The sequence below is a fragment of the Podarcis raffonei genome, chromosome 18, assembly GCF_027172205.1.
Source record: "Podarcis raffonei isolate rPodRaf1 chromosome 18, rPodRaf1.pri, whole genome shotgun sequence".
NCBI classification, from domain to species: domain Eukaryota; kingdom Metazoa; phylum Chordata; class Lepidosauria; order Squamata; family Lacertidae; genus Podarcis; species Podarcis raffonei.
In genome coordinates, this window is record NC_070619.1 from 1,211,325 (window position 1) to 1,273,221 (window position 61,897).

Here is a 61,897-nt window from a genome sequence, read left to right on the forward strand (position 1 = left end):
CGGACGTCATAGACACATAGACACATCAGTATCCGTCACCTTGAACCAATGACAACCTCTCTGCCTCGCCTCCTTCACAAGATTGTTGTAAAGAAAAAATGTGTGAGGGGAGGGAATCGACACCTTCAACAGATAAATGGCAAAAATAAAATTTTAGCTGCTAGCTGCCCTGAGTCCCTCTCAGGGAAAAAGGCGAGATATCAGTATAATTAAAACCGTGAAAATGATCAGGAACATACCAGAGACAAAATTCTATTGAACTCAGCGGGACTTACTTCTGAGTAAAAATGCTTAGGGTTGATTGCAGTGTAAGGCTTTACCTGGAGTAACCTCCACTGAATATAGTGGGACTTACTTCTGAGTAAACAGAAGTACAATTTACAATAAAGGAATAAATATTCCATGTGTTTCCTAAAAAAAATGCTACCTGATGAAGCATTGCAGTGCAATAATTTAAAGTGGATTGCTGACCTTTTCCTTCAAAATTATAGGAAGGAATTTGCTTGCCAGCTTCACCATTTTCTTCATTTGGTGCAGTTATTTTATTTTCAGTGCAAACTCTGTTTTTGCACCTATACACCCTGCTTTTAATTATTCTTCAAGATGTGGAAGGAAAAGGAAAAGGAGGACATTCTGGGATCAAATCAGAAACCGGGATGGCTTCTGTAATTCCAGGACTGTCCCTGGAAAATGGGGGCACTTGGGGGTCTGCGGAGGTGCTCAGGCCCAGGCTGCAACCTCCTTGTCGAGAAAAGCAGCCAGCTTCCCCTTGCCAGGCTGCCAGGAGCCTCTGGCCGTCTGCCCTTGCGATGGAAGACACTTTGCTGGCGACCTCCGATATCACATCCCACCTGCTCAATAGCTGGGCTGGATTTGCAGCTGCTTCATCGACCCAGAGTCAATGCTATTGAGCTGTGGCGCATCGAGACAGCAGGAGGCATTTATGAGGAATCGGGTCCTGCGCTCCCAAGGCAAGGCACCAGACCTCTAATTAACAAGCTGAGTTTTCTCCTAAACACAGAAATAATAATAAAAAACTCCAAACTAATTAACCTTCACAGGGTTTTCTTTTTTAAAAAACCCCTCTGTAAACAGGGGCTCTTGTCAACTTAAGAGGAACAGAGGCGGCAGGGATGCAACTGCGGAGATGTTAACCTCTCACGTTTAAGGGAGATGAAAAGATGCTTCTTGATTTTCCCATTAGCCGAGCGATTAACATTCTCGGCATACAAATTGTAATTAGAGCCCTCTTCAAAAATTATTGCGTTGGAAGTTGGTGGGTATTTGCAGAGAGACCTGGCATTTCTATACGATGAGTCCTGTCAACAAGGGTGCGGACGGTCCTTTCCCTCCCCATCCTCCTTCTGTTCTCTCTCTGTCCCCAAACCCCACTTCATGTCTTTCCAGCAGTGCTCATAAATAGAACAATTAGCTGCTTTTATGGTTATTCCCTTCAGAAAGGGGGCTGGGGCGCTGGGTGAGAAGAGGCTGTGCAATTCTTTGTTCACGGCTTCTAAAAAAAGAAGGGGGAAAAGGAATATATTACGTTCCTGGGGGCGGCCGTATGACAGGCAACAGGGTTCTTTTATGAACGTGAAGTACAAAGGCGAGCGACATCGGGGTCGTGGCTGAGGCAAACAGCATCCGAGACAGCTCAAGGGGAATCTGGAGGGGGTTGGGGAATATTCTGGATTAAGAATAACAACAATAGGTTTGTGAATTTTTTTAGAAGATGAAACCTCTGCCTTAGAAAAGGAGAAGGCCCCAGAAGGACGGGGAAATCAAGATTTATTCAGTTTGGAAACACTGAAAGAAGCCAGCACCTCTTGTTTCAATTCAATTGTTTATTTTTGGTGGGAAATGTGCCTGGTGAAAGGTTTTGTTTTGTGGATGCTAAACGAGCGAAGCTTTATTTGATTAGTAAAAAAATAAAATAAAAGTACATCATTGAGAAAGAAAGGGAGTAATGCAGTTCAAGACACTGGGTGCAGTGGGGAAAAGCCAAGCTCATACTGCAGTTTATTATGGGATGCTTCCAGATAGGGATGGGAGGAAGAAATTTGAATCCATTTGCATTTACAACATACAGGAAGCCCAAAGCTGGAATATCCCAAAATGCAATATCACTGTGTGTGTTTCCTTGATCAATTCCTTGATCACCTGGGAAGGTGGGGGGGGCAGCATCCCATAATGTCAAAGATTTCACCCTTGTTAAGAGCATATTACCCAAAACACACACAAGGGTTTTAGAAGCTGTTTCCTCCTCCCCTTTTTTTCTATGAGGTTCTGGTTTTCAACCCGAATTGAAAGCTATTGCACCCCGATTGCTCACTGCTTCCAGGAAAGGATTTTGGGGTGCCATGGACTGCCAAAAACCCCATTGAAATGAAACTTGCACGGGCGACATTCCAGATGATGTGCCCCAGGTGATGGATAGTGACCCTGAGCTAGGAAATTCCATTCCCAGGTATCAAGCCCTGATTTAAAAACCCAACCCTATGCTTATCTTCCTACATACATGAGATTGTAATGCTGTCATTACATTGCAGTGGGTTTTTAAAAACCTACCTATGCTGATATTTATTTAAAAAGAATATATAAATACAAAACAGTGTGGCAGTGAGTTCCGTAGATTAATCCCGTGTACCACAATGAAGGCACTTCCTTTTGCCCATTTGCAGGATCTCCTGGGAAGAGACTAGTGGATTCTTTCCTTGCTTTCTCTTTGCAGCATTTATTAAATTATTATTTTATAGATCTCTGCCAGCCCTCCCCCCTGGTCGCTATTTATACAAATGGGAAAACTACCCAGACTCTCAGGCTTTATGTGCAGAAGATGCTTTCACCGCCCCATGGAATAGGAAACATCCACTTGGCAAACGAGGGGTGTTCTTGCCTTAACGATACCCCCCCCCGCCCCCGCCTCACTTTCCCCCCTTTGCTTGGCTGGGGACACCTTGCTTCAGGCATTGATGTCTCTCCATAAATCACCATTTGCCACTCTCTCCTGTTAGGAGCATCATTGCGCTATATGTCACAAGAGATGACATGGAATCAAGACTGCTGTCTGGTGGGGGTGGTAGAGAGTGTGTGTTTTCCTTCTCAGCAGAAGCTCTTGTTGCCCCACTCAAAATTACAAACACACACACACACACAAACACATACAAAAACTTCAACTCAGAGCTGGATTTCATAGACTCAATATGCTGGAAGAGATTCCTGGAGGTCTGCTTGCTTTAAAAAACACAAAAACAAAGTTTGTGTTCCTTTTTGTTCTCTTCATTTGGGCAAGACTTTGGTTTTTTGGAAGAAAGCCTTCTTGCCTTCCATAGCTTATTTGACGCTGCTTATCAACCACGCTGGTGTCCTCTTGGTGGTATCCACCCAAGTTGACTTCCTAATATTGTGCTTTTAAACAACTCTCAGGCATTTTGGAGTGATTTCACCCTCTTGACTCTGCCTTTCAACGCCCTTTCCTCCCTCTCTCGCTTCCTCTGTTTTCTTCTGGGCATCAGGAGCCAGAGGTGCCCTGGTTTGTGATTATGGCTCCATTGGAGCCTGGGCCAAGTTGGGCACCTGAAGCCCGTGCCATGGCCCACAATGCTGCTACACACACAACTCACTCCATTTCGCCTCATTGTTGCCCATGCAGAGGACCACCCCAACATTCTGTACATTTTTCTAATTCTGTATGAAATCTTCCCCATGCAATTCAACGAAGAGAGTTGTGGAATTGACTGAACCAGCTTCACAAGTAATTTCTGGCACAATCAATTTCACTTGCCTGCCCAGAGAGGGCGGACGGGGCTCATCCACCTGGGAAGCGAGCCCATCTCAGAGAAGGAAAACTCTGGTTCTAAACCTCCGCTGCCTGTAGAACATCTTTGGGAGAAGAAAAGGCTCAGGAGTCAACCCTACAGCCATCTGGAGTGGAGTCCGAAGGCGGTTGGGTGGTGTTTTCCTTTGGACCCCATCAGTGAGGCTGGGAGGGGGGTCTTGTCATCTGGGTGACCCATGACCTCCATGCGCACTGCCCAGGCTTGCATCCCTGGGGGGCACTTGGGTGCTGCTAGCACAGGGGTTTGACCTCAACCACAGAGGCGCACTGCATTGTCTCTTGAGAGACAGACAGGTGACTTTTCTGACCATCTTCCCACCGACCACGTCCAGGCCAGAGAGAAATTTTAATCTTTTAAAAACCAACCAACCATATACATTAAGTTCTTAAATCAGGTACTGGGAATCTTTGGCCCTCTCTTTGTTACTGGACTCCAACTCCCATCAGCCTCAGCAAGTATGGCCAATGGCCAGGGACAGGGGTCAGCAAACTTCTTCAGCAGGGGGCCGGTCCACTGTCCCTCAGACCTTGTGGGGGGCCAGACTATATTGGGGGGGGGAATGAACAAATTCCTATGCCCCACAAATAACCCAGAGATGCATTTTAAATAAAAGGACACATTCTACTCCTGTAAAAACACGCTGATTCCTGGAGCGTCTGCGGGCCGGATTTAGAAGGCGATTGGGCCGGATCCGGCCCCTGGGCCTTAGGTTGCCAACCCCTGGCCAGGGATGATGGCAGCTGTTGTTTGTAGCTGAGGCCCGAAGGTTCCCCCCTCCTGCCCTACCCAGCGGTAGGCCTGGCCATAATGGAGAGAGGTCTGTAAGCATCTCTATACATCAGGGATGGGGTCTCAAACTTGCCTCTGCTCCAACAAGCATGGCCAACGGGAAGGGATGATGGGAGTTGTAGTCCAGTGTGTGGTGTGGTGCCGAGAGACTACCAAGCCGTGGTCTGCTGGGGACCAGGAGGGTGGAGACTGTCAGTCTTTGTGGGCCAGAGGCAGGTTCGGGGTCCGAAACAGGGAAGGACCACAGCAGGTCAGGGCTGTAGCTCAGCGGTGGAGCCAAAGGTCCCTGGTTCAGTCCTGGCATCCCCAGGTATTAGCGCAGATAACAGGTGAAAGTGTGTTATATTGGGGGCAACTACTTTGATATATATACAAATGTATACACAAATGTATGTTTTCTGAGAAATAGGCACTAAGATTCTGATGAACTTTCACGAGGACTTTTATTTTAAAAATTGCCAGCTGGTGTGGAAGTGAGGAGAGCCGATCTTAAAAGATTGGGGGGAGGACACATGGGCTGCCCCCCAATAAAAAAATACATGGCTAACTGAGGTTCTGCCCCCCCCAACAAAAGGCCTGTCCCCACTAACAAAGGCCTGATCCCTAACAAAAATCCTGGCTACATCTATGGGGAGGGGGAATAAAAAACTGAGAAATAAAGATTGTCAGATCTGCTCAACCCTATGGGTAAGGGGTTAAAAACACCCCCCCCCCCGAACTCTGTAATGAGAGCCTTTTTCTTACTGCTGGTCCGCCTGTTTTGTGGAGAAGGGAGGGAGAACACATAAGAATATAAGCAGAGCCTTCTGGATCAGGCCAAAGGGGCCTCATCCAGTCTAGCATCCGCCTCTCTCAGTGCCACTGAAATGCCCCACTGGGAAACCCTCTAAGAGGACCCCAGGGCAAGAGCCCCCCCTCCAGCTGTGGGGGCAAGAGCACAGCCAAGAAGGAAGCGGGGGGCTGTGCTGTGTCTCCCTCCCAAGGCGAAAGGCCCTGGGCTACCTTGGAATTATTATCTTCTGATGATCTCTCTCTCACATACACAGCCAGTGAAGGTATCTGGATCCTTGGTGCAGACTTTTTAATTCCATTCATCCCCCCCCCCGAATTCTTGTCTGAAACAAACAATCCGACACACCTCTCTCCGTCTCCATTTGCCTGCAGGTGTCCCTCTTTTTTATTTCTCCATATCTCTGCTTTTTTTGGACAATGAACAATCTCTCTCTCTCTCCAATCCATTTCTCACTCTATCTATCTATATCTATCTATCTATCTATCTTTCATCTATCTATTTTCTGTTCTATCTGTCTTTCTACTTATCTATCTGTTCATCTCTCTCTCACACCTGTCTATCCATCTACCTATCTCTAAATTCTAGCAAGGTTGTAAAAACTACAAGGCTGAGATCCCTGGAGCAAAATGTCCCCTGTCTAACCAGAGGCAGGCTGTGTGTGTGTGTGTGTGTGTGTGTGGTGTGTGGGTCCCCTCCGAAAGATGAGGCTGGAAAATCTCTCTGCTCTGACTTCCCCCCTCCCCTCTGTCAGTGCGGACACACACACACACACACACACACACACACACACACACACACCCTCTTTCCCATCTGATGGTCAATATCAGCCCCCCCAGCTGCCCCAAGGGAGTGGGGGGAGTGAAATCGAAACTACAAAATGCCCATTAAGTACTGTATGGTTAAAGGCAAAGTGGGGAGGGGAAGAGGGGAGCCGTTCTCTGGGGGTTTAGTGTTAAGGGGAGAGTGGGGGGGGGGAGGTTGTTGAATGGGCCTCGCAGTCCGATCAATACCAGCCCCCCTCCCCCTCCTCTTTCCCAATCAATTTCACCCACCATCCTTAAGAGGAACAGGCGGGTGACATTCAAGAGCCAGAAATGGTTGGGTCAGATTACTGGGAAATATGATGTTTCTCCTTCTTTGCTATTTAAAGGGATAGTGGGGGCGGGTTGTAAGGATGGATTGAGGCATCCTAGCTCTGTGTGTGTCACACCCACAATTGTGATGCCTTAATCTAGTCTCTCTCCCCATCTCTTCTCGGATGAAGGCTCCCTTTCTTTCTTTCTTTTGGAAATTTCATATCCAGTACAAACCCATTCATTCACTCCAAAACAGAGGTGGATGATCTTCTCTGTCAACAACAACTTCTTCGAATATTTTAGAGTCCCTTTTTTTGGGGGGGGGGGTGTTGTGTGCACAAAAAGAACTCCAGTACATCAAAAGAATTAAAAGAATTTCTTATTTTACTTATTTTAAGCAGAACCACATAAACCCAGCTACTTAATGAAGGAGTGTGCTGTCTTTCTTACTCTTCAAAAATCTGTTTAATCTCCATTGGTCCCCCCCCCATCATCATTTTCACCAGTTTCAAACCCATCCCCCACCCCCAATTTGGAAATGGCTTCTTGGTGGAAAAGAGGCAGGTCTCTTTCTCCCCCCCCCCCCGCAAAATTAATTGTAGGGCAGAGAAGTGGCTGAAGGGTTTCCCCCCTCAGCCTCCTCACCTTGTAGAATAAAAAGGGGGAAAGTTTTATTCTGGTGAAATGGACCGGGGTAAGATGCCAAAATGCTACTTGCCCCTCTTCTGCCCCTTCTTAGCAGGGTCCTGCAGGTATATGGGAAGCTCCCTCTGCCCCTCTGGCACCATCACGGGCAGAAAGACACCGTCTCTCAGCAAACTCTTCCACGCACACATTTCACACTCACACTCACACACTCTTTCACACACAGGGAGAAACACAAAGATTCTCTTTTTCCTTTTCCATCCTTCTCTCTCTCTCTCTCTTACACACAGAGGCCTCGATCCCTCTCTCTGAAAAGGGAGGGCAGTGAAATAGGCAGGCACGTTTTACGCACAAGTTTTCATTGCCCCACTCACACGTTTTACCCTTTGTTCTCCTTGCGAGTTTGACTCCCCCCCCCACCGACTTTTCTATTTTTTGCAAGCCATGTTGAGACTAGGAGCCAGCCCCCCCCGCAAATGTTCATTACGTTTTTTTAAAAAAAGCTAATTCCCACCCACCCACCATCGAAATAAAAAATAGCTGCAAAGGAACCTGGGGGGGGGCTGGATGATGGCTTCTCCCCCGCCCCCCGCTAAACCCACCGAAGCTGAAGGACTCTTCAACCTTCACTCTCCTCCTCCCCCCGCAACCCAGGCTTCAATGAAAATATGCAAGGGGGGGCTAAGGAAAAATGAAACTCCTTTGAGTTAAGCGCTGCTATGTCGCGTCGTGCAAAAGATGCTCCTCTCCTTCTCCACTGCAGAGAGAGCAATCGCCCTCCCCCGTTTCCCCGTTTCTTTCCCTTTCTCCTCCCTCCCCCTTTCCAAATCGTTTTCTCAAAAAAAAACCCAACCAAAAAATACCAGCAACCTGTTACCCCCCCCCCTTTGAAGCCTGCAATTTCCCAAGAAAGAGAGAAAAATGGGAGGAAAGAGAAAAGATTCCTCCTTTTCTTCTTTCTCCTTCATTCCTTTTTCTCTGCTGCTTTGAGATCTGAGCTGCTGCTGTTTACATCTGGTAGCTTTGACTGGGCTTGTGTGTGTTTTCGATTAATAATAATAATAATAATAATAATAACAACAATATATTTACACACACAAACAAGCGGGAAATATCTCTGAATCATCTCCAGATCTTTCATTTTTAAGCTATATTTTCCAATATAAACCCAAAGCAGCAAGACCAAAAAAGTGAAAAGGAAGTTTGTGTGTGTGTTTTCATCAACATCATTATATTTAGATACACACAGCAGGAAGGTTTACTAAGCAAAAAGTAAATACGGTGTGTGTCTTGGCTTGTTGTTATTTTAGGGCTGGTTGAGGGTGGTGCGGAGCATCTCTGCATAATCCCCAGCCGAGCCCCCCCACATCTGGATAATCCCCAGCGGAGTAAGGCTCCCCCTCCCTTTAAAAAAAGGGCATCTCGAAATATTGCAAGCCAGAGCTGCTCGCTCAGCTGAAAGTTTCTCCTTCTCCAGACCAGCTTTTGCAGATCTCCCTCGGAAAAAGGGGTGGGGAGCGGGGAGCCTGCAAAGGGGTTTGGTTGGCTGAGGAGCATTTTTTAATTTCTTTTTCTTCCCCCCCCTTCCTCCCCATCTTCCTTCTTTCCTTCCAAAGAAAGACCCCTGCGCGCTCGCTCTCGCTTTGTGTGTTTTGTTTTGGGCTCTCTTTGCAACAGATCAATGGAAGCGCCACCAGCCACCGACTAGCAAAATTATGGGATGGCGTGTGCCTTCGCCCGCCTCTCCGCAGAGCGGTGGGACAATGTGGCTTTTGATTTGCAGGAGGGTCTGCCCGGATTAGGAGCCGATTGGATCCGTCTTCATTTTCTCCCTCTGTTATCTCCCCCCCCCCAAAAAAAGAATATTGCTAGCAGGGGACATAAATCAGGAAAGGAAGGTTTTTGTTTGCATTTTTTTGGGGGGGTGGTAATAAAACTAGGAGAGCGGTACGGACAGAGAAGGGGAAAGAAGACGGTCGTTTTGATCTCATCTACAAATTTATTTTTAAAATAATAAGAAGAACTCCTCAACTTTGTGTGAATGGACTTGAAGGAGGTGCCTGGACCCGGCAGGAGTCGGACTGGCTGATCCTGGAAGGGCTTTGGGGACGAGTTCTTCAATGGTGCGGCGTTTGTTTTCATTTTCGAATTATAAATATGTTTTTACCCCAGAAAATCACCTTTGGCTGAAATCCCCCTCGGATCAAAAGAAACTGGTAAATGTCTTATTTCTCTCTCTCTTTCCCCCCATTCATTCTGAAGAAAGTAAATCCTACAGATCCTTACTTGGGAGTAACCCCCATTGAAATCCGTGGGACTTGATTCTGAGTAGGTCAGAACGACCTTAGTAAGACCTTAGTATCCTAGACTCTTAGTATCCTAAACCCATTTTAGGGCTTTTTTAAAAAAGGAATTTTGATTAAGGCTACAGTTTACTTGGGAGTAAAAGCCTTGAGTTCCACTGGGCTTACCTCTGAGTAGACGCGTCTAGAATTCTGCCTCGGAAATAAGGTCCTGCTCATAGTCTCGCCATTGAAATTAAGGCACGTGCCTAATTTAGGCCCATTACTTTCAGTGGGTCTACTCTGAGTAAAATTTTCTTGGCTATAATCCTAAGACTCTTGGGGGGGGGAGCTACCTTTTGACCCAAACGAGAATGTCTATGGAGGTGCTCGTCTTATTGGGGGGTTCCTCAATCTAGCAGGTCTACTCTGAAGTAAGCTGCCCTCAGTTCTAGGACGCTTGCTACCAGCCTGGTTCTCTTGCATGCTTACTCAGGAGTAAGTCCCAGTGAGCTCACTGGAGTTTCTCTGCTGGTGTGTCTATTACGAACTGTGGTGTTTGGAAGGTTGGTTTGTGTCTGTGTTGTGGCTGGTCTGATATACAGTATTTTCAGTTAGAATTGAATGCATCTCAACGCTCCCCCCCCTTCAAAGCCCCTTCCCCAAATATAAAACTCATTCGTTGGACATTTTTGAGGAAAGGGAAAAAAAACTTTGGCTGAGACAGGCAGCATAGAGATGTAACTTTATATTTTGCAAAGCTTGAGAATGTGGGTCTCTGGGGAGGGGGTGCGGGGGGGGGTGCCTAGTGATTAATTTCTCTACTAAATAACCATTTAGTGTGTCTCCTCTGTCTCCATTTGGGCATTGATACCTGAAAGCCCAGAGGTGAGATCCATCAGAATCATTTTCCTGTGCAAGAAACCTTGACTTGAAATGGATAGTGCATTGCAAAACTTCTAGTTCAAAGTCATTTGCATGCATCAGGTTCTGTGTATTTATTTGGGTGATCCTTACAACAACATACAGCAAGTCTGATGCTCCTCATATTTCCAAGCAGAAGGTTGAGGGTTTGCTTAAGGCAGGCCAGACTTGGGCAGAGATGAGGTCTGGCACCCGGGCCACATTTTGGAGGCCCCCCCCCGGGTTGTCCAGAGTGATTTATGTCAGTCATATCCTCAAAACAACCCAGTGAGGCAGGTCATATTTAGGGGTGGGGGAGGTGGGGAGATAATGACCTGCCCAAATCTGGAATGAACACACCGTCTCCTGATTGTAGGTCAGCCTCTTAAGCCTCTAACCTCAGTTATGCTCCAGATATCTTATTTCCCCCCAGGACAGGAGTAATTCCTCCCTGAGCTGATGGCATGTGGGTTGAGGTTGCTTTCAGTCCCCCCCCCCCCCGCCCTCACAACACCATCAGACACGCTCGGATTACAGAGAACACAGGATTACAGAAAGCCAGAATGTCTTTTTCAACTGGGTATATTTCAGATTGTAATAACACCAGAACTGCTGCTCTTTTTCTCTCCCATCTCTTAAAGGCAGGTGCAGACAAGGCGGACGACTCCTGATTTGGATTATGAATCACGTTGACCCATGAAGGATTAGCTGGGGGCCGTTTGCGACTCCTTTCTCCTTCCAGGCTTGGCGTCTTCTGCCAAGAGGGATCAGCGGCTTTGTCGTTGGGTAAGGGGGACAAATGGCCAAGTGGTTTAAGGATTACTTGAGTTTTGGGAGCAGGAGGTCTCCCCCACAGCCCCCCAAACCAGATTACACCGAAAGTGAGATCTTGAAGGCCTACCGAGCTCAGAAGAGCTTGGACTTTGAGGATCCCTATGAAGATGGCAACGGGAAAGTGGATCCGGACTCAGACGGGTCCCCAAACAAAGGGGTTGCTGCTGCTGCTGCTGCTGCTGCTGGAGGAATCGGTTTGGAAGGGAAGTATGGCTCCCCCAAGCACAGGCTCATCAAAGTGGAAGCTTCTGACCTGAACAGGAGCAAAGCCCTCTTGGCGGCTGAGGATGTGACAACCCAGCCAGATCAGGTATGTGAAACACAAGGCCCCTTTTGCAAGCAACCCCCCCCCCAAGATCTGTGCCATTTTGCAGCATGGTTCTTAAATCTTGCACATCCTAATTTTTGCAAGTCTCTCTCCCTCCCCTCCCCCACCCCACAAAATACCAAGTTTCTAGTCCTCATAACTACGGAACTGATTTGGTGTAAGAAATGGTGTGTTTATGGGAATGCCAAAGGGTGGACTAGGGGTCGCGGGTGGCGCTGTGGGTAAAAGCCTCAGCACCTAGGGCTTGCCGATCGAAAGGTCGGTGGTTCGAATCCCCGCTGCGGGGTGCGCTCCCGCTGCTCGGTCCCAGCGCCTGCCAACCTATCAGTTCGAAAGCACCCCCAGGTGCAAGTAGATAAATAGGGACCGCTTACTGGCGGGAAGGTAAACGGCGTTTCCGTGTGCTGCGCTGGCTCGCCAGATGCAGCTTGTCACGCTGGCCACGTGACCCGGAAGTGTCTTCGGACAGCACTGGCCCCCGGCCTCTTGAGTGAGATGGGCGCACAACCCCAGAGTCTGGCAAGACTGGCCCGTACGGGCAGGGGTACCTTTACCTTTAAAGGGTGGACTGAAATCTACAAAATTAACTTTTCCAATTCAAAGGGTGGCTTTGGGGCATTCATTCAAACACAGACAAGTAATCTTACTTGGTTACCAGGCATTTGATGATTGGCACTTAACTGTTTCATGTATTGAAGCATTTTTATACCGCCTTCCTTGCAGTTCCCCAAGGTGGTGGTCAATAAAAAACTCCCCATAAAAACCTGGGAACTGTAGTTTACCCCAAACTACAATTCCCAGCACCCTTAACCAGTGTAAAAAAACTCAGATATATAAGCTAGATTTCAGTAAGCAAAATCGAACGTCTAGTTGCCATTTGGGGGCAAGATGACTCTAAAATCTTATTTTTCAAATGGTGGACTGACTGTGATTGATTCTCAGTTAAACATCTGGCTAGTGCAGATGACAACCTTGAGCTAGGATAAGAGCTTTGAGAACTGAAAGAAGAAAACTCACTTGATCCAGTCCACATATCTATTGGCTTATTCCGACCTCTTTCTCTTAATGGTGACACGGACCATTCATAACGCAGGAATAGGCTTCTCAACTCTGAGCAGGGCAGACAAGTGACAACAATGAGCCCTAACGCTCTTCGCTGCTCCTGCTCAGGCTGCACAGAAAAAGCATTTTGGTTCCTGAAATTCATTCCGATTGTGCAAATAAAATATAATGGATAGAATTCTACAGGATGGGCTTCTAGTGTGTGAAAACAGTCCAGATCCAGGGATCCCCAGATGGGGGAGTGGTCAGGCGCCATCTTCACTTGGTCAGAAGTGGTTGAAAGCCAGCATTTTGCACCTGGCGCCTGGCTAATTTCAAACACTGCTAAACTAGAGTTTCCAGGATTCTTGGATTGTCTGTGTGCAAAGCATAAAAATCTACTAGGCAATAAAATATGCAGTGGTGACCCATGGCAAATTAATGACGGATCCTTGTATACATGTACGAGTCAACTTATTTTTTAAACAACAAAAGAAAAGTATTTTAGGAGATGTGAAAAAGTTATGTCTGTGAAATTTGATCCACGGCAGGTTATTTAGAAGTGCAGGTCAACAACGCAGATGCTCTGGTCATCAAGAGCTGAGGCAGCCAATCTTAGGATGAGCTGTTATGCTGGTGACTTGTTTATGATTCTAGTCCTCAAGAAAAGCTTGAACTGAAAAGGTGGTGTAGCATCGCAGCTGCAAATCAGGAGGAGCTGGGTTCAAATCTTGCTTCTGCCAGGTGCTGTGCTGATCTGCGGTTTATAGCAAAGACATGTGAACCTTGAATAGACAGGCCACTTTCTGCCAGTCTGGAACCTCTTGCATGCAAAGTGTGCCACTGAGCGATGGCCCTTCCCCTGAAAGTAAGATCCTAGTCCTCATTAAACCTGGGGTTGATTTAAACAGGAGCAGAGGAAGCTGGTTTATGCCATTGCTTCAAGCGTTTTCTGCAAGCTCTGGGCCTTCACAGGAAGCTACAATTCCTAGCATCCCTTTTGGCTTTGAAGCCATAAAAAGTTCTGTAGGTTTGCAGCTGATTCAAGGCTGAGGCATAAGTGCGTGATAAAAAATCCTGCCATTATCTAGAAGAAAAGTAGCCTCAGTTTGAAACAGGTGGGCCATTTTCCGTTTGGGTTTTTACTTTTTGGAATAGGAAAGATATCTTTGTTGTGCTAATTATTCAGCAGGAGGGAATATGCCATTTCCTTGGGAGACCTTCCTAACTGTGGTTCAAGTGCAGCCAAAAACACTACTGCTGCCAGATGATCCCTCTGAGAATAATAGAAATGGGATGGGACCCCCAAGGGTCATCTAAGCTCTGCTTTAAAACCTCCAGCAAAGAAAAGTCCACTACCTTCTGACGGTGTCTGTCAACTGTCAAATGGCTCTTACCAGCAGGAAATTCTTCCTAATGTTGAGTTGGGATCTCTTTTTTTGTCATTTGAATCCATCGGTTTGCATCCTCCCCCCCCCCCACCGAAGAAAAATTGCTCCATCGTCTATGCCAGGGGTTGGCAATTTTTTCCAGCAGGGGGCTGGTCCACTGTCCCTCAGACCTTGTGGGGGGCCGGACTATATTTTTTTTTGGGGGGGGGGAATGAACAAGGGACAGCGAGCGGCATGCGAAGGGGCTCCTGAGAGGGGCTGCTTTAAATGGTGGCGGCTCGAGGGGGTGCTCAGCCAGCCATGGCTCCTCTGTCTTGTGAGCAGCAGGGACTGGCGGCGGTGGCAGAGGAGGGATGATGAGTGGCGTGCAAAAGGGCTCTGGAGAGGGGCTGGCACCAACAAAGCCCAGCCCCCTTCCTCCTCTAGGCAGGGCAGGGAGAAGCCAGGGGGAGGGAGGGAAGAGGCGCCGCCAAGGTGTGTGGGGGGGGGGGGGGAATGGCACAGCCCGAACGATCAGAATCAGATCCATGCCGATCCACTCGGTGATTCCCGGACCGTCTGCGGGCCGGATCCAGAAGGCAATTGGGCCAGATCTGGCCCCCGGGCCTTCGTTTGCTGACCCATGTTCTATTCCCTTCAGATACTTGAAGATGGCTCGCATGTCACCTCTCAGTTTTCTCTTCCCCACGGCTAAACTTCTATCAAGTCCCCTCTTACTTGCCTTTTCTCATAAATGAATGAATGAATGGAGACGGAATGGCCACAAATGGTCTCTTTCTGTTTCCCCCTTGTCACGTGCGGCTGATGAGAGAGTTCCCTCAGCAAGGCTATATGCCAGATTTTATCATATCAGTCATTCAGATCCATATATATTATTTATTTTGTTGTTTATTTGTCACATTTGTGTCCCACTCTCCTCCCTCCAAGGAGCTTAAGATGGCGGGAATGGCTCTCTTCCTATCCGCATAACAACCCTAGACTGGCAGACAGTGACCGTGGCCCAAAGTCGGCCATATGACCAAGTGAGGGGATTTGAACCCAGGTCTCTCCCAGCCTGGCCAGCTCTCTAGCCGCTCCTCTCAGCTGGCTCTGGGTGAGATCCTTCCAGATCTCTGAGTGGTGCTGCAGGCATGCAATGAGCTTCCTTGCCAGAAATGCAACGAGGTGCCCTTTTTCCTGGTGAGGCGATGCTCATGCTCTTGACCACGTCCAGTGATCCCAGGAGAGCTGTGTGCATGGCAATGTGCGAGGCAGGGAAAACAGACAATTAAAGCAAAGTCCTGCTTTCTCTCTCTCTTTTCTGCCAAGTGAACATTTTCAGCTAAGCTGCTGTGGGTTTTTCTTCCTTTCTCTTTTTGAAGAGCAGTGATTCACAGGAGGTGTTAATTGCCCTGGAGGGATTTCCCTCAGCCCTCTTTATATCTCTCAGATAGGCAGAGGCAGGTGTTTGACAAATAATTTTGCACCCCAGGAAGAAGATCACAGGCTCCTCTTTGTACCTTTCCCCTGTGGACTTTGTGTCCTCATTAGCCGCACTGTCTGCAGCTAATTAAATTTGACTCAGAGTAGACCCATCTAAAGGGCTGTCACAGGAAGATGGAGCAAGCTTATTTTCTGCTGCTCCAGAGGCTGGGGCCCGAACTAAGAGATTCAAATGAGAGGAAAGGAGATTCTGAGCGAACATTCAGAAGGACTTCCTGATGGTGGCAGCCGCCTGACTCTCCTGTGTTGGAGGTTTTCAGGCAGAGGTTGGGTGGCCATCGGTCATGGATGCTTCCGTTGACATTCCTGCGTTGTGGGGTTGGGGTAGAGGACTCTCAGGGCACCTTCCAGTTCTATATGTCTATGATTCCATGAGGAGGAAGCACACAAGCTGACCCAGAAATAGTACCTCGGGTTAAGAACTTTGCTTCAGGATGAGAACAGAAATCGTGCTCCGGCGGTGCAGCAGCAGCAGGAGGCCCCATTAGCTAAAGTGGTGCTTCAAGTTAAGCAGAGTTTCAGGTTAAGTACGGACCTCCAGAACGAATTAAGTACTTAACCTGAGGTACCACTGTACAGTCATACCTTGGCTTACAGACGCTTCAGGTTGTGCATTTTCGGGTTGCGCACCGTGCTGAACCTGGAAGTACCAGAACCAGGTTTTGGTGCTCACGCATGTGCAGAAGTCCTAAATCGCGCTATGCACAGAACTGCTGAATCACGACCCTTGGGTGCGCAGACGCGGCACTGCGGGTTGCAAACGTGCCTCCCACACGGATTACGTTCTCAACCTGAGCGTCCACTGTCCCTGCAGATCTCAGGGTGGTCCACAACGTAAAATTAAAATATGAAAAACACAAAGTATATAAGGAAAATATGAACCAAAACAAACCAATAATTCCCCCTTCCACATCACATTCAAAAGGGCATCGGTTGTCATTCAGCCAAAGGCGAACCTCCTTGGGGAGCCATTGTGGAAAAGGCCCTGTTCTCTCTGGACAATTTGTGGAGGAGGCACATGGAAAAGGGCCTCAGAGGATGATGGCAGGGTCAGTTCATATGGGGAGAGGCGGTCCTTGAGGTTCAAACCAGCATTTCGAATTGGGCCCGGAAACTAATTGGCAGCCAGCGCAGTTGGGCCAGGATTGGCGCCCGCTTTGATCGCCTTCTCAAACACCGGCCTTCTTAACTTGCAAGGAACATTACTGGCCCTGCCCTCCACTTTTAATTAAAATGTCCGTGGAGGCCTTGGGCCCTTCACTCACAACAGTTCCTTCGTTGGCGATAATGCATATAAATGGCATTGAAACCATTATTGTTAGCAAAGGCAGGCAAGCACATCGTGAGCTGGGGAGGGGAGAGGGGAGGCTAGACCTTCAGGACTGACCTGGAGGCTCCAGTTTTGCCTGGCCCCCTCCAGATAGTGGTGCTGGTGGTCTGAATCTCCACATGGGTGAGATTATCATCATTATCATCATCCTCAAGAAGGATGTATGTGCAGTTTGCAAGCTTCAGCCCAATAGGAACTGGCTGCAAATTATTGCATAGACCTGAGCTTTCCAAACTGTGTGTCACAACACCTTAGTGTGTTGGCTGCAGTGTGTTAGGTGTGTTGCACAAACGCTCCCTGCACTCCTCCAGGGGCTAGAAAGGGGTTGGTTTAACCTCCGGTTTGCTAGTAAAATGGAATTACTGTGTCGTGAAATGATGCACATCTCAAAAGTGTGTCACCAACATGAGAAGTTTGGAAAGCTCTCTCGTGGGGGAGGAGGAGTCATAATGAGCCTCCGTCTCTGGAGCTTAGTAGTGGGAGTGAGCGCAGGAAGAGAACTGGGCTCCAGAGGAGGAGAGGGTTGCAAAGTGTGTGTGGACCTTCCCCCATGACGCCACCAGCCGTCTCCCAGAGTCCCAGGTTTTGGCCCTGAAATCTCAGAGTCCTAGATGCTCCTGACCTGGCGATTCGAGTGGTCACTGAGGAAAGAAAATCTGCAACATGGTCCAAAAGGGAGAGGAGTGAGTTTGCAAGGCCTTCTCTGTCCACGCAGCCTTTCACCTTTTCTAAAAAGGCAGGGAGTATTCTGCGAATTCTTACTCTAAGGCAGGGATGGGGAAACTTGTGGCCTTCCCGATGTCTGACTTCTTCCTTCCAGGTGTGTTGGGGCTGATGGGAATTGGGGCTCAGTCTGCCAACATCTGGAGGGTCTCCATACCTGTTCTGCATCCACACCACATGAGGATCCTGGGAACTGTAGTTTACCCCCCTGAGAGCTGCAGTTCCCAGCACCTTGGACAAACCACAGTTCCCGTATTCCTTGGGGGAAGCAGGTTGTGGAGGTTTTGGGAAACAACACAAAAGCCTGCTGAACCTGTTTCTTCCCCCCAGAGACAGGAAGTGGCGTAAGTGCCACAAGACCTTACTTGTCCAGTTCTCTAAGGAAGAAAATCAATCTAGCTCCTTTAGGCTGTGATCTACTCTTCTCCCTATGGCAATGGCAGCTCCTATTTTAGAAGCTGTGGTGTAGCAAGGAAATTAGGACTGCAGCGTTTAGCTGATTAATTTAACTGGTTCAAAATCTATTGATCAGTTTTTAAAAGGCGCTCCAGTGAACCTGGCAGCAGTGTTTGTTTTCAAAAACTTCTTTTTATTGTCTTTTCTATTTGTAAATAATTTTAACACAAAGGCAATTCACATAATCCGGCAGCCCCAAAAGCAAACATTATATAAGATGAAATGTGGACTGTAAGAAAAAGAAAATAAAAGAGCCCAATACGTTTTGGGGGAAAGGAGGGAGCAAAATCTACAGCAGAGACAGGAAGGTTAAGTCCTTACAAATCCAGGGATGTCGGATGCCTCGCTCCTTAGGAAAGGGATCGAAAATAAAACTGCCAATATCGTAATTCCCTTAATACAAATCTGTGGTGCTGCTGCATTTGGAATACTGTGTCTTCAGTCCTGGCATTTGCTCCTCAAAAAAGAGGTTGCAGAGCTGGAAAAGGTTCAGAAAAAGGTGGCCAGAATGATTTGGGGGGGGAGTGACTCCCCAGTGGGAAGAGGGGGCAACACTGGGGCCTTTTCAGTTTGGAAAAGAGGTGAGGAAGGAGGGGCGGAAAGAGGCAGGTAAAATCATTCAGGACATCATGAAGGTGAATAAAGAGGCATTTCTCTCCCTTTCTTATCCTCCTAGCACCCAGTGGGGTCATGCAGTGAAGTTTCAGGGCGAAATGAGTGCACAGACAGGTTGTAGAATTCTCTTCTGCAAGATATACGGCCACCAGCCTGGATGGCTTTGAAAGGGGCTTAGAAAAATTCTTGGAGGAGAAAGCTAGTGATGGACATGTAGTACCGCTAGTGCCAGGATGCAGGTGGCGCTGTGGTCTAAACCACTGAGCCTCTTGGGCTTGCTGATCAGAAGGTGGGCGGTTCGAATCCCTGTGACGGGGTGAGCTCCTGTTGCTCTGCCCCAGCTCCTGCCAACCTAGCAGTTTAAAAGCATGCCGGTGCAAGTAGATAAATAGGTACCACTGCGGCAGGAAGGTAAACGGCGTTTCTGTGCTCTCTGGCACTCCTCATGGTCCTCCATGCACCAGAAGCTGTTTAGTCCTGCTGGCCACATGACCCAGAAAGCTGTCTGTGGACAAACGGCGGCTCCCTTGGCCTGAAGCGAGATGAGCACCACAACCCCATAGTTGCCTTTGACGGGACTTAACTGTCCAGGAGTCTTTTACCTTTACCTTTTTACCAGTGTGGTGTAGTGGTGAAGAGCGGTGGACTCGTAATCTGGTGAACCAGGTTTGCATCTCTGCTCCTCCACCTGCAGCTGCTGGGTGACCTTGCACCAGTCACACTTCTCTGAAGTCTCTCAGCCCCACTCACCCCACAGAGTGCTTGTTGTGGGGGAGGAAGGGAAAGGAGAATGTTAGCCGCTTTGAGACTCCTTCGGGTAGTGATAAAGTGGGACATCAAATCCAAACTCCTCTTCTTCTTCTTCTTTCCTCTAGTGTCAGAGGCCACATACATCTCTGAAGACCAGTGGATGGAGACCATGAGTGGGGGTGGGGCTGGGGGTGGGAGAATGGGGTCAGCAGCTACTGGCCATAGTGACTGAGCTCTCCCTCAGCAGTCAGAAGCAGCAACAGTTCTGAATCCCGGAAGTGCAGGAGGGGAGAGTTTTGCTCTCACTTTTCAGTCCTGCATGAGGACTCTGGCTGCCCCTGTGAGAACAGGCTGCTGGACCAGATGGGCCATTGCCCTAACCCAGCAGGCTCTTGTGTTTCTGTGTCCTTACTTGACACTCATGCTTTGCTTATGAGTTTCTCAAAGGCCACTGACAGAAATGAGGTGCTGCCCTAGACAGCTTCCTCTTACCTCCCTAGGTAGGGTTACTAGACCTCCAGGGATGGCCAGAAGTCTCCGGGTTGACAGGCCCACTCCTAGTGGCAGGTGCAGGGCCTGAATTTCCAGGTGGATGAGAATGCTTTTTTTAAAAGGTATCAAGAAGACTGTGCATGATGCTGCAGATTATTGCATAGACCCTTGGGGGTGTCCTCTCCCAATTAACCTCCGTCTCCAAGGCTTAGTGATTGGAGGGCACGCAGAGGAAGAAAAAATAACTGGGCTGGGCTCAAAAGGAAGAGAGCATTATGGGTGTGACATCACCAGACTCGGGTTTGGGCCCTGAAATCTCAGATTCTTGTATGCTTCTGAAATGGAAACGCTATTCTTAGGTTCTTTTAGAAGGCACATGTCACGCTTTCCCACTCCCCTGGGGTGGTGGTCCTCTTCCAAGAGGCTGTCTGTCCTGGCTGGGGTGAGCATTGTCTAAAACTAAAGGTCTCCTTCAGAATATTGTTTTATTTATGCCATGGTGACCTAAACAATGACTAAATCGTTTGACAATCATCGGATGATTACAATTCCTGGCAAATCTCCTTAAGGTCAGTGCAGGACCAAATCTTTGAACACCTTGCCTGCCTGCCTGCCAAACATGTCTTGCCCCTTGAATATCGCTTTGGGAAATGCCAAACCTCAGTGGCACAGCATGTGCTTTGCACCCAGAAGGTCCCCTGTTCAACCCCCACCTTCTCCAAAGGGGGAATGTCCCCCCCGAATCCCTGGAGAGTCGCTGGTGGTGAGCGTAGACGAGACTGAGCAAGACGGACCAATGGTCTGACTCAGTATCAGGCAGATCTAATGTTCCTATGTTTGCTCCGGGGCTCTCACAGGGAGAAGCGAGTGGCAAAGGATAACCCCTGTCATTTTGCAGTCCAAACATTGCACATCATGTTCTGTGGCAGGCATGGAGGGGATGTTTCCTTCCTCCCCCCCCCCATGCTCCCGTCAGTCGAGCACCTTTCTGCGCCACTCAATTGGCACGCACGAGAGGGTAGGAACAGGGTAATTGCTTTGAGGAGAGGCTGAGAGCTTATTTCCATACGCCTGTCTCATTTGCTTCCCTGCTGCTTCTCAAAACATTACCTCTCTGCGGGCTGTTTGAGCGCATCTAATGCAGTGGTGGGGACAACAGCAATTAGGACAAAAGGAGAAGAGTGCATCATCGTTGCAGGAGGGGGAGGGGGGAGCCCTCCAGGGGGAAGGAGAAGGAGAAGCCCTGTTGCTGGAATCTGCAAAAACCTCTCATCCCAGCAGGGGAGAAATTATTCATCCATAAAGCCAAAACTGGCTGCATTCAAGGACATGAGAAGAGCCGTGCTGGATCAGGCCCAATGGGTGGAGCATTCTGCTCTCACAGTGACCAATGCGCAAGCGGGAGCTGAGCTCAACAGCCGCTGTCCCCAGTAACTGTGGGGAGATCCTGCCCAATGCCATTTTTGCCACAAGCGTGGCTCTAGGGCAAACCACTCGCCACCAACAGCAGAACACAGGAAGGGCCTGCTGGATCAGGCCAAGGGCTCCTGTCCTTGCAGTGGCCGACTAGATGGCTTTGGGAAGCCCGCAAGCAGGACCTGGGTGCAAGAGCACTTGGCGACGGCCCTGTCTGCCATGAATTTATCCAGTTCTTTTTCAAAGGCACCGAAGATCATGGCCACCGCTGCCTCCTGTGGGAGTGAGTTCCACAGATTAACGGTGCTGCGTGAAGATGTCCTTCCTAATCTTCCTTCATTCAGCTTCGTTGGGTGTCCAGGAGTTCTCGTGTTATCAGAGAAACAGAACCGCTCTGAGACCTGAGGGTATAGGGCACTATATAAATTCAGTAAATAATAAATAGAAACATTTATTTATCGACTTTTCCCATGCCATGCCTAATTGTATAAACTTCTAGAAGTGTAGAGTTGGAAGGGTCCTGAGGGTCATCTAGTCCAACCCCCTGGAATGCAGGAATCCCTCCCCCCCCCCCCCGCTTAAAAGCCTCCAGTGAAGGAGCATCCACCGCAAGGGAGTCCCTTCCACTGCCAAATGGCTCTCCCTGGTGTTTAGTCAGAAATTCCTTTCATGTGATTTGAATCTGTTGGTTCGAGACTTGCCCTCTGGAGCTGCAGAAAACAAGTTTGAGGTGTGTGTAGAAACCAGCCTATGGTAGAAAAGCAAGATTTACATTTGTTCCTCCACCCACTTTTTGCACGTGGACCTTCCCTCGCACCAGAGGTTGCCCCTTGGGTTGAAGAGGGGATTGCAATGATTGGCCAGTGCCTGTGAAGTGGCCTCCTATTCCACCTCCCAAGTCAGCAGCATTTTGAAAACATTTGCAAACTTTTTTTTGGTGAGGAGGTTACTAGACCAAAGAAAGGTTGGGAACCTTTGGTCTAAGAAACCAGGTGGTCTGTGCCATCAATGTTTCCTTCTCCGTAGGCCCCTGGAGAGAGTGAATACTCTGATCCCTTTGACGCCCACCGGGAGCCTAAAGAAGAGGAGGAGGAGGAGGCCGAGTCTGAGAACAACGGCTACATGGAACCTTATGATGCTCAGAAGGTGGTTGTTGGTGAGTCATTTAAGTTGGGCCCCTTTCCTGAGAGGAAGCCCCACTGGAATCAGCGGGAGTCATTCCCAGGGCTGCCAGAGCTTCAGGGCTGACCTGATGTCTCCAGGTTTGCAGAGGGAGGGTTTAATTTCCAGGTGGACAAGAGCACCTTTAAGATGATGGTGATGTGCATGGTGGTTGTGCGGCTGCAGACTATCTGGGGCGCCTGCCGTCCTCTGTCTTCCCCCTTCCCCTCCATCTCAAGGGCTTCGTGATGGGAGTGCAGAGGAAGAAGAAGAGTTGGAGGAGAAGGGCCACCGACTAGTTGGACACAAGAGGAGTAGTGGGAGAAACCAGCTGGGGAATCCCCAGAGCCCAGGGATTAGTGATGGTGGGATGATGATGAGTGGTCAGAGGTCACGGGGCTCAGTCAGCAGAGAGACTCTTTGGCAGAGAGAGGCCAGGTAGCAGAGGGGAGTCTGGCTGGTGCACAGGGTTAAGGAAAAAATCTAGGTGCGAGGCTGCTCAGTCCCCCAGCTGGTCGGGCAGAGCCCCTGCGGAATAAAGGAAGGAGTCCAGCCAACCGGAGCAAATAGCTGTAGACCAAAGTTTATTGCGCAACAGGTTCAAAGAGCAAATTTTTGAACCCCGAGGATGGGGTGACAAAAGACTTTTAAAACTTTCCCACCACATCCCAGAATACAGTTCGAAGGGGAGGGGTTAACCTTGGCAAACATGTCCAGACAAGTCCTTGGTACAAGATTAGCATAAGCAGACATGGCAGGGCAAGACTCGGGTATAAGATGAGCATAGACAAATATGTCTTAAATGCCCACCACCCAAAAGTACAATAGAAGTTCCTTTGCATGTCTGGAGCCTGAGGCGAGTCAGGTGATGAGATTTGGCTTCCTTTGGCTAACAATGAGCCCAGCAATTGTCACCTCTGGACACTTCCTGGAGTCCTTTTTCAAGGGGAAAATAGTTTTGGAATGGGGGGACCTGGGAAAGGAGATGATTTTATATTATTTTTAAAGCTAGGTGACTTCCCTGAGCTGTCAAGTTGGAAGGATATATTCAGGCATAATATTTGTAATATTTATCTTTAAAGATGTCCCCCCCCCCTAATTTCCGTAACAACAGTCTCCATTCTGCTGGGACAAGCTCCTCTCCCCACCGACTCCCAGAACCAGGGGAGACATAAACAGGGGGCAGCAGTGGCAGGCAGCATGCGGGGGCCACTTTCAATAGCTTGGGGAAAGCCCTGGAGAGAAGGGGACTTGGGCAGCTGTGGGGAAGTGGGGCTGTCAGTCTCTGCAACTGCTTCATGGGGGCAAGACCTGCTGGGGATTAGTTGCTGACACTCCTGTGTAGATCCTGCTAATAAAGAGTTAGCTCCAGCTTGCACAGTGTGATTTCCTGCTGGCCTGCTGCTGACAAGAAGGTTATGAGAGAGAGTGCACACTTACCTGGTGTGGGGCCTGCCTCACATGGAATCTCAGGGTCTGGGAGATGGCTCCGAATTAGACTCTCTGCAGAAAGTGTGTGGGTGGGGTGGGGGGTGTCTGCCGCCCTCCTCTCTCCCAATTAACCTCTGTCTCCAGGGCAGAAGAAGTGCAGAGGAAGCGTCACCAGGGACTGCCCCATTACACCACCCCAGGCCAACCCTAGGTGTCAGGAGCTGGAGGCAGGCCTGGGTCAGCAATAAAACAACAAAGTACCCAATGTCAGAGAAGTCAACTCTTCATTCAAAGAAACAAAACAGTTCAGTATGGCTGCCATATGCCCAGACTTTACTGAGATTTCAAAAACCATGGTTTTGTGTGTGTTTTTGTAAAAAAACAAAACAAAAAACTCAACAACTTTTGGGGTGCCCTGGTTTTTACTTTTTGAAATATGGCAACCCTAAGTTCAGTCCCAGTAGGTCTTGCCCCAGTGAAGCAGTTGCAAGGACAGGCTGTCCCCATCTCCCTACCACTCTTTAAGTTTCCTCCTTCCCCAGCAGCCTAAGGCTCCGTCATCTTGTCTCTCATTGCTCTGCCCTCTTCATATGTCTTCATGTTCTGGGAGATGAGGGGGGAGGGAGCTGGATACAGCAGAAGACCCCCTGGTTTCTTCAGCAGCCAGACTCACCTCTGCCTCCTGGGCTCTCCTGCTTCAGCTTCTGCCTCTGATTCTGGACTGCTCTCTGCCACCGACTCTCCTCACTCACTAAGGCCTGTTGCCTCTCCAGCTTCCGCCGCCTGCTCTTCCCAGTCTTCTCCCTCTGACCACTCACTGTCGTCCCACCGCCACTCCCCGGGCTCTGAGCCTTCTTCCCTTGGGGTGTCCCCAGCTGGTTCCTCCCGCCATTCCTCCGCATCCAGGCCATCCATGACGCCTAGTTGTTCCTGAGCAGACATGCAGAGGGTCGTGCTGTTAATGCGAGAGGAAGAAGACCACCAATAGCCAGCCGTGGAGGATGTGGTTCATGGTACTTGGTTTGGGAAGCATGAGGCTGGGACAGGATCTGCCTTAAGCAGGTTGACGTGCTTGCTACTCTTGTGTAGGAGTGGGGGGATGTGACCTCCATTGGCCACCTGGCCAATGCAAGTTCCTAGTCCTCATTGGCACAGAAAGATCCTTGAAATAGCGAGGGGGTTACAGAGACAGAAAGCTCAGGAGCAAGGGGAATATCATCATCATTATATTTGAAAAGGGAATTTAAAAAGTTGGCAACTTCTTGCAGAAGAGTCCATCCACCATGTGCGGATGGACACGGCTGGCGGGGGAGGTGAGAATAGGTGGAGGGGGGGAAATACCCCTCCCACAAATTACATTATTGACTTGTTTAGCTGGGATCAAAAAGAAACGTAGCTGCGTGGAATAGTGTTAGGGCTGTGTGCATCCTGACCAAAAATCAGTGGTCCCATGTTGGTCATGCGCATTCATTTCAGTGGGTCTACTCTGAGCATGATGCAGTTGGAAATAGAGAGTTGCAGATTTGGAAGGGTCCACGGAGGTCATCTAGTCCAACCCCTGAAGCAATGCAGGAATCTTTTGTCCCGTCTTGCTATTATTGGGTTGTAGGCAGCGAAGTTCTACTCAGAGTAAACCCATTGAAGTGAATGGACCCACATTAGTCACGTTCAATCATGCATCTCAATGGAGCTGCTCTGAGCAGGACTTGGCTGACTGCCATTTTATTGTGGTTGTTTCCATTCTCGTTGAATCCTGTGCATCTCGGCTTCCAGATTTCCAGCGGAAAAGCGACCGGGATGAGCAAAGGGTGAAGAAATCCCGGATTGGGCTGCAGCTGTACGACACCCCCTATGAGGAGAAGGAGCCAGAGTCTGACCCGGAGGGCAGGCCCACCAGCAAGCCCCGAGAGAGCCGGCTGCCCCAGGACGACGAGAGGCCGGCCGATGAGTATGACCAGCCATGGGAGTGGAAGAAGAACCACATCTCTCGGGCCTTCGCAGGTGAGAGCACACCCTCCAACTGGGGAAATAGGGGCATCCCCCCCCCCACAACTAGCCCTCCTTGACCCCCCCTTTTTCGTCTCCCTCCTCCGCAGAGCATTTCCTACCAGAAGAATGGCAAGAGCCATTTCACCAACGGGACACAGAGCGCACACACCCTCCGCCGTCCTGAGATGGTGCTTCGTCCCAATTTTATTTTTATTCTTTACAGATTTACAAAAAGAAAAACACACACCAATAAATACATTTTAGAAAGAGGCAAGATTAGATGCTTTATTATGGTTTTATATATGTTGGAGGTCACTCAGAGTGGCTGGGGCACAGATGGGTGGGGTACAAATAATAAAATTACTATTAAAGTCATACCTCGGGTTAAAGTCGCTTCGGGTTAAATCTTTTCAGGTTGCTTCCCACGGCAACCCAGAAGTAACAGAACAGGTTACTTCTGGGTTTCGCCGCTCACGCATGCACAGATGACGGCATGCGCAGATGCGGCGAATCACAGCCTGTGCACGCGCAGACACAGTTGCATTTTGCTCATGATGAGAACGGGGCTCTGGAACGGATCCTGTTTGCATCCAGAGATACCACTGTATTATTAAAAACCAAGGTTCCTTGCACTCCGTTCTGCTCCCCCTTTACTCCTCCTCACCACTCTCCAGCAGCCCCTACAAGCTGCCCAAAGGAGGAAGCTGGTCGTGGAACCATGGGGGGGGGGCGTGGAGAGGCGACAGGATGCTCCCTCACAGTCACGCCCCCCCCCCCGTCACTTGGGAGAAGCGCTGGCTCATCCTCCTCCCCAAACAGCAGCAGGAAGCAGGGACAGTTTGGGATCAAATCAGAAGCCAGGATGGCTTTTGTAATTCTGGGTAGGCCTTGGAAAATCAGGACCCCTGGAGAGCCCGACTCAAGAGTATTGCTGAGCAGTCCCAATCCACCTCCAGCAGGTTTCCCTAAGAGAAGGGGAGCCAGAGGGGTGGAAGCAGGGCTGGATTTACATACAAGCTAAACAAGCTAGAGCTTAGGGCCCCGCTCTCTTGGGGGCCCCCAAAAATGTAAAGGGGGAAAAACTGGATGTACATTTCCAAAATTTAAGATAAAAAACAAATAAGATAAAACCTACATGCAGTGTTTTGTGTTGTGTAGGTTCTTATGATGCAAGTCATGGGCCCCGTCTGCTCCCTCAAATATCCCTTCTTTGCTCCTTTCTATATATAGGGTGCCTAAATTCTGCGTGAACTAGTTGCAGGGCAGTATGTGCAAATGGCTTGAGCTACCTATCAGGTCCATCAATGACCATATAGCATATATTCAACACACAAAAAAGCGACAATTTGTTGTTGAACAAAGGACAGCTGGACATATAAAGGGCCCCATTACCTTTGGGAGCTGAGGGCCTCATCAAACCTAAATCTGGCCCTTGGTGGAAGGGATGTAAATGGGGCCTCCCTATGTGCAGAATTCAACTTCCTGAGAATCCCATTTCTTCTTCTCTTTTTAAAGGCAAATTCCTAGCCATTATTCTAGATTCAGGTAGGTAGCCGCGTTGGTCTGAGGCAGTCAAAGTAAAAAAAAATTGTCCAGTAGCACCTTAAAGACCAACTAAGTTTGTTCTGGGTGTAAGCTTTTGTGTCCATGCACACTTCCTTAGTTGGTCTCTAAGGTGCTACTGGATATTTTTTTTAATTTATTCCTAGCCATTATGATGAATAGCGGTTGTCTCCCCAGCTAAGTCCTCCTCAGAGTAGACTCTGACTCCAGGTTTTTTGAGCTCCTCAGTCAATTTTCGCTGTCTTCTGGAAGCATCTCTGAGCCAGGAGATAGGGCCAAACTTTTCTGTTTAATCCATTCCCTGAAATTCTTCCTCGTTCTTTGTCTTCCTCGCTCTTTCATTTTTGCCACCAGCTTATCCCCACTCCCAAACCTCCCATTCCTGGGTCTTCTTTCAGGGACAGAAATTTTGGGAGAAAAGGGGAAAATGTGCTTTTTTTAAAGCACGCTTTACAAATCAAATGTCACTTTGTTCCTTTTGGAACATAAAATGCATTGTGTATAACTGGGCTTAGCTTTTAAATTATCACATTTGGCGTATAAAAATACAGATTAGTCAGTCAATTATTACAACCGTAAATTGCATTCTAAAAGTTTTAAAACTTTTGTTATGAATGGAGCTACAAATTGCTGAACTGTAAGGAACTTCTTTGGCTTTTGTTTTGTTTTGCCAGCTTAAGAGGAACAGGTTAAAAAAAAATGAAAACAAGATAATCCATCAATATTATACCTTTAAAAAGAACATTATTATATATTTTAAAAATATTATGTATCCTCCAGTCCTCTGCAGTGTCAAGCAGAAATAAAGCACTTATCTCATTAAAAAGGGCTGAGGAAACAGCGGGGGCAAGACTCAGAGAATGGCTGTTGTGGAGGGAGGGGCTGGGGGGGCATTGCCTGTCTCCCCTTGTCTGTCCATCATTAGATCTTTTCTTTTTTATCATGTCTGTTTTGTCTCTTTCCCCCTTCTCTTCTCTTCCTCCTCTCCGTGTTTTTCTGCTCCTCTTCCCTCTCCTCCTGCTTTCTTTTCTCCCCTTTCCTCCAAATTTCTCCATGAATTCCCCTGCTCCTTCTTTTTCCCTGTTTCATGTTCTTCCATTTCTTCTCATCTTTCCTTGCCGTCTCTCCTCTGCCCCCTTATGCTCCTCTCCCCATAAGTTCTTCTTTCTCCTCCTTTCCTCTTCTCCCTTCCCCTGGTCTTCTCTTCTCTCCTTCCCCTTCTCTGTTGCCATGCTCCTCCTCCTCCTCCTCCTCTCTATCTGCTCCCTTGCACTCCTCCCTTTTTATCCCCTTCCTCTCCTTCTCTCTTCCCATCATCTCTCCTCCCTTCTCCTGGCCTTCTCTCTCTCGCTCTCTCCTCTCCTCCATGACGCCTCTCCCATTGCAGTAGACATTAAGGAGAATAAAGTCTTGCCCTGGCCACCTCCGGTAGGACAACTCACGGGCACAGAGGAATCCCTAGATCCAGAAGGTGACGTCTTTTTTTAACCTCTTACCCGCCTCAGCCTCCCTCCCCTGGGCTGGAAACATCTTTTCCCCTGCACACCTCTCTTGCCTTCTCTGGCTGGCGCCGTGTTTATTTTTGACTCCAGCTTAGAGTGGCGCTGGGGTTGCTGTCTGTTACATGGACAGAAGTTTCCACAGGACGGGCAAATGTTCAACAGGTGCAGCTTCCCCAGCAGACAAGCTGCACCTGCTGAATTTCTGTGTTCCACTCACGTATGAAAAGGCATGGAGCCTTCACCTGTGAAAAGGGTGTTGGCAACAAGGACACAGCGCCCCTGGCTGCCTTCTCACAAGGGGACTGAAAAGTCTGCATGAGATTTGGCCCCTGGAAAACTCCAGCATTTGCTTCTCTGGGTCCCTCCAGACAGGGCATTTATTGCACATTCATGATGATTTGTCCTCCTGGTGCTCCCCCCCCCCCACTTCCAGCCCTCTTTGCGCCTGCAAAGTTTTGGGGCAGCCACACGGTTTTGTCTCCAGTCAGGGCGTCCTGCTGAAATCCCATAACTTTTCACACCACAAATCCTCTGTTTTCTTTCTCCTTTTTTGCCCGGCTTTTGTTGCACTGGGGAAGCATCACAGAACAGCAACTGACGCAGAATAAACCCATCACTCCTGCAGTATTTCTGGCTTGTGACCCACTTTCTTTCCCTCAAAGGAGCTCGAAGTGGGGCACGTGGTTCTCTTCCTCATTTAATCCTCACATCAACCCTGTGAGGGAGGCTAGGCTGAGAGGCAGGAATTGGCCCCCAATGAGCTTAATGGCTGAGGGGGGATTTGAACCCTGGTCTTTCCCGGGTCCCAGTCTGACATTCTAACCACTAGGCCACACTGGCTCCTATGAGACGAGAACATGCCACAGAATACACCTGTCCTCAAACACACCAGCCTGGAGGTACCCTTAAAGGCGCTAGTCCCTATGGTTCCGGGGGGGGGTGCCCAATGAATGCCCCCCTCCTCGCTTTTCTGTATTCTGTGTCTGTTTCCTTGTCTCCGGGGTCTTCCCTCTTCTTCTTCCTCTTCTGATTCGTCTCTCTTCCATCCCTCTTCCCCGCTGTTCCTGCACTTGCCACATTCATGACAGCTGGTTTGCACATGGATGTGTGGCGTGTCCCATGTGCTACTGCCCCCCACCTGCATTTTCACATCCTGTCACAAGCCCACCCCAAGATTAGCATTGTGAAGAAGGTCAGGCTCTGTATTAATTCAAAAAATATGACCAAAAGATTAAAAACAGTGATAAATTAGGGTTATTCTTCTTCTATTATAATTTTTATTCCGCCTTTTCCTCGGACTGGGACTCAAGGCAGCTTACACAAAATGACGCAGATAAAATGTTATTGGCACCATTCCAGGCGCCACACAATCTCTGTTCTGCATTTGTAAGAGCTCCATCATTGCGGGTGGCAGGGAGGGCCTGCCCTTTGGAACTCCCTGCCTATTGAGATCAAGCAGGTGCCTTCTAAAAACAAACATGCCTTCCCAAACGCTTAGAAAGTTGACATGATTTGAATCTGTTTTAGTGGTTTTTAACTTTTGTATGCTTCAAAGCAGGGTTGTAAAATTTCCTCGATCTTATCATTTTCTTTTGTGAACTTCAGTGTGTTTTGTTTTCAAGCATGGTTATCAGTGCTGTGAAAAAATAAATAATACAGTCATACCTCGGGTTACAGACACCAGGTTGCGCGTTTTTGGGTTACGGACGCGCCAAAGCCCGGAAGTAACCCATTGTGCTTTGCACATGTGCAGAAGCGCCGAATCGCAACCTGCGTGTGTGCAGACATGGCGCTGCGGGTTGCGAATACTGCAGGTTGTGAACGTGCCTCCTGCATGGATCATGTTCACAACCCGAGCACCCACTGTAAATGCAAACAGTTAAATACATTTAAGAGATCGTCATTGAAAAGTAATTCAACTGGAATAGAATTAGAGCAATATAAAAGCCCTCAGATCAGTTAAAATACAGAAAATGAAAACAGTGCCGCACTATTCAAAGGCCTTTTCTCAACAAATACTGCATTGGGAGACCTGAAAGGCTTCAGAGCCCAATGAGAGGATTACAGCCTAGATGGCTTTAAAAAAGGAACGGACAAATTCTCTGTGCCTCCACTGAAAGCCACAGGAGGGGAGAGTGCCGTTGTGAAGCTGGGCTAGATGGGCCCTTGGCCTGATCCAGCAGCCTCTTCTGATGTTAAGTTGGCATGCTTTTGACCGTGAACTGTCGTCAGGAAATCATTCACACGAAAGAATCATGGATAACACAGGTATCCTGGCATTGGTAAGCTAATAAACACTATGCAGTGTGATGAAAAGAAACCCCGTGTCTGTATTCAACCACCACATCACACTTTCTCCATAACATTTGCTTAATTCCTATGGAGGCGGAAGGGACATGAGGGCTGTCTGGCCCAACTTCCTGCAATGGAGGAATCTTTTGCCCAAGGTGGGGCTCGAACCCACCACCCTGAGATCAAGTCTCACGCGCTGCTCCAGGCAATGCAATGCATGCAGTGCAATGCAAGTTGTGATCCTGCACAACAATTCAATGCTTATGTTTTTGCTTTGTGAAAAATAAGTAAAACAAGTCTGAAGATTTACTTTATCTGTTTACCACCTGGGGGGGGGCAGCAGCTGAACCCCCCAGTCTAATGGGTCCCTTCCACTCCCCACACAGTGCAGTTTGAGACGCCAGACTGGGAATGGACGTCCCTCGCCGCTGCCTCTTCCACGCACAAAGAACACTGGCGCCCACACCTGACGGGGAGCTCCAAGTTTGTCCGCTCACAGAGCCCTGAGCACGGCCTTCCTGCTGCGGAGCGCGTCGACCCCTCGCTGCCCTTGGAAAATCAGGCGTAAGTGATGGGGGTGCCAGCAAGCCACGATACCTGCATAAAAATGCATTTGTGGGCCAGCACCAATCTTCCTTCTTTGTGCAAGGAGAGTTGCAGGTAGCGAAGGACTGCGGGAGATCTGTGGGGCCTTGGAGGGGAGTGCCAGGTATAAGGGGAAGCAAGGGGATTGGACTAGATGACCCTTGGGGGCTTCATCCAACTCTCCACTTCTATGATTCTATGAGTCATTTATGCTACATAAGGGAGATTTCGGCTGTGTATACTGCTTTTTTGTTTAATTTTTAGTTATTGCAATTATTTAAAAAGTAACATATAAAAAACTCATCGGGATCCTTCCTGCATGATGGGATGTGTGTGTACAGGCAACCCCCCCCCCCATTTAAGTGCGGGTTATGTTCTGAGGCACATATTCAAAACACATTGGGGAAGCCTGCAAACACCCTGTTCCACCTGACCCCATTACGACCCTTTTGGTGACGTTTTTGGGTCACTTCCAGGTTTGGTGTGGTCTGCATGTGTGCAGTCATGCATGTATTAAATGCGCATAGATGGGGGATTGCCATACACACATACACATGTGTGCATGCATGCAAGTAAGTGTAATACCGCTATGCGAAAAAGTGATTTACAATCATTGTGCCTCATATTATGCAACGAAAACCATGCAGAAATGTTAAAACCATAAATTAACAAACTGTGATGGATAGATGCATTCCTAAGTAGACCTGGCAGAACAGAAACGTTTTCAGCAGGTATTTAAAAGTTGAGATGGAAGATGCCTGCTGAATCTCTAGTGGCAGTGAGTTCCAGAGGACTGAGCCAATGAGAATAAAGACTCCATTTATTGTGCTGTCAATTGAGCCTTGCCAACTTAGGGAACGGCCAACAGTGCTCCTGCGGATGAACTCATGATCACAGAATCAGAGAACCTCAAGGACCATCTAGCCCAACCCCCAGCAGTGCAGGAATATTTTGCCCAACCTGGGGCTCAAACCCAAAGCCCTGAGATTAAGGGTCTCATGCTCTACTGATTGAGGTACCCTTGACCTAAGTTGTTCAGTTCGAGGGTAGTTCACTCAGCGGTGGGTGGTCCTGAGGTGGTCTTCATAGAATCCTAGAATTGGAAGAGACCACAAGGGCCATCGAGTCCAACCCCCTGCCAAGCAGGAAACACCATCAGAGCACTCCTGACATATGGTTGTCAAGCCTCTGCTTAAAGACCTCCAAAGAAGGAGACTCCACCACACTCCTTGGCAGCAAATTCCACTGTCAAACAGCTCTTACTGTCAGGAAGTTCTTCCTAATGTTTAGGTGGAATCTTCTTTCTTGTAGTTTGGACCCATTGCTCCGTGTCCGCTTCTCTGGAGCAGCAGAAAACAACCTTTCTCCCTCCTCTATGTGACATCCTTTTATATATTTGAACATGGCTATCATATCACCCCTTAACCTCCTCTTCTCCAGGCTAAACATGCCCAGCTCCCTTAGCCGTTCCTCATAAGGCATCGTTTCCAGGCCTTTGACCATTTGGGTTGCCCTCCTCTGGACACGTTCCAGTTTGTCAGTGTCCTTCTTGAACTGTGGCGCCCAGAACTGGACACAGTACTCCAGGTGAGGTCTGACCAGAGCAGAATACAGTGGCACTATTACTTCCCTTGATCTAGATGCTATACTCCTATTGATGCAGCCCAGAATTGCAGTGGCTTTTTTAGCTGCCGCGTCACACTGTTGGCTCATGTCAAGTTTGTGGTCAACCAAGACTCCTAGATCCTTTTCACATGTAGTGCTCTGAAGCCAGGTGTCACCCATCTTGTATTTGTGCCTCTCATTTTTTTTGCCCAAGTGCAATACTTTACATTTCTCCCTGTTAAAATTCATCTTGTTTGTTTTGGCCCAGTTCTCTAATCTGTCAAGGTCGTTTTGAAGTGTGATCCTGTCCTCTGGGGTGTTAGCCACCCCTCCCAGTTTGGTGTCATCTGCAAATTTGATCAGGATGCCCTTGAGTCCATCATCCAAGTCGTTGATAAAGATGTTGAATAAGACCGGGCCCAAGACAGAACCCTGTGGCACCCCACTAGTCACTCTTCTCCAGGATGAAGAGGAACCATTGATGAGCACCCTTTGGGTTCGGTCAGTCAGCCAGTTACAAATCCACTGAGTGGTAGCATAGTCAAGACCGCATTTTACCAGCTTCTTTACAAGAATATCATGGGGCACCTTGTCAAATGCCTTGCTGAAATCAAGGTAGGCTACATCCACTGCGTTCCCTTCATCTACCAGGCTTGTAATTCTGTCAAAAAACGAGATCAGGTTAGTCTGACATGACTTATTTTTCAGAAATCCATGCTGACTATTGGTGATCACAGCATTCCTTTCTAGGTGCTCACAGACTGTTTGCTTAATGATCTGCTCCAGAATCTTCCCTGGTATTGATGTCAGACTGACTGGGCGGTAATTATTTGGGTCCTCTCTTTTCCCCTTTTTGAAAATAGGGACAACATTTGCCCTCCTCCAGTCTACCGGGACTTCGCCTGTTCTCCAGGAATTCTCAAAGATGACTGCCAGTGGTTCTGAGATCACATCTGCCAGTTCTTTTAATACTCTTGGATGCAGTTCATCTGGCCCTGGAGACTTGAATACATCTAGACTAGCCAAGTATTCTTGTACTATCTCCTTAGTTATTCTGGGCTGTGTTTCCTCTGCTGAATCATTTGCTCCAAATTCTTCAGGTCGGGCATTGTTTCATCTAACTCCTCCCCCCCCCCGGAAATCATCCCATGGGGGGGTCAGCACTCTGGTTTCTTGGCTTCAAGGGGAGTCCTTCACGCCATGGGGGCCACCAACCTAAATCAAGGTTACCAGACATTCCCGGGGACAGTCCCCGGATTTACAAATCAGTCCCCTGACAAAATCCATCTATCTAGTAGGAAGTTGAAAAGTGTCCCTGGATTCATTGAGAAAAATCTGGTAACCTTAACCTAAATGGCTTCAAAAGAAGTTTGTGGAGAAGGGGTCTCTCTGTGGCTGGAGGGGACAATGTGCTCTTCCTCCACAGGCAGAGGCAGCAATGGGGCTGCGCTCCAGGAAGGGAGAGTTGGGTCGTCCATAGGGAGAGCAGGAGGCTGGCCTGATCCAGGAGGGCTTGTTCCACCTTGTGTGTTAGAAGATTGTCTCAAACGGAATCCTCCTCGGAGCAGACCCATTGGAATTAATGGACCCAAGTATGTTATCCCAGCAGGATTACTGTCAGAGACAAGGCACAGAGAAGGATGCTTTGAATAATCAGAGTGCAAATCTACACATGTGGAGGGGATTATCCCATAGGCCTGGTGGTGGGAGGTCTTTGCTGCTGTTGTTCAGCAATGCAGTCGGACCAATGGACACCCCTGTGCCTTGCAAAGATTATGCAAAGCGATGCCCAGTGGCTTGATTTGCATAATTCATGCTGTTTCATTTGACCCAAGCCTATTTGATAAAACAAGCTTTCCCAAAAGGAAAGTTCCCCAGCAAAATCAAGGCACTGATTGGCCTCTGCAAGAATATCTGTCTTTGAGCGAGAGAATTACAGGCCAAAAGACTCTGTAGGGGGAGGGTCTCTTTTGGAATTTCCTCAAGCATCCCCCCCCCCCCGCACACAGCTGCATACATCCTTATGGACTAGGAACTTTATTTTTAAATTTGTTTTTTAGGGAGTGGAATTCTCCAGGCTACACTTAATTCTGTGGCTTTTTGCCGTTCCGACAGAACAGTTTCAAAAGCAGTTTGGGATATTTCATTTGGGGTGGGGGGAGGGGTGTCTGATGTTGCTCAACGGGAGTAAGGCAAAAATAAAATAATCACGCGGGGTTCAGTTAAATCTCTCAGGCTCTGCAAAACTAGCTTTGAAGATCAAGGTTGCGTGATGTAAAAGAAGTCCCTGTCTCCCTTGCGCACAATTTCCGTCAGCGTCTGAATGGGACATTATTATCCTCTGAGTGCTATTGACTAATCATAAAGAATTATCATCATTGCATTTCTTGTCATGTTTCTTAGATATTGTTGATGTTTTAATTTATTTTTGTCTGGGTAATTTTTCTTGTTAGCCGCTATTGACCAAATTATTGAAAATGTTCTGCTCCAGTAAATTGTCCTCCTAGAGCCATGGGGAAACGGAAGGTGGGGCTGAAACCTCCAATCCCCCCCCATGTGCCTTAATTAGGAGCACAAAGGACCAGGGCACCTGGCTGTTAAACAGGAGGTTGGTGGTTTGAGTCCACCCAGGGATGGTTGTGGGAGGGATTCCTGCCTTGCAGGGGGTTGGACTAGATGACCCTCGGGGTCCCTTCCAACTCTGCAATTCTATGATTCTGTTAGGAGTCTCATGTCTGTAACCTCCACTAGAAATTACATGGACGCCCTTCTTTCATTTTGCTAATTGTCCAGAGAGTGACGCTTCTCTTGCAATCTCACAGAGAGAAAGATGCTTGTAGATCAGGGGTCAGCAAACTTTTTCAGCAGGGGGCCGGTCCACTGTCCCTCAGCCCATGTGGGGGGCCGGATTATATTTTAAAAAATAAAATAAAAAATGAACAAATTCCTATTCACCACAAATAACCCAGAGATGCATTTTAAATAAAAGGACACATTCATGTAAAAACACACTGATTCCTGGACTGTCCGTGGACCAGATTTAGAAGGCGATTGGGACAGATCCAGCCCCCAGGCCTTAGTTTGCCTAGCCATGTTATAGAGTGAGAACACAATCACACTGTTTATTGTAGGAAGTGCCCAACTTGGATTGAAAAAGGATTCTAGTTCTAAGCCAACTGCTCTAGAGAAGAACAAGGCAGTCAGGCTGCTTGCTGCTTTGTCCTCAGAGGAGAGAATCAAGGCGACCTCTCATCTTAGAATCATAGAGTTGGATGGGACCCCAAGGGTCATCCAGTCCAACCCCTGCAATGGCTTTCTCCTCATTAAACAATATGCTGCCTGAAGAAGGACTTTGCTGTCTCTGTCCTGAATCTTCCAACATCCCATTTCCCTGCATGTCTGCAAGTTCTTGCATTAGGTGAGAGGGGGGAAAGGTTTTCTCACACTGACACCTGAGAGAGACGTGTGAGGAGGAGGGAGCTGGAAAGAGGAGGATGCAACTCAAGAGTATCAGTCCAAGCATTAAAGGACAGGGAGGTCGGCACAGAATCCAGCAGCCCGGTTGCTCTCCAGGGCAAGAGGGTTGGAGCATCGAGTGCCAGGCTGCACTGCTGCGCATTAGTTTCTAGGCAGGCCCAATTGAAAGGGCTGGTCTGGACCTATGAAGCATCAAGGACCACCTCTCCCCATGTGAACCTACCCAGACCCAGTGGCAGACGTTGGGCTCTCAAGTTTCAGCGTTGCCCTGTGTGACGCTAAAATGTGGCACATGTGCTATTCTACAGCATTGTTGCAGCAACCCCTGAGGCGCAGCACCCAGTGTGGCTGATCTAGTTGCACTACTCTAAAACTGCCTCTGGTCATCCTTTGTGTGCCTCCTCCATGAGAGGTCCAGAGGGCGGCAACATGAGAACAGGGCCTTTTCTGCAGTGGCTCCCTGATTGTGGGACGCTCTCCCCAGGGAGGCTCGCCTGGGGCCTTCACTACATCTCTTTAGGTGCCAGGCAAAAACGTTCCTCTTCAGCCAGGCCTTGGGCTGATTAACATCCCATATCCTTTTAAACCTTTGTGGGGGGAGAGGGAATTATGGGTTTGTGGGGGTTTGGGTTACGTATTTTGTGTTTTCATCTTGTACTTTTATGTTGTGAACTGCCCCGAGACAGTGGATAAAGGGTGGCATACAAGTTTAATAAAATAATAAAAGAGAATGAGGTGGAGGCAGTCTTGGGGTGGGGGGGTGGTACCCCATTTCCCCAAACAGACCATCTGCCGCTGGCTGAGGCCACTGACCTCCAAGGTCCCTCCCAGTGGAGGAATCGGGGCCTGCCCAAGATACTTTGGGGAGGATGCTCCCTGCGCCGGGGAAGGCGGGGTGAATGAAGATCTCCATCAGCAACATGGGGGAATCAGGTCAACCTTACCTGATAGTTAAAGTGTGAATCAAAGGCTGTGGCGAGTGGAGACCCCGGAGGGCAGCTATCACCTACCTAAAGATGAGAGGAGACTGACAGTGGCTCTTATCTGCCTGGAGACCACTGTGGGGGTGTTGCTGAGAAGGATCCAGCCCCCAATGGTCCCCATGCAGCAGCAAGCAACGCATCTGCTGCCCCGGGAGTCCTGCCGCCCAAGGCGGTTGCCTCACGTTGCCACACGGGTGAGCCGGCCCTGGAAAGGATGCTAAGAGAAGCAAAGGTAGAGGAAGGGGGGTCTGGGCAAAGGGATGAGGATTTGCAAGCCGTGACCCTGCTGGGCTCCCCCCCCCCTCCAGGTGGTTTCACGGCACCATCAGCCGAGCCGACGCTGAATCCCTCCTGACCCTCTGCAAGGAAGGCAGCTACCTGGTCCGGAACAGCGAGACCAGCCGCAACGACTACTCTCTCTCCCTCAGGTAAGCGGCATCTTCTTCCCTGTCTGCACTTTCCAAACCGGGATCTTAAGGAATATTCCAGGAGTTGGGCATGTTGACTTCTCCAGCTTTCAAATTCCCAAAACGAGGTTTGCAAAAAAAAGTTGCAACACAACTTGGGGATCTGAAATATATGCTGGTTAAATTAATCTAATTTAGTTTTGCTTGGTAAGAGGTATGTAAAATCACATCAAAATCCTTAAAGAATGACTGCCAAGTACTTGCAGGTACATTATATATTAATATTATTTTTCTTATGATGATGATTTAGCATTTCCTGACATTTGCAGAAGGTACAATGGAGATACTTTGGTTTTTCAAAAGCAGTTTATGCACTTTTTCATCAAACATAGACTTAACAAGCTAAATGTTGTCGGGGGGGGGCGGAGAAATATGAAAAATGGGAGTTTTGCCTCCCAAAATTGCAGGATGTGCAAATAAAGCAACTAAAATTTCATGAAAATTAAAAGCTGCAGTAAACTAGAAACATACAAGCTATTGATTTTACAAAAATTATATGCTGCTTGATAATAATAATAATAATAATAATAATAATAATAATAATAACCTTGAAGCCTTGCAAAAAGACTAAAGCAACGAATCTATTTGCTGCTGCCTGAGTGCTGGAAGAAAGGCCTGCTCTCTGCTGCAAGGCCTGTTTCCACCTGGCCTGGGGGGCCCAGACTCCCCCTGGACAGCTCAGATGGGCTCCTGGGAGGCCACTGGGATGTGGCTGGAGCAGTGCTTGGGTGGGGCAACTGGCTAAAATGTTGTAAAATGTTTTAGACAGTTCTGATTTTGATTCCTCTGTTTCATTTTTGTTGGGCTGGTGTTGGTTAAATGTTTACTTGGGGGTGGCGGTTACTTTAATATGGGTATAACTGCAAACTGTTTGTTGTTGTTGATGATGATGTTGGTTTTAATGATTTATTGGTTTGTTTGTTGCTTGTATAGGATATATTGTTTTTTAATGTTTGACGTTTTGTTGTGTTTTATATGTTGTAAGCTGTGCTGAGTGATTGGGGAAACCCAGCCAGATGGGTGGGATATAAATTATTATTAATTATTAATTATTATTATTATTATTATTATTATTATAAAAGCAACCAAAATATTCAAGGAATGAAAAAAGAGCAGCAAGCCAAAAGACACCAGACGTTTAATCCCTGAAATTCATACACCCAAACCACAGGCGCTGTCTGTCCAGAGGCGACACTTTTACTTTTCCGCCCCACTGGGCCAGTGATCTTGGGACACACAAGGTGAAGAGGGCAAAAAGGGTCTGCCCTGCTATTATGGGATGCTCCGGAGGCACCCAGCGGAGAGCGAGGGAGCCTTTTTCCTCCCCTCTCCCTGGCACCAGGATAAATATTTGATAGCCAGCCTTGCTGTTCAGACAGCAAAGAACATCTGTCCCTCTGATCTGTGCATGAATACGATGAAGCACTCATCGCTTGGGGCCTCCACGTGCAAGCGCATGGGCTCAGCGTGCGCCAAGAGGGAGCGCACCAGCCTGGCTCTTCCATGTGTTGGTTGATACTGAAGAGGCCACCCTTTCTCTTAAGATCCATGTTCTTTAAATGCTTTTTGATGCTTGCTTTTTAAACCGATGTTCAGTGCAGTGTTAGAGGGAGGGCCTGGGAGAGGCCAGGGTACAAATCTCCACTTGGCCACCAAGCTGGCCAGGCGAGAGGCACCTGACCTTGAGCTCCTTGGAGGAAGAGGAAGGGATATACAAATGCAAAAATAGTAAGTAAACGAGAAGGTTGAAATCTCAGCGCATCCCTAAAGCTGGGCTTCATTCTGGGCAGACCCAGGACCCTGCTCAGCCCCTCTGCCAGGCTTCCCACCCCCTTCCTCTGTCGTGATTATGCAGCGTCTTAATCCATCAGGATTTATCCCTTGCCTGCAACGGAAGGGAACGAGGAAAAGCAAAGTGACAGGTGAGTTATAATCTGCAGCAGAAAGTCAGAGCTTGGCGTTCCAGGCTTCCCCGACCCCCTTCTCCTCCCGAGTCCTTTGGCGCTTTGATCACACCCAGCCATGTCAACTGCGGTGGACGTGGCCTTTCATCTCCTTCCCTGCTCTGTCAAACCCCTAACATTCAAACGGCCTCTCTCCCTCCAGCACCAATTCCCTCCCCACCTCATGATCTGTGGACGGCTTGCTGCAGAAATGTCATTCGCCGTGTTCCTGAAATTCAGACTCTTTCAGTCTGCTCTTTTCCACCAGCACCCTCTGCCTTCTCTTAGGGAACATTCACGTCCTCCAGTTTTGTCTTTTGCGGCCCAAGACTTGAGACCTGGGGTCTCCTTTACGGGAAAGTCTGTTGAGCAAGTGCTTTGCATGTCAAGGAGTTCGGTCCTGACATCTCTGAGTAGGGCAGGCTAAAATCCCAGCGAGCCTTTGCCTGTCAGTGCCCACCCTCCAGTATTTCTCAGATGAAAATAGGGACAATCCTATTCTACACCAGGAAGCTTCTCCTGTGTTTCATCTTGCCACACGCATAGAGGTCATATGCACACATACATCGGTCACCTTGAGCCAAGGGCAACCTCTCTGCTGAACCAGCCTCGCAGGGTTGTTGTAAAGGAAAAATGTGCGAGTGAAGGGATTGTGCACAACAGCTTCTACAGATAAATGGAATTAAATAAAATTTTAGTGGTAAGCTGACTTGAGTCCCTGTCAGGGAAAAAGTTAGGATAAGAATCAAATAAAAGAGTAAATCCTTTTGAACTCGGTGCGAATGAGTAAAAATACTTTGGACTGCAGTGTACGGCTGCCCAGTCTTGACCCTGTTACCTTGGAGTAAGCTCCATTGAATGCAGTGGGACTTACCTCTGATAGACAATTTATAATAAAGGGCTAAACACTCCACATGTTTCCTAATAAATGGTTGGTTGCTGACGCGTTGCCATTTAAGAATTTAAAGTGGATTGGTGACATTTGCCTTCAGAATTATAGGAAAGGCCTTGTGTGCCGACTTCGCCATTTCTTTCATTTCGTGTAGGTGCCTTATTTTCCGTGTAAACAGGACTCTTGTTTTTGCACACACACACAAAACACTTTTAATTGTTCTCCAAGACATGGAGGGGAGGAAAAAGGAAAAGCGGGACATTCTGGGATCAAATCATAAACTGGGATGGGTTCTGTAATTCCAGGACTGTCTCTGGAAAATCAGGACCCTGGAGGGTATTTTCAGGTAGACATGGGGGGGGGAGTGGTCTGAGCAAAGCAGCTTCCTATGTGAATGAAAGCAGAACAGCTCTGGAAAGAACTTGGCTGTGTTTTCTTTCTTAGCTTCCAAAGCCATGAGGACCAGCACCTCCTCCAACCCCCCCCCCCCGTGAAATTAAACCCAAGATCCTCAGCTGCTGGGCGCTGTGAACACAGAGTGTGGGGTGCAGACTCTGACCCCCCCCTCTCTCTCTCTGTCTCTCTCTGGCAGGAGCAGCCAAGGCTTCATGCACATGAAATTCACCCGGACGAAGGAGAACAAGTATGTCTTGGGCCAGAACAGCGCCCCCTTCGACAGCATCCCCGAAGTCATCCATTTCTACACGGCTCAAGAGCTGCCCGTCAAAGGTGCTGAGCACCTCTCCTTGCTGTATCCAGTTGCCGTTCAGACTCTGTGAAAAGGACTCTGGCCGCTGGCTGCTGTGGGAGCAAAGGGGCTGCTCTTTTATTCTTTCTTTTTCGTTTGATCCAAAGAGACTTGGCATGTTGAATGTCTGGAGTGCAGAACATCGGGAGGAGAGGCACCCCTTTGAGCCCTCCTGCTCCTAAGTAGGAACAATGGGCAGTCTACCGCCCGGCCACCTGCCCTCGTTCCACAACCACGACGCCTCCAGCAGTGAGGAAGGGTGTCTTGGGGTGACCTGCCCTTCCCCACACTTGCTGGGTACCCTGACACCTCTGGCCTTGACACCTCTATCTCAATTTGCTGGGTTCTGAGCCATCGCCAGGAGGCCCCCTTTTGAGGCTGCCCGCAGAGCCTGCTCTCCGTTTTGTTTCCCATTTCAGCCTCACAGCAAAGTCCACCCTGCTGATCCTGCCTTCAGGGAGAGGGGAGAATGAGCCTTCTGAGATCTCAGAATGTATCTTGCTTTCCAGAGGCTCCCCGCTGTAGAATCACACAATTGTAGACTCACACAATTGTAGAGTTGGACCCTGCAACACAGGAATCGCAGCTCATGTTTTCCTGAATTACTCAAAGCAGCCAGAATTGGGGGGGGGGGGGCGTTCCTGCGCCCAGGGTTTGTTCTTTGCCTCCACCTGGCAGCAGGCTCAGACTCCTGCAATATTTCCAATTTGTACGATTGTCCCACCCAAAAAGCAATGCCCTCTTATCCTGTAACGTTTAGTGTGCCCAATTGTTGTTGGCACTCCCAGTGCATCACATGGCTTGATTGATTTGGGAAGGACATCAGAAGCCGTCTCACCCAGCCCCCAGCAAGGCTGCAGCAACCCTGGCAGGTCGGCCTCTGCTTAAAAAGCTTTTTGAGAAGGAGCCTCTTTCTGTCCTGTTGGTTCAGGATCTCCCTCAAGGACCAGAGTCGCTCCATCCTCTCTCTGCAACAAGCCCTTGCAGCAAAAGCAAAACACAGAGTCTGGTGGCACCTTAGGCGGCTGACGAATTTATCATGGCACAAAGCTTTCTCTTTGTCAGATGCATTAAGGGGAATCTTACTTGGCAGGCAGATAAAGGCGGAAATTCAATTCAATTCAATATAAGTTTATTGTTCTTGCCAAAGGCCATGACAAACCCACAGCAAGAGTACCAATAAAAGATCATGCGGATCATGCGCCCATATATAAGCCAGCACCCATAATTTAAGAGACAGGTTACCAGAGACACCAACAAACTCAAATCCAGCTTGGGTTCAAATTAAACCTCTGAATCACCATAATTTATAGCCTTTACATTTCCTTTTCCTGATTTCCCCCCCCCCCCCAGTCTGTACATAGAGGGGCGCTCTCTGTGTTATGAGGCTAGTATCGTCACTCAAAAGAAACCAGACCATGCCTGCCTGGGTGTGTCTGCTTGCTTTTGTGAAGAAAGGTTTCAGAAAGTCATCATCATCAGACCTTTTATTAGCATCACATCCAAACATCCAAAACAAATCAATACAGAATTACCACTTCCCCAGTGGCGCAAAACATTTGCTAAAAGAAAGGAGGCAGAGCAGTCTATCGTCACATCTCCAGGTCTCCAGGGAGATCAGGCGTCTGCAGAGTATTTCAATGACAAAAAAACAAATAGAGATATTTAGCCACTAAATTTGGTGAGCTCCTGATCATTCCCCAGTAATAGAAAATGTATGACCTCTGACTCTGGTTTCCATTTGGGGATGCAGAGTTGATCTAGAAATTGCTGGCGGAGATCAGCATATAGTTTACAATTGAGAACCAGATGTGTGAGGGTTTCCACCAGGTGGTTTTCACATGGGCAAGTTCTTTCTCCTTCCACCCTGCCTGAGAAACTTCCCCAAAGGAGGTCTGATGGATTTGAATTAAACCTGGCCAGCGAAAATGCCCTTCTTTCTTGAAAATGCCCTTCTTTCTTGAAAATGCCCTTCTTTCTTGAAAATGCCCTTCTTTCTTTCTCTGCAGAAAGTGATCTCTTGGGTCTCTATATAAGGGGCAGGCTAGCAGATGTCTTCCACCAGAGGCTGACCGCAAACACAGTGTCTGTCTGCATATGGGACCTGCTGTAGCAGCCATCCCAGACTGCAGTGGTCATCATTTGGAAATTTTCAAGGAAGCTGGCAAGAGTTTGATCACATAACCAGCTCTAAAATGCTCTGCTCTCAAGGGGTGTGTGTGTGTGTTTCTAATTCCTTGTGAGTTGGGCAAGGAAACATTCCCAAGAAACAGTCACCGATAGCACAGGTAGTGTAGCATTGGTAAGCTAATAGACACCATTTGCTAATTAACACAAAATGCTAATCAATATTTTTATTTAACTCAAAGTCATGGCATGCTACATGATTCCTTTGTTCTATATAATGGGCAACCTTGAGGGCAGTTTCAGAGTCCTCTCTGCTTGATGGATCTTGCCAGTTCTTTTTGTGCTGGCAGTACCAACTTTTCCCCTAGAGTAAAAGCACTGGCTGTTGCCAGTCCTGCTGCCAGATCAGGGCTCTTTTGCTCTTTTGCATCGGGACCGACCCGTCTTGCCCACGGAGAAGGCAGAAGGGCATCTGACAAAGTGGGCTTGACTCCATGAATGCTTCTTCCACGATGCAGTTGTTAGCCGTCCAGGTGCCACAAGACCCTTTGGTCGCTTTTGCTTCAAATAGAGTAAGAGGGTGATTGGATGGCCTCGTAATTATTGCTACTCCAGGCTAAATGGAGCAGGAAAGAGAAGGAAGCTTTCAATGCAATGAAGGGTGTGTGTGACGCCTTTCCTCTTCCTCATGGTGCAGGGGAGATGTGGGGGCTGCTGCTTTGCGCCTTGGCCATGCAGGCAGCACAAGAGCTATTTGTGGCCCAGGATGAGGCTTCTCCCGTCCCAGGCTGGGGCGTCTGTCGTCTCCCTCCCTTCCAAGCTATTTTTGCCATCTTTGTTCCATGTTTCCTCGGGCATCTTGTGTGGGAGGGGGTCTGTTCCCTCTGTTTGTCCTGTGTTCTGGTGCAATATATTTCCTCCCTTCCTCTTCGCCACGATGGTGCTGCCTTTGCATTAAACTCCTCCACCCGCACGGCCCTGTCTGTCCTTCTTCACTGAGAGGCCTCTTTCCCTGTGAGGAGGGAAATGGAGCCCAGGCTGGGGCAGCCACTTTCCATGCAGAGGGTCCCCAGGTGAGCCTCTGTCTTTCCAGCTAACAAGGATCAGTTGGCAGGGGGGTGGAAGCCCTCCTCTCTGCTTGAGCCCCTGGGGAGCTGCTGCCAGTCAGAGCAGGCAGGACTGAGGGGGTGCACAAATAGTTGCCCTGGGGTGAGGCATAGATAGCTCAGCAGTTTGTGCATTCAGACTGTACACCTGCACTGTCCATTGAAAGCACTTTAAACAGTCCTGGCTTCGCTCAAAGAATCCTGGGAACCACAGTTTGCTAAGAGTGTTGGGAATGGTTAGGAGGCCTCTTCCCAGAGCTACAGTTCCCAGAGCTCCCTGGGAAGAGAGACTGGCTGTTAAACCACACTGGGAATTGTAGTTTCCTAGCAACTCTCAGTGCCCTTAACAAACTGCAGTTCAAAGCAACTAGCACTTGTAAAATTAAAGCAAGCAAGCAAACCCAGAGACATTCATGCTCCATGCAGCGTTGATATCTGGTGCTTCAGTGACCCTGGGCAGACCCAGTGCACATTTAAAGCACATGGCGTCCCCCAAAGCATCCCAGGAGCTGTAGTTTAGACCTCACGGAGCTCTAATTCTCAGGGCCTGTAACAAAACTACAGTTCCCCAGATTATTTGGGGGAGATGACAAGTGCATTGGATGTGCTTTAAATGTGTGGTGGGGGTTTTTGGCATCAATCCTCTGCCTGCCTACCAGATGCTGGGGATTTCAGAGTGAGGTGGAGATATTCCCATCATGCCTTGGTCCTTCTGGGTAAGTTCTATTCAGACCTAAGTGGACCAATATTCTGAGCCAATTCTTAAAAAGAAACAGTCATTTTGATGTCTCTGGCTCTGGTTTCTTATGTTTAGAAAACCTCTTTCTGTCAGCTCTCTGAGAAGGAACCAGGTTGACTGATTGATTGATTGATTGATTGATTGATTGATTTTACTTATATTCTGCTTTTCCAGAATGAGCTGAACCCAAAGAGGCTCACAGCAAACATTCAAAACATCCAAGTTGGGAGCTCTGGAAATACAAATGTACAAAATGCAGAGCCTGCCAGCAAATCTACAGACAACAAAAACCAATGATTTAGCAAACGCAGAATAAATTCAGTATTATAAGAATAAAAGGTACACTAAAGCAAAGCAAAAATGACAAGTCAGTTCATCCCAGCTTCAGGAACCACAGATTCAACTGCAGTTGGTGCAGCGGGGGGCGGGGGGCGGGGAGTGAATGCATGTACAACAATTTCTCCGCAGTCTGCGGCTCCCTTTTGGCATCGGAAACAGGTGCTGCGTTACTGGAACAAATCCCTGACTGCAGTTGGCAAAACAAAAAGGAGGCTAATGTGCCAGCTGTGCCAAGCACACCCCACTTTTGCCCAAGACCAGCTGTTTGCCTCACCTCCACGTCTCTCGCTCCCCTCCCTGCAATTCCATCCCATCGCCTGGAGGACCCTCATCTCCATAGAAACCAGAGCATTGCGCCAAGAAGGCTTCCTGTCACTTCAAGGTGAAAAGAGGCAGAGATCAGAATTATGGCCCCCTGGATGGCCCTTCGGTGGCTGCAACTGCAACTGCAGCCTTCTTGCTTATGTGGGGAGTCACGGGGGGGGGGGGGCTGCCTGGGCACCCAGCCTTTTCTTTCACCTCACCTTCACCCCAAAACCCATTTTGCAAAATGTGGTCCCTGCAAGCAACAAAATTCTGCCACTTCCTACTAGCCTCTAGGTTGGGAGAAAGGCGCTGTCACCGGACAGAGCCAAGGCCTAGTCTTAGTTACTTATTCCATTTAGAGAATCGCAGAATTGTGAGTTGGAAGAGTTCCCCAAGGGTCATCTAGCCCAACCCGCCGCAATGCAGACAGGCAGCCAGCAGACCTCTGTTTAAAAACCTCTGCCTCACCCTTTTCTCTGAGGAGCTCAAGGTAACATGTGAGGCAGTTCTGCCCTTCCTCATTTAATCCCCAAAGCAAAGGTGGTCAGAAAGGCATCCCGGCGACATTGCTATAACCTTTTGGACTCCACATGGGTTCCAGCACTTGCAACTGACAATAGCGCGGTATTGTTTATTCTATTATTTTATTTATTGCATTCATTCCCCATCTTTGTCTCAAGGTGGGATACGCTGGTACTCATTTAACCCTCACAACAACCTGCGAGGGAGGTGAGGCTGAGAGGCAGGGGTCAGTCCCACACTGGCTCTGTACTAGGACTGTATTTTATATCTTCAAATCTCAATTTTTTCTCCCTGAAGCTCAAGGTGGTGTTCAGGGTTCTCTCCCTCCTCACCAGATATCAGAGCCTCTCTCATGACGCAGCTTGTACGAAAAGGACCTGAGAGGACGGAGGAATAGTGTTTAAGTGACCTCCTGTCTGACCGGAACCCCCAGGTCACCAGAAATGTCAAAGAAAGCCAAAGCTGGCCCTGCTCCCCAAATAGCCATGATCTGACACAGCTCACAGTCAAATTCTTCTATTTTTAAAGAACTTTAAAGGACTTTATATTTCCTCGGATACATATTTTAAATCTATTTAAATTAGTATATTGATTGTTAAATTTCACCGTTTAAATGTTTATGTAAAAATTATGCTGAATTTTACTATGCTGGCTGTTTAGCCATCATAATAAACATGCATTCATTCTCCCTCCTCACTGAATCCCCACAACAACCCTGCAAGCTGGTCAGGATTTGAACCCAGGTCCCTCCCAGGTCCTAGTCCGACCCTCTCTGCACACTGGCGAGAGTGCCATTAGGCATGTGCAGAGTGCATCCTGCCCACCCCCAGCACTAAACACAGCTCTCTGCCCTAGAATGGAGGGTAAGGCAAAATGTCTCTTAAAATATGAAATAAACGGTAACCAGCTGCAGGCACCAGACCGAGACGGGGAGAGTCAGCAGAAGAAAAGGCCAGGCCAAGTTTACGTCTCTCCCGAGACTCGGCTAAGTGAGGGGCAGCGAGGGAGAAGCGCCAGAGGCAGCCCCATTGATCTGCCATGGCAAGAAAAACACTTTCCATAAGTCCAGGCTGCCTGACTCAGGCCTTTTCCTGGTCTGGATGCCTGGACTGTAAGGGAGAACTGGGGGTGGGTGGGCAGGTCGGGGCTGCGGGGGGAGGAAACCCAGGGAGAGGCAGCGTGGCCCAGTGGGTGGAGCGTTGGACTGGGACCTGGGAGACCGAGGTTCAGAGCCCCACTTGGACGCAATGAAGCTCAGCCAAACCTACACCACAGGGCTGTTGTTGTTGTTACTCTCCTCGTTACTACTGTTGCTGTTGTTGTTGTTGTTGTTGTTATTAAATTAGTACACCGCCCTCCACCTGTAGATCTCAGGGCACAACATAAAATTGGGGTTGTTGGTACTGTGAGGAATACGAGAGAGCAAGAACCTTTGAGCTCCCTGGAGAAAAAGTTGAGTTGCAAACGCAATAAATAAGCAATAATAAACCAAAGAGGTGGAGGAAGAGGAACGTGCTCGGTAAATAAAAATAATAGTATCAACAAGAACACCAAATAGTAATCATAACAGTAATGATTAATTGAAAAATTACTTACTGGCCCTTCACTAGCAGGTCCCAGGGCAGGTTGTGATGATTTAAAATTCAAAATTAAAAACAGTTAAGAGAGAGAAGACTCACAGGAACTGGGTGAGACCTGAAGACACACAGACCTACTTTTACCCATTGTGCCAGGTTTCTTGCAGAGAGCTAAACCCCACGTGATCAAATACTCTCCTCCATGATATTGCTGATCGATTGATCCATCGACCGATCAATCAATAGATCATATTGATTTTTCGGCCTTTTCCTCTCCAAGGAGCTCCAGAGAGGGGAGGGGGCAGGGTTTGCCCCAATCCGCCTCATTTATTCCCCACAACAGCCTGCAAGGCAGGTGAAGGCCGAGAGGCAAGGAGCAGGGTTGCAAAAGCCATTTTTATTTACTTTAAGCCTTGGCGAGAGCGAAAGGAAGATGGTCCTTGCCCTCTGATTTAAATCTTTAAAAAGACATGGCACAAAAGGAGGACAGAGTAGGAGGGAGAAGAGGAGGGAGAAAGGTTGTTTTCTGCTGCTCCAGAGAAGCGGACACGGAGCAATGGATCCAAACTGCAGGAAAGAAGATTCCACCTAAACATTAGGAAGAACTTCCTGACAGTAAGAGCTGTTTGACAGTGGAATTTGCTGCCAAGGAGTGTGGTGGAGTCTCCTTCTTTGGAGGTCTTTAAGCAGAGGCTTGACAACCATATGTCAGGAGTGCTCTGATGGTGTTTCCTGCTTGGCAGGGGGTTGGACTCAATGGCCCTTGTGGTCTCTTCCAACTCTAGGATTCTATGAAAATAATCAAACTTGGGCAGCAGGTTTTTGACTCGGGGGGGCAGACTTTGGTAATATGGTGCCCTGAGTGAGGGCAAAATTTGGGGCCCCCACCCCTCAATATTTATTATTTTCACATTAATTCCTTTTGGTGCAGTCACCTTTTTTCCTAACAAGGACCTAACTTTGAGTAGGTACCCGTATAAATATAGGTGGTGGTGTTCTTTGCACCCCCTCAGCTCGGTGCCCCATGCAGAAGAACCCCCCCCCCGCCCTAAATCCAGTGCTGCTTGACTCCCAAGTTCCTCCCCCTGCTGGCCCCTTGCAGCACTCTGAGCTAAGAACCGGCCACAAGTTTGCTTATTTCCTCTTCCCTCCTCCTCCATTTTCCTTTAGCGCTGTGCCTTTTCGGATCTAAGCCTGAGGACAGGGACGCAGCGAGTGTCCTGCATCCTTTCCCTTCCCTCATTATGGTGGACTTTGGGGTGAAGGGCTTCCCACAAAGATTTCCCCCCTGCCCAATTCAGGAGGCAGGGAAGCGGGGGCTGCAGAGCGACCACCACCTCTTCCTCCTCCTGCTGCTGCCGTCAAGGAGGCATCTGTTAGCCCCCTGCGCCCCCTACACCTGCTCACCTCCCTCAGCCCCCCCAAGGTGCCCCCCGTGACCTCCCTCCGGTCGCCTCGGGTTGGCTAATTGGAGCTGAAAAGGCACCCACCGGCCCCAGCGCCAGGACACAGGGCTCAGGCCCAGCGCCTGCCTGCCTGCCAGGCGGCCCAGGGCCCCAGCTGCCTGATCCATTATTAATCCAACACGCTCCAGCACTTCTCTGGGCTGAATTATTGATAGGCTGGGGGGGCTCATCTGTCTGTAACAATTAGCCTTTTTCGGCTCACAAGTCTTGCAGGGGGGTCTCCTAGGGCTCTCCCCCCTCCCCTCCCTTTCCTCCCATCCTTCGCAGAATCCTCTCCAATCACCAACCTACATTCTCTGCTCTCTCTCTCTCTTATTCTGGTACCTAAAATTTCTTCTCATCTTTGCAAATTTATTTATTTGCTTATTTCACGCAGCAATCGCATACGGAGCAGAGGGAACAATTATAATAAGCGATGAAAACGGAAAGGTGGAAAACAATGGGGCCTAAATTTCTGATCCAAAAAGCAAGTTAACCAGCAAGCAATCCAAGAATGCCATCTGGCCTTTTTAAAATCCCTTTGCATGTGGGGCCAGATCACTGTGTCACTTGTGTTGTTTTTTTAAAAAAAATTGCAATTACGGTCAGATGTAGATTTACCATTCAAACCAATCACTGTGTTGCAACGAGGCCAGCTCTGAGATTTATCTTATTTTTTTACTGTGCATTTTCTTATTTTTAAATATCCTGCTTGATTGTTAAAAACCTCTCAGTGGTTTATGGGGTGGGGATAGAAAATGCAAACAATACTACAACCGGCGATAAAAGACAAAGTTAAAAAGAGGTTTGTTTGGGGGGGGTGTAATTTTTTAAAAGCAAAATATGAATGGTCTTCCGGGGGTCAAATGGGCAGGATCAGAAGCAAAAGGGGGCAGGAAAATGACTGTGTGGTTTCATTTCTGCAGCAGCCTAGTTTCTGCACCCACCCACAGCTCTGTCCTCCACCAAGGACACAATTCACCCAGGTGAAAATATTTGGGGTGTGATGCAGGACCAATGAGGGCTGCAACTTGGATACAGTCCTGTGCTGCTAGTGAAAAGTGCCTCTGAGCATGTAAGAACAGAAAAAGAGGCTGAATGTCAGCAGCAGGACAGCAATAAATCACACGAAGGTAAGTTAACTCTTTACTAGAAGAAATGGTATGCACACAAGTGTGAGGCCTAATGAGCACAGGAACTCTTTTTGGCAGTTGTGGAGACTGAAGGTCCCGGCCTCCTCACAACGGTCCAAATAATTTGCTGACCAAATAGTTTGCCCGCCTGTGTACACAGAAAATAGTAGATCAAATCAAAAGGAAAAAACAGGGAGATCTATACTGATTGTTGCAATGCACCCCGATTATTATAGCTCTATAACAACAACAATTTATTTATACCCTGCCCTCCCCAGCCAGAGCCAGGCTAATACCAATAAAATCACAGTAAAAACATAATGGGGGGAAACAAAAACAAATTTAAAATACAGGTTAAAATGCAATTTAAAATGCAGCCTCATTTTAAAATAGCCGATAAATCAAGACCATAAGGGAAGGGAAACAGAAGGATCAGGCTGAATCCAAACCAAAGGCCAGGCGGAACAGCTCTGTCTTGCAGGCCCTGCGGTAACATGTCAAGTCCTGCAGGGTCCTACTCTCTTGTGACAGAGCGTTCCACCAAGTCGGGGCCAGAGCTAAAAAGGCCCTGGCCCTAGTTGAGACCAGTCTAACCACCTTGTGACTTGGGACCTCCAGAGTGTTGTCATTTGTGGACCTTAAGGTCCTCCACGGGGCATAACAGGAGATACTGATGGACTCCAACTCCCATCATCCCTCTGGGCGGTCGCGTAGGTACGTGGGTCCTAGGATTCTTAGCATCATAGGATCGTAGAATCAAAGAGTTGGAAGGGACCCCAACCGCCTGCAATGCAAGAATCTCAACTGAAGTATCCATGGCAGACAGCCATCCAAACTCTGCTTAAAAACCTCAACATCCTTTTATTGTGGCACCCAAAACTGGACACAGTATAATCTTAGAAGTTTAGTACTTTGAATACTTAAGCTGAGAAGGGGGTGTGCCTGCGAGGGCATGAAGGAACTCTGCACTCCTCTTCAGAAGCACTCTTGCCTCTGACCATGTGCAAACCTCAGCAACCCCAAGGTGAATTCTTCATAACGTGTTTGGGAGTTCAGTGCAAAGGACCCCCGGAATGGAAGCGGAGACCCCTTCCAACACTTCTCTGTTGCTTTTCAAAAGAGAAAAGGATGTGGTGTGAGCAGACTGGGCTGGTGAGAGCCTGCTCTCAGCCTGCCAATTTCCATCGCGGAGGGTTCTGCTCAGGCACGCCTTACAACTGCCCCCTCCTTTGGTGGCGAAGATGGTGCCAGAGCCCAGCAGGAGGATGGGATGGCAGAGAGATTTGTTGGAGAGAGAGAAGAGCGAAAAGAATTAATCATGCAAAAACTGGCATCTGTTTGGGGCCTCTGTGGGAGACTGTGAGGAAATGTCTCTGCAGGGGGCGTTTGAAAGCAATTCATTAACTGGGAAGCCAAAGTCCCCTTTTGCTCAGATTTCATTTTTTAAGGGAAGGGGGGGGAGAAGGGACCCCTCCTCCACCACCCCAACTTTTCCATTCCGATCTGTTAGCAAATCAAAGGGACAGGGCTGTAATCATCTGATGTAGGAACTGCAGTGAAGGAAAAAGGGGGGGAGGGGGGAGGTTGGCATTGTCAGAAACACAAAACGCCATCCGACCCCTCCTGGGACTCAATCTGCGATTGAGCAGCTGGTCTAATCAAAATTGTCTTGAAAGTGGCGTTTGAAGCTGATATATACGTTTCTTTCTGAAGGAAAAGGCCCTTCAGAGTCTTTGATGGCTGGTCGGGTCTGGAAACAATTTTTGCAACTGAGTGTGTGCTGCTTAATTTGTTCCAAACCTCATCAAGCCTCAGAGAGGGAAGCCTTTGCAGGATTCAGGTGGGGAGTTGTGTGCGTTTGTGCAGATTTGTGGGAGAGCAAGACTCTCTGCAAAGGTGCAGAAGGAGGAGCCTGGCCCCCTTCTCTCAGGGCAGCTGTGGAAAAGGCAAATTCCATACAATTAGGAAAGGAATGGAAAACAAAGCTGTCGGTTCCATTAATGCTGTTATACAAATCTCCAGTGAGGCTGCATTTGTTGCATACAGTTCTGGAGGCCTCACCTCAAAAGGGATATTTTAGAGTTGGGAAGGGGTCAGAAAAGGGTGACGGGGGGGGGGAGCAACTCCCTTAGGAGGAAAGGTTGCAGCAGTTGGGACTTTATGGAAATGGTGCAAAAGAGGAAACATGATAGAAGTTTATAAAACTATGCATCGCGTGGGGAAAGTCAACAGAGAAAGGGGTTTCTTGGGCATCCAAGGACCTGAATGTTGGAAGGGTCAGGGCAGATAAAATAAAACCCTTCTTCACACAGTGCATAGTCAAACAATGACATTTGCTCCCTCAGGAGACAGTGATGGCCCCCAACTTGGGTGGCCTAAAAAGAGGATTGGTTCAATCTTTGGTCCTCTTGGCTGCTAGCAGGAGGGGAGAGTCCTGCTTGGGGGCTCCCAATGAAGCATCTGGCTGCCCCCTGTGAGAACAGGGTGCTGGACTAGATGGGCCATTGGCTGGATCCAGCACAGCTTTTTCTATGTACTTATGCAACACTTGAACCCAAGGAGGAGGTTCACCCATTGATATTAATCAGCAATTGGTTCTGGTGATGACTGCAGCGCCCGTCCCCAAATGGCCTTGAATTAACATATGAAACTTACAGCCACAAGGTGTGGTGGAAACCGGAAGCTCAGGTGTCTACAAAAGGGTATACGAAGCAAGAGCGCAGGGGCAGCTCACAGGTGCACAGCAGTGACACTCAGCTGGGGAGAACAATTCTGGAAGTTTGGGAGCTGGAAATCCTGAGACCACCCATATCTATGGGGGGTGTTCTTTGGAGAGAGAGGCTTCCTTTTATTTAGAGCATTTGCACTTTCCTCTTCAGCAGCTTACGTCAATTGTATCCCTACTTTCAGGTTTACAATCTAAGAGAGAGAGACTCAAGGAAAAGGAGATGGGGAGGGAAGAGGAAAAAAGCAAATTCAGACCTCAATTCCTAAATAGTTCTAACGACGACCAGCTGTCCTAGAAACAGTTTGGGGTCAGGAGGTGCCTGATGGAGCTGGTCTGGTGGCAGATCTGGTGGCATGAGCCGCCTCCTTCTCACTTCTCCCACTGCACAGCCTGATGGAATAGCAGCTGAGGCAGATCCTGGTGGAGCTGCGGATTGCGCTGCCCTCTAAACGCCTTGAGCCCAGCAGGGCAGAACTTCACCACCGGAGGAGGACTGCTTTTGCATACTTGCCTTTGTTCTGCAAGGTGCTTTCTTAAAGCAAAAAACCACCTACCATTCCACTTCCAGACCTAATTGGGCCTCACTCGGCTCTGACGGCTTAGCGCCCTCCCAAACCAAGACCTTGAGAAAGACAGGGAGCTCCCTTGCGCCAAGCCAGGCCATTGGGCCATCTGGCTTAGTATTGCCCACACTGACTGGCAGCAGGTATCTGGGATTTCAGGCCGTTCTCTCTGCCAGCTCTGACAGGAGATGCTGTCGGGGATTGAACGTGGGATCTTCTGCATGGATAACATGTTCTCAAGCTCTAGGGCTGCCAAGTCAGGAGCTTCCCAGACTTTGAAGTTTTAGGGCCCAAACCTGAGACCTAGGTGTGGCCCCTGGTGATGTCACTGGGGGGTGCTCCACCAGAGACGTGCACTTGCAACCCTCTCCTCCTCTTGGGCCCAGCCCAAATCTTTTTCTTCCTCTGCACTTCCTCCTGCCACAAAGCCCAAGAGATGGAGGTTAATTGGGAGGAGGAAAGCTGCGGCAGAGCAAGCCGATTGGGTGCCTGGGGCGGCGGGCGGGGCCAGCTGGCCATGGGGCGGGGCCAGCCAGGGCAGGACACTCCATGGGGCCTCCGAGGAGTCTGCCTGCCTTCTCCTCCTCAGCCGCCCTACAACTGAGGGGGAGGCAGCAGGTGGACCATTTGGACAGCACCTAAGCCACCGCCTCTCTCCCAGGAGAGACACGTGGCTCGGGTGCCCTGCAGGCCCCACGGTGAGTGCCGCCCGGCATTTTGTCATCCCCCAGTGGTGACACCCGGGGCGGACGGCCCCCTACCACACACCCCTTCCTCCTCCACTGAAGCCCAGAGGGGAGGAGGGCTCCTGAGAGTCTATGAAATAATTTGCAGCTGGATCCTGCAAAGATGAAGCGTGCAAGCTGTGTGACAGTCTTCCTAATCATAATAATAATCTTTTTAAAAAGGCACTCTCTCACCCACCTGGAGATTCAATTCCACCGTCACCTGGGGGGAGCCAGGCAAACCTAGAGACTTCAGCTCAGCCCCGGAGGTCTGGCTGCTCCCTTAAAAATAAAGTAAGATTCTAGTCCTTATAGATCTGAAGTAAACAACCTATTTGAAGGGAGACCAGGAGGGGCTCCAACAGTCAAGAAGGTGGTTTCTGCATGTGCCGTAGAGGGAAATGAGGGCAGGTGAGGCTCATCCACCTGGGAAGGGAACCCGTCAGCCAGGAGGAAAACTCTGGTCCTCAACCTCCACTGCCTTGCAGGACAAGGAAAGGCTCAGGAGTAACCCCTACACAAACCCACACGTCTCTGAAGCACTTGGGTGGTGCCTTGCACACCTCCTTCCAGCAACTCCTGCAGCCAAGCCTGGACCACCTCAGTGAGGTTGAGGTTGAGGTTGGGGGGTCTTGTCCTCTGGGCAGCCCAGGACCTCCAGACACGCTGCCCAGCCTTGCACCCTGGAGAGGACACTTTGGTGCTGCAAACGCAGCACTTTGACTTCACCCCAGAGGCGCACTTCATTTTCTCTCAAGACAGACAGGTGCCAACATTTAATACCTGAAGGAGCGTCTCCACCCCCATCATCCACTGAGGTCCAGCTCCGAGGGCCTTCTGGTGGTTCCCTCCCTGTGAGAAGCAAAGCTACAGGGAACCAGGCAGAGGGCCTTCTCGGTGGTGGCGCCTGCCCTGTGGAACGCCCTCCCGTCAGATGTCAAAGAGAACAACAACTACCAGACTTTTAGAAGACATCTGAAGGCAGCCCTGTTTAGGGAAGCTTTTAATGTTTAACAGACTATTGTATTTTAATGTTTTGTTGGAAGCCACCCAGAGTGGCTGGGGAAACCCAGCCCGATGAGTGGGATATAAATAAAATAATAATAATAATAATAATAATAATAATAATAATAATAATAATAATATAGGAAGTTGCCATATATCCCAACAGATACATTGTTCCATCTAGCTCAGTACTGTCTACGCAGACTGGCAGCAGTTCTCCAGGGTTTCAGAAGAGGGCTCATGCTGGGGATTGAACCTGTGACCTTCTGCACACAAAACAGATGCTCTGATCCCTGATCCCTATCACTTCTCAGTCCTTTTCTGGGTTTTGCAACTTCACTTGGGCCAGGGCGGTGGGATCTCTGCAGCAAGACAGCACTGGATCTCTCTCTCTCTCTCTGACAGCAGAGAGGGTAAGCTGCTATCTCCACTGGGGCCCCTGAGACCCTCTCTCTGGAGTCAGAGTGTTGCAGCCCAGGTGTAACAAATGGCATTTATGAAAAGCCAGAAGGGAACAGAAGAGTCCCCTGCATTCCCTGTTCATCAGAGATAACAGCAAAGTCTGCAAATCCCTTTGTCATTTGAGTTTCAGTTTCCCTCCTTGTCTGTCTCCCTGCCTGGAACCCTCCTCTCCTCTGACCTCACAGCCCTCCCCCCAAACCCTGAAGCTAGATGTCACGCAAGCTCATAATGAAGTTTCCCCATTAATTACAACCATTAAGCATCCAATTAGTGTTTTAGAACCACTGGCAGGCAGGAGAAATGGGGGGGGGGGGAGTTGGCACAGAAAAGGGGAGGGGGGGCACCATGGAAAAAGGCTTCTTTCATTCTGCAGCTCAATGCGCCAGCTTGTCATATCGCTCATCCCACAGCCCCCAAACGCAGCTGGCGAGTTATCAACACAAGGAACCAGAAATTGATTGACATACAAGGAGACGGAAGCAGGACTGCTGTGGACCTGCCTGTGGCTGGCTGGAGAACTTTTCTTCCCAGGCTCTCCCTTGGAGCAGGTGCGGCAAATGAAAAGCAATGCACCCTGAGCATGTGCAGAGTGCCGCTTCTTGCACATGGCCACATGAATTGCCACAAACCTCCGACTCGTCTGGGTTTAGGAGACCCTTTCCAAGGGTCCGAAGACACCTTCAAGAGAGTGAGCCTGAAGACAAACTTGGAATTGTTCAAAGCTGAAACTGAAACCAACTTAATTCATGTTCAGTTAACTGGGCAACCCTGGGAGCTACATTCAGGTGTAGTTCAGAAGAGCCTGGCTGCTGGATCAGGCCTGGGGCCCCTCTAGCCCAGCCAACCAGGTGCCCCAATGGGAAGCCCTAAAAGCAGGATCCGAGCCCCGGAGCAACACTCTCCTCTGGGGGCCTCAGGCAACTGGGATTCAGAAGCCATTGAGACATGAAGACAAGGCAGGAAAAGACGACCAGTGACTTATTTGGCCCATGACTCTTTATCCCATTATGAGTCATGGGGCCATGGAGACAGTGCGCATGACCTTAATGTAGCAGGAACCCCCCCACCCCAATCATTCTGTTTGTACAAACTTCACACACACACACACACACACACACACACACACACACTACATACGCCACATTTCTGTTATAAATTCATAGAAAATCAACCATACATCGGATTTGCACTGTTCCATTTTATTTTACTCCATATGACAAGAACTATCAAAGGGGGGTGGTTTGGTCCTGGTCAGCCATAATCCCTTCACCATCCCAGCACATCCACAGGAGCCCTGCCCAGTTGCTATGCCAACCCTGATGGTCCTAGACAGAAGACAATCAAGATCACAAAGAAGTTGCATATGGGAGTGGATTCAGCATGGACTGAAACAAAGGACAATGATCAGATCTTCCCTCTGGGGGCGGGAAACTGCAAACTCCCCTTTGTCTCCTGGAAGTGACTCATGGGGAGGGGGGAAAGGAGGAACTAGCCAGGTGACAAGACACTCAGGTTACCCCCAACTCCTCCCTCAACCCCTCCTTTCTGTAATGTATGCATGATGTTTCTGGGGGTGGGCTTGACCTAGGGGATGGGAATTTCAAAAGTTTTTATAAGACCTTGCACACTATTTTTATGGGTCTTTCCTCTCTCTTGCAAGTGAGGGGAACACCCTGTTGCAACAGTTCAATAAAGGCCAAGCCTACAGGCTGCTGTTTTGCTCCAAGTTATCCTGGTTGGTGTATTTACTTTTTGTCCAAGGGAGCCCTCGGATTTTTCCGGTAACATTAACAGGGCTTTTTAAATAGCTGCTATTTTGTTAATGTTAATATGACTTTTGCTGTAATTGTGACATTCAGCTTAGTTTTGGTTGTCGTTTTGTTAATAGTGATTTATAGGTTGTGATAGTTTTATTGATGATTTGTTAATTATTTTATACGAGTTATGCTGTATTGCATTGTTCTGGTATGTTTTATGATGCTACTGTTATTCACTGCTTGTAAGGCGCTTGAGGTTCCTCTGAATGAAAAGCAGCATAGAAATGGAATCAATCAATGTAGTCATAGAATCATAGAACTGGAAGGGACCCCAGGGTCATCTAGTCCTGCCCCCTGCAACGCAGGGGTCTTTTGCTTGAACCCACAATCCTGAGATTAAGAATCTCATGCTCTGACAACTGAGATACCCATCATCCCAGATATCCCAGTGAGAAACCGACAAGCAGGTCCTAGAGAGCAACACTCCCCTCTCCTGTCGTTTCCAGCAATGGATATTCAGAATTCAGAAGCATCGCTGCCTCCAATTGTGGAGGCTGGAGCATTGACAGCCTTCTCTGAATTTGTTTAATCCTCTTTTAAAGCCATCGCTGCCTCTTGCAGGAGTGAGTTCCATCGTTTAACTATGCACTGCTTGAAGAAGTGCTTTCATTTTTCTGCCCTAAATTTTATTTTTATACATTTTTATTATTTTTTTAAAACATATCATTTCCAACAATCTTATAACTTCTTATATTTTACAATATTTCAGACTTCCGTCAACACCTCTGATGATTTTCCATTCTTTATCACTTCTTCTGCATTTCTCTATTACACTTAATTATCATTAACTAATAATTCTCCTCATAGTCTTTCTTGCAGTATTTCAAATAGTCCTATTTACAGAACTTCTTGCAGTCCTACTAGCATAATCTGTTGCCCTAAATCTTATTTTTGAAGCAATTCACTGGAAAACTGAACTGATTTGCTCCAAGCACTACACTTGGCCAACGGCTTTCTCTGCAGCTCAGACGCCGGTCCTCTCGCCAGCCCCTCAACCAGTTCTGCAATCGATTGGAGAGGTTTGAAAAATGGACGCCAAATGGTCCTCTAATCAAGATAAATGAAGCCTGAAGGCAGCCACTGTCTCTTCTGGTTACACAGAGAAGCAAGAGCTCCCCTCTGGCCGGCAGAAGGAGGCTTGGGCGACCTTGGCGTGGAACGTCCTTTGGCAGGAAAAACCCTGCCCCACAGGGAATGGAGGCAGACAGGCACTGCGGAAATGGCATCTGAAACCACAGAGACCTGGGGACCCAGGTTTGTTTATTAATCATAGGATTGTAGGGGGATCCCCAGGGTCATCCAGTCCAACCCCCTGCAATGCAGGAATCTCAGCTCAAGCATCCCTGAAAGACACCATCCAACCTCTGCGTAAAAACCTCCAAGGAAGGAGAGTCTGCCACCTCTTGTGGGAAACTGTTCCACAGTCTAACAGCTCTCCCTGCCAGAATGTTTTGTTGGAATTTTCTTTAACTTGAAGCCATGGATTCAGGCCCTTCCCTCCGGAGCAGGAGAAAACTGTTCGACAGTGCAGTAAGAGCTGTTTGACAGTGGAATTTGCTGCCAAGGAGTGTGGTGGAGTCTCCTTCTTTGGAGGTCTTTAAGCAGAGGCTTGACAACCATATGTCAGGAGTGCTCTGATGGTGTTTCCTGCTTGGCAGGGGGTTGGACTCGATGGCCCTTGTGGTCTCTTCCAACTCTATCATTCTATGATTCTATGAAAACAAGCTTGCTTGTGACAGCCCTTTCGATATCTGAAGATGGCTATCATATTCCCCCTCAGCCTCCTCTTTTCCAGGCAAAACATACCCAGCTTCTTCAACCATTCCTCATAAGGCTTGCTTTCCACACCCTTGACCATCCTGGTCACCTTGTTCGAGTTTGTCAATATCCACCTTAAACTGTGGCACCCAGAACCGGACACAGTATTCGAGGTGTGGCCTGACCAAGGCAGGATAGAGAAGTACTATCACAGCAGGAAACTAATTCTGTGGATGCAGCCTAGAATAGCATTGGCTTGTTGACTGATGGTTTGCCCTTGGTATTTATATGACACCGTTTGAAAGAGCTTAAAAAAATTCAGTTTTTGCAAATTCTGACCCAATTGGCCCCTCCTGGCCTGACATAGGAGGCTGCTTTCTACTGAGCTAGACAACTGGCGACCATTGGCCCATCAAGTTCAGTGTTGTCAGCACGGACTGGCAGCAGCTTTTCAGGATTTACAAGCAGGATCCCACCTGCCCTATCCATGGATGTCAGGAATTGGACTGGGACCTCCAGCATGCAAGGCAGATGTTCTGCTGTTGAGCTATTGCCCTCCCCACTCCACACAGCTGCCTGCAGTCCATCCCTGACACCCTCCCTGTTTATTATATAATGCATTTATATCCCACCTTTTCCTCCAAGGAGCTCATGGCCCTCCCTGCTCCCAATTCAGTCCCCACAACAACCCTGTGAGGGAGGTCAGGCTGAGAGCTGGTGACTGGTCCAAGGTCACCCAGTGAGCTTCAGGGCTGAGTAGGAATTTCAACCTAGTCTTTCCCAGGTCCTAGTCCAACACTCTAACCACTACACCACACTGCCTCCATGCCTCATCTGGGAATGGGACAGCCGTGTTAGCCGTGATGACTCCTCCACCTCAGCTGACTATAATCAGCCTGTCACCTTGCGCCTGGCAGTTGCCTTCGTCAGTAGAGCGTGAGATCTTAATCTCAGAGTCGTGGGTTTGAGCTCCATGTGGGGCAAACGATCCCTGCATTGAAGGGGGTTGGGCTAGATGACCCTCGTGGTCCCTTCCAGCTCTACAATTAGTTAACTCTGTCTGTTCTGGTTTGTTTGGAAAGATGGATTTGCCTGCTTCGCAAGACAGACCTGGGAAGTGGGCAGCCAGCTCTCCCCGCAAACCACAGAAGTGCCTTTTCTGTGGCTGGGTGATTCTGAGCATGAGCCGAGTGCAGAATGAGCTCAGGATGCTTCCTGCATGGGCGAGTTTAAAGCGCCCCCCTGTGGCCAAACGAGGGCTTGCAAGTAAGCAAAGATGCACAGCGGCTGATTCCGTGCGAACATTTCCCTCGGAGTAAATACAGTGCATTGGATCCCACCGCAATCCATGGCAAATTCGTTCGCCAAATGTGGAGCCTCACACAAGAGGGTGTATCAATTTAAGGCAATCCAGCTAGGAAGCTGATTTATACTGAGTCCACACGGCTGAATATTGTCTGCACTGAAGTGGTACAGAAATACCTTTAAACCATTTAAAAAATAAAAACATTTAGAACCATGTGTGCCTCTTTCCATGAGGATGATCCCCAACAGCCAAACACAAGCTTGCAAACAGCAGCTATGGAGAAATTAGAGTAACGCTTTAGACTGAAGTAGACCCTGTGGGTGTGAGCTGTATCTGGAATGCAAAGGTTTTTCAAGGTTTGTTTTGATGCCACGTGGACGACTGCGCACAAGGCTTAGCATCTATACATGCATTTG

General features: G+C 48.6%; 1 protein-coding gene and 1 long non-coding RNA gene across 4 annotated transcripts; one reads left to right on the plus strand and one right to left on the minus strand.

Moving 5' to 3' along the window:
* The first annotated feature begins 8,779 nt into the window (after positions 1-8,779).
* SHD (Src homology 2 domain containing transforming protein D) lies at positions 8,780-44,923 on the plus strand. 3 transcript variants are annotated; one of them, XM_053372394.1, is made up of 8 exons: positions 8,780-9,358; positions 10,969-11,471; positions 22,212-22,341; positions 25,551-25,778; positions 28,717-28,800; positions 31,510-31,687; positions 38,082-38,201; positions 41,668-44,923. In XM_053372394.1, exons 2-8 carry the CDS (start codon positions 11,127-11,129, stop codon positions 41,852-41,854), a joined length of 1,272 nt encoding a protein of 423 aa, XP_053228369.1. In that variant the 5' UTR covers positions 8,780-9,358; positions 10,969-11,126; the 3' UTR covers positions 41,855-44,923. The 3 variants fall into 3 exon arrangements, with proteins under 3 accessions (XP_053228369.1, XP_053228371.1, XP_053228370.1); XM_053372396.1 differs by lacking the exon at positions 38,082-38,201; XM_053372395.1 differs by lacking the exon at positions 28,717-28,800.
* A 9,018-nt stretch (positions 44,924-53,941) lies between these two features.
* Positions 53,942-57,551, minus strand: LOC128405768 (uncharacterized). The gene is made up of 3 exons (XR_008328353.1): positions 57,230-57,551; positions 55,333-55,415; positions 53,942-54,036 (listed from the first exon to the last, which is right to left on the minus strand). It is a non-coding gene; the product is annotated as an uncharacterized LOC128405768 (long non-coding RNA).
* Between the last annotated feature and the right edge of the window lie 4,346 nt (positions 57,552-61,897).

Bases quoted from the DNA above. Each gene is read 5' to 3' on its own strand.
- SHD (XM_053372394.1), top strand. From the start codon at position 11,127: ATGGCCAAGTGGTTTAAGGATTACTTGAGTTTTGGGAGCAGGAGGTCT. The intron at 25,779-28,716 runs GTGAGAGCACAC...CTCCCATTGCAG, and splicing joins CATCTCTCGGGCCTTCGCAG to TAGACATTAAGGAGAATAAA. The intron at 31,688-38,081 runs GTAAGTGATGGG...CCCCCCCTCCAG, and splicing joins CTGCCCTTGGAAAATCAGGC to GTGGTTTCACGGCACCATCA.